Here is a 72,089-nt window from a genome sequence, read left to right as displayed (position 1 = left end):
AACCCCCTGAGGCAAGTACTATTATTACAGGTTAAAGAAAGATGTGGTAAGTGACAAGCCCAAGGCCACCAATCAAGGGAGGATATGGTATTAATACAAACATCAAAAATAGGCACAGATTAATAAAATGGCAGGTGGTAAACATTGCAAAAAAATCAACACTGAACAACAACAATAATGTTTACAAAGCACAGCGTACATGTCATTTGCCTCAGAAACCAAGTAAGTAAACAAAATAAACATAGGAAACAAAAGTCAGGATATGGGGAAAATTTTCAGAAGATAATGTTCTCATCTGTCATAGCCCTGAGTAAATTGATATTCTTTATAGTTGAACTGTGGTTGAAATTTCAAAGCCCCAGCTTCTTCACATAGAATAAATGAAATCATATAGGGTTCTAATATCCTCCACCATTAAAAATATTGAAATTTAGCAATTTCTTTAGTTTCACCTCACATTTTTCCTTATGTTGAATTCAGTTAGAATGGAATTTAATACATTTTATATTATTACTGCTACTGCTATTTTTTTAATGCATCAAAAGATGACTAGAATAGTGTTACCAAATGTTAACACTGTTAAAAATTCTAAGTAGTGAGATATTACATAATTTGGTGTGGCTCTTCTGTATTATTTTTTGGCATTGTTTTATTTATATAAATGATATAAATTATTTTTAATGTAAACAGGATAATTGCATTACCTTTTAATAATGGATTGAACCTTCTAATACGTAATTGAACAGTAAAACAATATGATAATTATAATCTCGTAAAAGGTCCACTTGTGTATATAATTTCATCCCAATGTGAAATCCTTTAAGTCAAGTACCCTGGGTCATTCCTTGTTTCCCTATTGATGCCTCAAGAAAATAATTAAACAATAAGTAGACTATGCAATCAATGGTGCTGGTGAGAATGTCACTAAAACAATTCACCATAAGATATAGGATGATGAAGAGTGAAAGGTGGTGAAGACAGAAAGGTGATGACTTTTTCTTCCAAACATCCTCTATATTGACTTTCCCATATCTTTCCAAGCAATATGTTAGGTGGGAGTGAAGGGAACAAATGAGAAATTGGTATGGAGTTTTAATTTACTTTCCAGGGGCAAGCATGTGGCTGAAAGAGTCTAAAACTTACTGTCAATGTTATTTTGGGGTGTGAAAAAGGAATGCCTCAAATTGGAGGATATCAATCAAAGAGAAAAATTTCCAAAATGACAACTGGAAGAAAAATGAACTCCTGTCCTTATAGAAGTTCTACACAAGGTGTACAATAAAAAACAGACTGTGGCCAAGAAGAAGAAAGAGAAATGGGATATCTTCACCTTTCTTAATGGGCAGTAGATGGATTCTGGGGATGCTCATAGGTTGCAAAAGGCTTGGTCCTTGTTTATCTGATGATTTCTGTTAGCGGATTTACAGTAGTCTACATTTCCCATGTAAAATTTTTAGCTCAGTAAAATTTGAAGGCCTGAACTTTAGGCTATTAATATGAATGAAACTAATAAAGATATCTTGGAAATAAAACTAAAAGAAGTATCTTTCATGGTTAATTGCTCAGATCCTGTTGGAGTTTTAGAAGACACTTACTGTAAAAATTCCACATCGTTTTCCATCCTTCATGAGGATACTCAAGGTGAAAGCTTACACTATAACATTTTTTCTTAATCCATCATTTTAAACTAATATATGTTTGCCTTAGCCAGTTTGGCTCAGTGGATAGAGCATCAGCCCATGGACTGAAGGGTCCAGGATTCGATTCTGGTCAAGGACATGTACCTAGGTTGCAGGCTCCATCCCCGGGTCTGGTAGGGGCACATTCGGGAGGCAACCAATCAATGTTTCTCTCTGTGTGTCTTTCCCTCTCCCTTCCACTATCTAAAATTCAACGGAAAAATATCCTCAAGTAAGAATTAATTTAAAAATTAAGCTAATATGTTTTATTTAGTTGTATTGGGCATATTTTTAATTTAGAACACATAATTTTATTATAAAAGTAATTAAAAATGAAGAAATGCCAATTAACTTTTATTACCACCCAATAACAGCTTTATTTCCAAGATTTTCTCCTTTCCCTCCTCTCTCTCTCTCTCTCTCTCTCTCTCTCTCTCTCTCTCTCTCTCTCTCTCTCTCTTCTCTCCTGTTCTCTCATCAAAATTTCCAATAGTGCTTTCACATACCATTGAATATTTATACTGTCCTTGATTAAAATATTCCATCACTATTCAGCATCTATTTCTCACTTTCCCCTTTATATTTAATTAGCATCATTAAAAAATAAATCTTGCTCTAGCTAGTTTGGCTCAGTGGATAGAGCATTGGCCTGAAAGCTCCTGGGTTCTATTCCAGGCAAGGGCACATGTCCAGGTTGTGGGCTCCATCTCCAACAGGGGGCGTGCAGGAGGCAGCCAATCAATGATTCTCTCTCATCACTGATGTTTCTATCTCTCTCCTTCTCCCTCCCTCTCTGAAATCAATAAAAATATATTGATATAAAGTTGTTTTAAATCTTTTTATGAATATATCCATCTCTCAGTGTAATTTTAAAGATTAGATTACAACTGATAGCATTATTTAGTTAAATTATATAAATATGTTTATGACTCTTGAAGACCATTGGCAGATTGTAGAAATAGGAACAATCCTTTGGAATACAGCCACAGGTGATAGTGATGAATAACTCTGTCAGATTTTTGTTTTGTTTTTCCACTGCAAGAACTCTTGAGTGTTATAAATAGTGTTTTCATATTTGCTAATTAAGGGTAAAAAAGGTTAATTGCATTTCTTTGGTAACTAATAAAATTTAACTAATAAATTAATTCTCCTTCCCTCCTTATCTCCCTCCCTCCCCCAAGTCTGTTACTATTTGTATTCTGATATAAAACATAGCATGGTAATGGAATTAATGTAAAAGTTGATGTCAAAAAAACCTGGCCTTTAAATCTATTTTGCCTACAAGCTTGACTGATTTCTAGACTTCACAATAAACAACATGTAAGTCCAGAGAAAGAATATTGTCCTCCATTTTTGAAATGTCTGGCATTGATTCAGTATCTCTCTCTAGCAGGGAGTCAATAAATGTTTGTTGATTTAAGCTGTGCCCTCAGGTGACTTACCTCATCTGTGTTTCACTTTTCTCTAAAAGGTAGCAGCAATGATGAGGAGTCCAAAAGGTTACCTTGATAGGACTTCAAGCTTTTCTGGATGATTTGTTTATACTAATCGTAGGTTTTTCCTTTTTTCTCCTATGAATTATCTCCTAGTTCCTTTTGTATGAGATAATCATACTGTAGTTATCAAAAGTCTGTTATTAACAAATATTTCATTTTTATATACTTGTTCAGTAATACCTCTGCGTAACATTACCAACGTCAAAGAAAACTTCTGTTTAAATGCTGATTGGTACAATATTCAAACTATAAATTCACTTGACAAAATGTCTACTTTACAAGCATTTAGTAAAAATAAAAACATGACTCAAGTTTCCGGTTATCTTTTATTCTCTCTCTCTTTTAGTTTAACCTCAGGGACAAGGACATGAATTAAATAAACATAACCCTCTGTCCCCGATGTGGTGTTGTCATGGTCTGGTCAAGGCTGTGTTCTTACTTCATTTCTGTTCCATTCATAACACATCTCTCCTCCACCCACCTCCCCGGACACACACTCTGATGTATAAAATATGCGTCCTTGAGCAGGTCCTCATTTGGCAGTTTTCTTTTACATAAATATTTCACCCAGATTCTTATTGCCTATTCCCCAGAATACTTACCTTTTTTTTTATATTGTGAGTGGTATTTATCAATTTTATAATTTTGGTAGATATTACTGGAATGCTGAAACACTTGTATTTTAATTGCTTTCTGTTTCTCAGCTCCTTAAGTGAACTTTTTAATTACATCTTATAGTTTTAAATTGACTACTCAGGATTTTCTAGGTATGCAATCATGGAATCTATGAATAATTTTTTTCTATTTCACATTATTTTTATTATTGCATCAACAAAAATTTCTACAATCACAAAAAGTAGCAATTATAATAATATGTATTATTTCTATTATTATACTTTAAAGCAATAAATTAAAGTATACAGTGGAGGTTAAAAATAACTAATAGTTTAGAATGAACGCCTTTTTATAGTTTTGTCTATTTTGAAATATGTTTCTTTGCAATGCTTACTGAATTTTAGTGAAGATGTTTACTATTTTTGTATAATTATCAATATTTTCAAACTAATACATCAATTATAAATCATGTTCAATATTTTTTCATTTTTATGGATTTTTCTATGAGAGCAGATAGCTTTTGATAAAGTGAGCAATGAAAAGTTACACACCTAAATCCCCTCAGATTTTCAACTGGAATATGAAACAAGAGAAAAACAGAAGCCCGTTCCAACTTTCAAAAATATTACCACCCACTGAGGCCAGAGCAACAAAAAAGGAAGTGACTCCACAGCACCCTTATGTCCAGCATGTTAAGATGTTAACCAAATTGTGTACACAACTGTCTGGAAAATGGAACTTCAGCAGCCAGATGGCATGCATCTCCATCAGGGACCCCTCTCTAAGAAGCTCTGATCTCACCAACTGGGATATATCATCTGTAATTATGCGAGTACATAAGGTGCTGACTAGATCATCTCTGACACTAGAGGCCCAGTGCATGAAATTCGTGCATGGGGGTGTGTGTCCCTCAGCCCAGCCTGCACCCTCTCCAATCTGGGACCCCTCAAGGGATGACCAACTGCCCGTTTAGGCCCGATCCCAGTAGGATCGAGCCTAAATGGGCAGTCGGACATCCCTCTCACAATCCAGGACTGCTGGCTCCCAACTGCTTGCCTGCCTGCCTTCCTGATTGCTCCTAACCGCTTCTGCCTGCCAGCTTAATCACCCCCTAACCACTCCCCTGACAGGCTGATTGATGCCTAACTGCTCCCCTGCCAGCCTGATTGCCCCTAACTGCCCTCCCCTGCAGGCCTGGGTCCCCCCTAACTGCTCTCCCCTGCAGGCCTGGGTCCCCCCAAACTGCCCTTCCCTGCAGGCCCGGTTGCCCCCAACTTCCCTCCTCTGCCAGCCTGGTCACCCCTAACTGCCCTCCCCTGCAGGCTTGATCACCCCCAACTGCACTCCCTTGCAGGCCTGGTCCCTCCCAACTGCCCTCCCCTGCTGACCTGATCGCTCACAACTGCTCTCCCCTGCTGGCCTGATCCCTCCTAACTGCCCTCCCCTACTGGCCATCTTGTGGCAGCCATCTTGTGTCCACATGGGGGCAGTCATCATTGACCACATGGGGGCAGCCATCTTGTGTGTTGGAGTGACAGTCAATTTGCATATTACTTTTTTATTAGATAGGATAGAGTCCTGGTGCACGGGTGGGGGCTGGCTGGTTTGCCCTGAAGGGTGTCTCGTATCAGGGTGGAGGTTCCCTTGGGGCATGGGGCAGCCTGGGTGAGGGGCCTGTGGTGGTTTGCAGGCTGGCCACGCCACCCGGCGACCCAAGCTGTATCTGGGATTTATTTATCTTCTATAATTGAAACTTTGTAGCCTTCAGCGGGGCCAAGCCTCCTGCTCCATCCATGGCCACAGCCATTTTTGTTGGGATTTATTTATCTTCTATAATTGAAACTTCGTAGCCTTAAGCAGAGGCCAAGGCAGGCCAGGGCTGCGGGAGCTTGGCATAGAGAAGAATATTTGGACTCAGAGCAACTCAGAGCAGCAGTGCTCCAGCATGCTCTGGCTGTATCTGACACAGACTTAAAGCAAGAACTAATTATTTCAGTACAAGTAGCACCTGGTACTCTCTAATCCTCGATTGGGGGTTTGGTAGACCCAGAAGGAAGCAACAACCTTATTCTTTCCCTTCTACACTAGTTCCTGAGAAATAACACTCACAGGGCATAGGAATCTTTCAAACTGACCGTGGCTGGAGGTAGATATAAAGGCGATGAGTTAGTTCCCTTGGATCAGACTTTGGCTGGATGGAGTCCCCACTGAATGTAAGCCACATCACAGCTGCCACGAACAGCCCTGTCCTCTGAGCAGGATTCTGTCTTATATAATTTCTCTCGGCATCATCCTATCTAATAAAAAAGTAATATGCAAATTGACCATAACCTGCTACACCCACAAGCCATGCCCACCAGCCAATCAGGAGCAAGTATGCAAATTAACCCAACCAAGATGGCTGCGGCCATGGAGAGAGCAGGAGGCTTGGGTTTCCCTGGAAATGGAGGAAGCCAAGCTTCCTGCACACCCTGGCGGGCCCAGGCCTCCACTCAAGGCTACAAAGTTTCAATTATAGAAGATAAATAAATCCCAGATCCCAGGGCTTCCGCTTGGGTCACCAGGGGGCATGGCCGGCCTGCAAACCACCACAGGCCCCTCACCCAGGCCGCCCCACGCCCCAAGGGAACCCCCACCCTGATCCGGGACACCCTTCAGGGCAAACCAGCCGGCCCCCACCTGTGCACCAGGCCTCTATCCTAACTAATAAAAAGAGTAATATGCATATTGACCATCACTCCAACACACAAGATGGCTTCCCCCATGTGGTCAAAGATCCTGCCCCCATGTGGACACAAGATGGCCACCACAAGATGGCCAGAAGAGGAGGGCAGTTGGGAGGGACCAGGCCTGTAAAGGAGGGCAGTTGGGGGCAATCAAGCCTGCAGAGGAGGGCAGTTAGGGGTGATCAGGCCAGCAGAGGAGGGAAGTTGGGGGCGACTGGGACTGCAGGGAAGGGCAGTTTGGGGAGACCCAGGCCTGCAGGGGAGAGCAGTTGGGGGAGACCAGGCCTTCAGGGGAAGGCAGTTAGGGGTGACCAGGCCTGCAGGGGAGGGCAGTTAGGCATCAATCAGGCTGGCAGGGGAGTGGTTAGGGGGTGATCAGGCTGGCAGGCAGAAGTGTTTAGGGGCAATCAAGAAGGCAGGCAGGCGAGCAGTTGGGAGCCAGCAGTCCTGGATTGTGAGAGGGATGTCCGGCTGCCCATTAGGCCCTATCCAGGTAGGAGCAGGCCTAAACGGGCAGTTGGTTGTCCCTCGAGGGGTCCCAGATTGGAGAGGGTGCAGGCTGGCCTGAGGGACACATCCCCCGTGCACAAATTTCATGCACCGGGCCTCTAGTTGGATATAAAAAGGAAGAAAAAATTTGCTTATTGGGGCAAATTAGAAAAATTTATCTAAGAAAGACAGAAATAGTTTAAACAATTATTTATAACTAGGGGCACGTTGCAGGAAGATTCCTGCAAAAATAGCACTTCCTCTGGCTTATTCCTGCAAGAATAGGGCTTCCTGCGGCCTTCTCCACAGCCCCACTTGCTTCTCCGCAGCTTCACTCCCTTCTGCAGTGCTTGGCTTCCTTCTACGCTGTCTTCAGTCTTCGCTCTGCTCCTAGATATGCAAATTAACTGCCATCTTTGTTGGGTTAATTTGCATACTTGCTCCTGATTGGCTGGTGGGCATAGCTTGTGTTTCTCTTTTATTAGATAGGATATGTGATATATGGAGTTCAGTAAATGATGTCATGATTCTACCTTGGTTTTTCACATTGGGAGCTGTATGTCAGAGAGATTCAAATGGTAGTGGCGGCTACTGGGGCCAGCACAGGTCTGAAATACTGCCACTAGCAGTGGTGACCAGTGTCAAGCAACATCACAAGATTTAAGAGCAGTTTTTTCCCTGGTATCCTGGTGTCTAAGTAGTGAGGTCTCATCTTGTAGGTCTGTGGTTAAATTCATGGAGAATGGAATCAAACTTTCACCCTTTATCAGAACTTACAGCAGACATCTGATGAATATTCTACTTAGTGCTGAATAATGACTGAGTATTTTTAAATGTGTTCTTACACATCCTATCTAATAAAAGAGTAATATGCAAATTGACCGTACCTCTGCTACACCCACAAGCCATGCCCACCAGCCAATCAGGAGTGAGTATGCAAATTAACCCAACCAAGATGGCTGCAGCCATGGAGTGAGCAGGAAGCTTGGGTTTCCCCAGCAATGGAGGAAGCCAAGTTTCCTGCACACCTTGGCCGGCCAAGGTCTCCACTCAAGGCTACAAAGTTTCAATTATAGAAGATAAATAAATCCCAACAAAAATGGCTACAGCCATGGAGCTAACAGGAGGCTTGGGTTTCCCCAGCAATGGAGGAAGCCAAGCTTCCTGCACACCCTGGCGGGCCCTGGCCTCCGCTCAAGGCTACAAAGTTTCAATTATAGAAGATAAATAAATCCCAGATACCAGGGCCTCCACGTGGGTCACCAGGGGGCATGGCCAGCCTACAAACCACTAGAGGCCCCTCGCCCAGGCCGCCCCATGCCCCAAGGGAACCCCCACCCTCATACGGGACACCCTTCAGGGAAAACCAGCTGGCCCCCACCCATGCAGCAGTCCTCTATCCTCCTATCTAATCTAATAAAAGAGTGACTGTCAATTTGCTAAGTACCCAGGCAGGTTCTTTCTTGAACCCTGCCCACTGTGCTAACTGTTGGGCTGAGCCCCTCTGCTAGGGGCTGGACCCTCTTGGACACCAGTTCTTAGATGGAGAAGCTATGAGAAGTTGTAGGTGTATAAGAATGTGTCTTTTTTGCAGAAACCTGTGGCCACATTGCCATCAGACAAAACAGTCCTTCACAGCAAATCCATATAGGCAGCCTCACACCAGGTGATAAATACATATGTTTCCCACACAGTTGTAGCACCTCTAATAGCCTCTGTATCCCCAAAGTCCTTATCTGAGCAGCAGCCTGCTGCCCCCTACACTCACCGCCTCACATAGTAGTGGCACCTGAGCTCTCTGCCTCAGCAGCTTCTCCAGTCTCTCTGGCTCAGCAGCTCCTCCTATTTCCCTGCCCCACACACTGGTTGGCTAACATGGGAGCTCTATTCCTGACATTATAACAGTGCCAGCTCTCAGTCCCGTTTGAGCTCTCTAGCTTTAGTAATACACTTTTAATATGACTTACACTAAAAGGCTAGTGACCAACAGTGACATCGATCATTTGGATTATAAAAGGGCACATTGTACCGAGAGATCGCTGTAGCCTTGCAGCTGTGTAGTCCTTGGACATATCTGATTAAGATTCCCACGTTCAGAGTGGCCTTGGCAGTCCGGCATACTATCAACAAGGCCTCCACACTCTAATTAGCCTTGACTACCTTGGGACTCCTGCATGGTCCCCACAGGCTGGTACTTAATCAGCCCAGAACTTGGCTGTGTCTGTATGTCACAAAGAAGGCAGTCACTGTGTCTTAGAACAAACAGAGAGTAACTAACCACTGAGTATAACTTTCTATGTGAATGCTTAAGGTCCTCTAGGTAAAAATACGTGATGAGAAAACTGATTCTCAGAAAGACAGCATGAATGTTTCCTGCAGCTTGTCAAGAACCTCTTAGGAGGGGACTAGTATGGCCTGCATCCTAATTGAATCCTGTATCCTTTTGTCGGAGTCCCTCTCCCATATCTCAGCTGGAACATTGAACTTAATACACAGCTCCAGGAGTGTATCCTTAACTGTGTCATTAGCTGATGGTCTAACACAGTGGTCGGCAAACTCATTAGTCAACAGAGACAAATATCAACAGTACAACGATTGAAATTTCTTTTGAGAGCCAAATTTTTTAAACTTAAACTTCTTCTAACGCCACTTCTTCAAAATAGACTAGCCCAGGCCATGGTATTTTGTGGAAGAGCCACACTCAAGGGACCAAAGAGCTGCATGTGGCTCACGAGCCACAGTTTGCTGACCACAGGTCTAACAGAATCAACCTCGTGGTCTTTATGGGAGATTATTTATTTATTTATTTGAATTTTCCCATTATCAGAAGCATACTGGTCCTGGCAATAACTGATGCAGAGGTTTGATTTTGCCTCCAATTAGTTTACTTTAATGATGGTAAAATAGGAAAATGAAATGTGCATCCATATAGAATAGTTAAATAAGAGCCACAGCCTATTAAATGTGTAGTTTAAATAGAAGAAGTAAGGTAAGTTCATTAGTTTCCAAATGCTGCTATTACCACCAACGTAGAGAATGAAAGCACCACACATTTACTGTTGCAATTATGGAGATCAGAAGTGCAAAATGAGTTAGCAGAGCTGCGTTCTCTGTGGAAGTTCTAGGGGAGAATGTGTCCTTGCCTTTTTCAGCTTTTTTGGTGCTGCCTACATTCCTTGGCTCATGGCTCTTTCCTCGTATCACTCCGACCTCTGATTCAATCACCACATCTCTTTCTCTGACTCTGATCCTTCTGTTTGCCTCCTATAAGGACCCTTGTGATGACATTGGAACCACCTGAACAATCAGGATAATCTCCCCATCTCAAAATTCTAAACAGTATCACATCCAAAAAGTTTCTTTTTCCACATCTCTCTATATAAAACCCTAATATGCAAATAGACCGAACGGTGGAACAACCTAACAACCGAACAACTGGTCGCTATGATGTGCGCTGACCACCAGGGGGCACGCGCAGAACATGGCGGGCATTGTCAGGAGGCTGCAGAGCGCAGAACATGGCGGGCATCGGACATGGCGGGATGATGGAGCAGGTGAGCGGGAGCACCAGACCAAGACAGGGCACTAGTCGCTGTCATTGGGGCGAGCCTCTGGTTATTACTGAAAATTCATTGCTCCCGTGCGCTGTGGTCCCACCCGGTGCTTGCACCTGCTGCCGGCACCAGACCTGCTCACATCCGCTGCCAGCGCCCGGTGCCAGCCCTGATCACTCAGCACCGTCAGCGGGTGCGAGTGGCAGCTGCTGGACCCAATCACCCCTCAGGGCTTCTCCACCTCCCCCTGCTTCTGAGGGGTAATCAGGGCAGCAGCCTCCGCTCACACCCGCTGACAGCTCAGGCCCCACTTGCACCCGCTGATGGCTCAGGCCCTGCTCACACCAGCTGACAGTGAGCAATTAGGGTTGGTGCAGCAGCAGGTGGGAATGGCAGCAGCCGAAGCAGAGTTGCCAGCAGACAGGGGACCGGGGGCTGCGGCGGGAGGAGCCGGGTGGTGGCACAGAGGATGGGCTGAGACACTCTCCTGTTCCCACTGAAGCCTCGCGGCCCATAGTTCCTTTCAAGGTACACAAATTCATGCACTGGGCCCCTAGTCCTATATACTAGTGATAAAAGGCTAATATGCAAATCGACCAAACAGCAGAACAACCGGTCCCTATGACATGCACTGAGCACCAGGGGGCAGATACACAACACGGGAGCTGCCCCCTGGTGGTCAGTGGGCTCCCACAGCAGGAGCACTGCTCAGCCAGAAGCCCAGAAGCCCAGAAGCCCAGAAGCCCAGAAGCCAAGCTCACAGTTGGCGAGCGCAGCAGTGGTGTCAGAAGCCTCTCCCTTAAGAGCTCCCAGACTGAGAGAGGGTGCAGGCCCGGCTGAGGGACCCCCCATCCCCACCCCTGAGTGCACGAATCTCATGCACCAGGCCTCTAGTAATATAACCACAGGATCCTGGAATTAGGATTTGGACATCTTTGGAGGCCATTATTCTGCCTACTACAATAAGCAATACCAAAATCTAATATTTTTGTGTGTTTATGATAAACTATTACCACATCTTGTTGCAGGGATAATTGGGTCATTTGACATCTTTACCATCCAAATGGCAGATGATAAAATAGGAGCATTTTACTATATGATTTTTATGGAAAGTACATCAGCGTTGGAATCGTATCCTAGCTTTTCCACTCAACTAACTGTCTGATTCCAGACAAGTTATTTTACTTCTCTGATCCTCCGTAGTTCTGTCATCTGTAAGACAAGGGCAATACCATTTACTTTGAAGTTGTAAATACTTTTACCTTATAAATTATACAGACTAAATGACTCATTAAATGTGGCATGGTACTTAATAAATGGTGGGTGCTTTAACTAAAATAATTATTGTGGTCCAATTGAAAGCTCCACGTCCCACCTTTTCCCCATTGTCTTTATTTCTTCATGGGGGTTCCTTATCTCATTCTATTTCCAGAAATACTCTCAAGAATGCTATCCTGCTTTTCCCCAAAGGTGAGTAATTTGAAATTTAACCATATTGTATGTGTTGGGCCACACACCCAACCTCATGTCTCTCATCACAGTGCAAAGGCAGCCTGCTCACCACCCAGCCAGGCTACCCAGCCAGCCAGCCTCTGCTGTATGTATGTATGTATGTATTTATTTTAAATATGTTTTTATTGATTTCAGAGAGGAAGAGAGGAGAGATAGAAACATCAATGATGAAAGAGAATCATTGATCAGCTGCTTCCTGCACCCCCCCCCCCCCACTGGGGATCGAGCCTGCAACCCTGGCATGTACCCTTGACTGGAATCAAACCCGGGACCCTTCAGTCTGCAGGCCAATGCTCTATCCACTGAGCCAAACCAGCTAGGGCAAGCCTCTGCTTTATTTAAATAAGCCTTCCATGACCCCACTGCTAGAGAGAGTATGTTTTCACTATTAGCTCATTGTAAAGAATGCTGAAAAAATAGCTGTATATGGAAAGATATACCAATTAACAAAGGGTTATGTTATATAGCTTTGTCAATGCATTTGTTTCTGTTAATTCTATAGTGATAAACACCCAGTGATGTGTTCAGAACAGAGTCTACCTGAATTTTAAATGGGGATTATTCATGTCTCCTAAGTGATCAACCCATTGATTTATTGGGAAATCTGCTAAAAAAATCTATCCTAGTTTATTTCTTGGCAGATTTAGTCTAAACTATTCTCCATGAAGAGCAGATGGAATTTAGGCAAAATATTCTACAAATAACATTGGTGAAAAAAAGTTTGATTTTATAATCAGGAACTAATTAATGAGAAAACTGTACAAGTTTTAAAATGCCATCGTCTAGTTGATATTCTCACAGAATCCACATCAAAATTTCACTGTGATAATTTGGTCTAAAGAAAAGGTCCTCATGTATATATAATATAGTCACATTTGGTTGAAACAGATTGATTTCACCACCCATCCCTTCCTTCCAACTTGTTCCCTGCTGTCTAATGCGCTGGATGCACTCCACCTGGCCTTCGATGGCTCTCAAGTCTGTGCTCAGCTGGAAAGCACGGGCCTTTCATTCAGCACACTGGTCACAGAGTTTTCAGGAAAGTTGAAAACATGGGAAGAGGCGGTACCCAGTCATAAATAATCTGCAAGTTACTCCTAAGAGTAGAGGTACAAAAGGAAGAAGAGAAGATGATATTGGAGTCCACAAGCCAGGGACCTCAGTAGGGGGTGAAACCCCATGACAGGGCCACTCAAGGGACCAAAAGATGAGCCAGTAGAAGTGGCCATGCGCTGAGAGCTGGAACTCTGGGAGAGAGACCCACAGGCAGGAGTTGGACCCATAGTGTGGGCTTCCAGGAGGGAATGAGACCACCGAGGAAAGAACTGGAGGCAAGAAAGGGCTGTCTAGAAAGAGCTAGAGTCATGGAGGAATAGATTCCACCTTAAGCAGAGAGGCTGAGCATTAGCCTTGCTGCTCTCACCCCACTCCAATCTCCTGCCACTTAGGTTGACAGAACATAAAGTGGAAGTGGAAGTCAACAGACAATGGAATCGAGAAATGTAGTCTTCAAAGATCAGTTCCCTGCTATAGAGAGAATAATGGGGTGAAGAATAAGCAAAATGGCTACAACAATGGCCCAGAGGAGATAAAAATAGGTATTAACCTTTAAAAAAATCCAGTCTTAACTAATTGTGATTTGCTCCGCTATTTATTTCCCCCCGTCAACCAGAAATGATTGCTTATATTCTATAATGTGCATTGCATTTGTGATTATTAATTTATTTCCGTGTTGGATAGAAATCTTTAACTGCTCTGTGAAGTATTTAGGCCCCGCCGGGTTGATGAAAATTCACCTAGGCCCCTTTCACACACTGGGGCAATGACCATTCTAGCCTGGCATGTTGGTTGACCTCCTTATTTTGATACGTGTACCTGAAAATCATCCTCCCCTGAATTGTAATTGTCAGAAAATACACACATGACCATCAATACCAAAATTACTACCACGTTCCATTTCCTCTAACGGGGCTCATAGCAATTGTGAGAAACACAGAGCAGAGATTTTGACTAACTTCATCAGAGTCAAACAGCTAATAGTACGTAGTAGAGATGGGAATAAAATCCAGTGCTTATGAACTGAAATGCTTTGTTCTCCTGTTGGCACCACTATGTTAGGGTACACAATTAGCTCCAGTTACATCCTGGTAACTGCAAGATCCAGAAGCTGCTTTACAAAGTTAGTAAATAAGTGGCAATGAAGAGGCAACTACTATCCCAAACAATTTTGGCTTTTGAAAAACCATGGTGTGCTTTCTTTACAGATAAGTTAAAATATTTTTTAAAGTAATTTTAACAAACATACTGATACACTGATTATGTGAATTCAATCTGAGAAATGAATGGTTACTATGGGAAAAACCTTACTTAGGGAAAAATAAATGTGCTAGCCTTCTATTTAAGCAGTGCAAAATAAAAGCTCCAGCATGTACTAGCCTTCATGGATTCTTCTTTCTGAGATCACCACAGCAATATCTTTAGCATTGCAAAGAACAGAATTTTTTTAATTGCCATTTGTGTTCTTTAAATTATCCTTAGTATATTTTTCTAAATGACTGCCAGAGAGAGAAAATAAGTCATATTGTTTGTGCTTCTCCAAACTTAATTTGATCTTCAATTTTATCTTGCAGAAAAATACATTCTTTTAATCATGTGATAATTCAGTTTACCCTAACAAATTATGTGACAATTCAAAAAGGCAGATTGTATTTAAATGTAACTATTTCTTTAGCATTTTCCCTCTCTTTGGTATTAGAATAAGGTATCATTACCTGAATCACATGGCCTCATTTTTGTAGTCATTATAAAACTAAAATAGTGATATGTATATAGTAAAACAAAAATATACACACTGATACATATATGTATTTATGTGCATATATAAATACATACATACAAATATATGCCTGTGTGCATGTATGTCTTTTAGTTGGATATACACACATATGTTTACCATTGAATATAGAGGAATGTAGACAGGAGAAAACAGAAAGCCTAGGAAAGTAGATATATCTCAGCTGTACAAACAGAAATGGGAAGACAGAAGCATATTTATTAATAAAACTTTGGACATATATACACAAACCATGGGGTTGGTACTCTTTTGACTAATGCTTGCTCACCGTAGATGCACCTTTTATGAGCTCTGTGGTTGTAGAATTGAGGTGTGTGTGTAAGAAACACTTCAGCACTGTTAGAACAGCTGTTGAAAATTGGGAATTTATTACAGAAAATGGAAAGTTTTTACCTGAGACATTATGACCCAGAGATTCAAGGGAAAAAAAATATGAAAAAGTCAAGGACAAGTACTGAGGACCAAATTATCAAGGTTTGGGGCAGAAGTACAGAAAGCGGGCTCACCAGAGATCTGTAATTGCTCATGGAGACAGAAACCACTACGTGCCGCTCAAAAAAAAGAGCGACTACATCTTTCCTCTCTTAACCTTCTGGCCCCAATTTCATTCTTCTTCCCTTTTGGTCTCCTTCAGATGTATGAAGAGGGCTCGTTTATTTGTCCCCGGTGTGGTCTTACAGAAATGGTGATGCAGAGAGGCAGCTAGCCAGCAAAATGTGAAATGTTGATAAACAAAGTCATTTGCCTCCCATTGGTGGTGGGAAGGGGGGACAGTGGTTTGAGGATGAGGAGTTACAAACAGCGAGACACTAAAATACTATACAGCTTCCAGGTTCCTAATGACAATGTAGAAGCATGGATCTTCATGGTTAAATTTAAGGTTCAATAACAGTAACTATGTAATTCCATGTTCTTGGTTTGCTTCTCCTCGTGTTTTATCATTTGTTTAATCTTTATTTTCTTCTATTTTAAATTATATGAATATCTTTTCATTTTAAACTACATTAATTCATTTGAAAAGTAGTTCAGGCAACGGTATGTATATAAGAACATGATTTAATTCTATTGCTCCCCTCAACCCCTACTATATTTATTTTGAACCAAAGAGTCCCACAGATAAGTTTTCCTTTACTGGTCTATTATGTTTTCCCCCTTCTAGTTTCATTAATAAATATAGTTAAAGAATAAAGGTAAGCAGTTATTTCTTATATTTCACCAAATATGAGTGATATATGGGCATTCACATACAGGCTGGGGCAAAAGTAGGTCTACAGTTGTTCATATGGAAAATTATACAATAATCCTATATAATAAAAGGCTAATATGCAAATAGACCGAGCAGCGGAACGACTGGTCACTATGATGCACACTGACCACCAGGAGCAGATGCTCAATGCAGGAGCTGCCCCCTGGTGATCAGTGCGCTCCCACAGGGGGACCGCTCAGCCAGAAGCTGGACTCACAGCTGGTGAGTGCAACAGCAGTGGCGGGAGCCTCTCCCACCTCTATGGCAGCGCTAAGGAGCAGCGAGCTAAGCGGTAAGGAGCAAGGGGTCCCAGACTGCGAGAGAGATGTCCTATGGGTCCCGGACTGCATGAGAGGGCACAGGCTGAGCTGAGACACCCCCCAACCAGTGCATGAATTTCATGCACCAGGCCTCTAGTTAATAAATAATAATACAAAAGTAAAGTCTGTTTCACATACTCACAACTATAAATCTGCTTTTGCTCTATCCCGTATATTCTTTCTAAAACTCACAACAACTCTGTGAGTGGCAGTTACTATTTCTGTTTAATTTAGAACAGGGAGGAAGGAACAGTAGGTGTTGGGTCTGTAAATAGTACATGTGAGGACACTGAGGCTGAAATGAACAAAGCTCAGGCTCATCCAGATTCCCTGAGGGAGAGAAGTGGAAATCCCACAACCCACTTCAGTGAAGAATTACTCTTCCGAGATCTTCCAGCCCAGGAATTCTCCTGCGAGGACATATGTGTGAAACTCTGCTAAGAAATGTGCAACCTTGCGTTTAGCAGCCTCAGTTAGGTTAATTCAAGAATTAACCTAAAATGTTCATCAACCAATAACTGGTCAAATAAATTATGGTTTATCTATACATGGAATACTATAAAGCTTAAATTTTTAAATATATATACATATTATATATATAAAATCTTTAAGGGATATTAAATGGAAAAAAAAACAAAGAATGAAATTGTGTACAGAGTGTGATCTAGTGTGATAATAACACTATAATTCAAGTAATATGTGACATAATATTAATATAAAAGTTGTTTTGTTATCTTTCCCTAATATCATGATTTTCTATGATATATCACACACACATAAACACTCAAACACTCTTAGAAAGGATACCAAAAATAAAAATCCTGTAACAGTGATTTTTGAGGAAAGAGGGTTGGAATACTAGTATAGATAAGTTTATTTTTATTTCATAACTTTGTGTAATCTGAATGTTCTGCCATATTAATACATTATTTTTATATTAAAATAAGTTTGTTTTTTTCAGGGATGTTGCATAATGGATTACTCCATTAAACAGACTTCTCTGCATATAATGTGTACAAAGTAAATATTATTTTAAATTAAAGGTAATAACAAGATGAATGCAAATCAAGCGCTTTTTTAACAACCCTAAAGGGGAGAAAAGTTAAGAACACACTTTGGAAGGAAACAGGAGAGAAAAAACATACGTAAGAGAAGCTGATATATATGGTTATCAAACGCTGAGACAATATGGAGAAGTTGCTTAAAGACATTTTCAATAGTATTGCTCAGAGCTGAAGGACTGAATAAAAGGTCAACAAGTGCCATGATCAGAGAATGAAAAAGATCCTTGGCAAAGCAGGTTAAATGGCATTGCAGATTACCAGCTGTCTTACCTGTTCTGTCTGCTGTAACAAAATACCACTTACTAGGTAGCTTACAAACAACACAAATTTACTTTTCACAGTTCTGGAAGGTGGAAGTCGGAGATCAGGGTCCTAGCAAGGGTGGGTGAGTTTCTCCTGAGTTGCAAACTTACCCATCCTCCCATCGGGAAGGGGCTGGGGAGCTCGCTGGGATCTCTTCTTGAAGTCTCTGCCCTCAGGACCTAATCCTTTCAGAGTCCCCACCTCCTAATACCATCACCTTGGGAGTCAGGATTCACCATATGAATGTGAGGGGACACATTCAGACCATAGAACTAGGGATTAAACGGAACTATTTACCAGTGTCCAGACAAAAACAACACATATACAAAGTCTAGAGAAATCAGAAAGATACCAGCATCTAACCAGCAACAGAGAAAGCTAGATAACAGCGAAGAATACCTTCAAAATTTTAACAGGATAAAAAATTATTTGTAACCTAGAATTCTCTACCCTGAGGCCCTGCTGATTGAGAATGAATATGGACTAATACTATTTTATATGTACAAGTCATCACAGACATCACCTCCCATGCACATTTCCTAGGAAGCCACTGAAGACCTGTTGCTACTAAAACTAGAGTAGGGAAACTACCAAAGAAAATAAAAATATTGGTTCTGGAAAATAGGGTTCCTGTAACAGGAGAGCAGTAAAGCCTCGTTCCTAGCAGGCAGCTGGGAGCTGTCCTGAGGGGCTGGCAGGAGGGAGCAGGGCAAGAGGGCGGGCATCAGGGGAAATGCAGATTATTTCATGATGGTCTGGCCATGTAGATAGCAGGCCTGAGAGACTACAAGTATACAGAAATCATGAAAGTAAAAAAAAAAAAAAAAAAAAAAAAAATCGAGGAAATCATTACACTGCAGGTAAAGCGAGGTGTTATATAGGAAAAGAAACATAATTTTTAAATATCATTTGGCATTATAATGAATAGTTACAAAGTCATAATAATATAAATTCTGAAAATTGATTTTTCTTAAAATGTTCAGAACTGTTTGATACTTGAAATAATGGTTACATCTTACTCTGAAAATATATACGTATAATTACAGCAAAGCCCCACAAGTATTTGGCATGGAGTTATATTTCAAATTTGCTAGTGGGCTTGATATGAAATCCAATTTTTTAAAAACAGATAAAATGTATGAGATTTCTGTTGCAGCAGTTTAATAAGACCAGATACTCTGAAACACCTTTTCTCTGCAAAACACCTAACTGCTGTCTAATGAGAGCCTAACATGCTTTAAAAAGCACTGCAGAGCTCACAAAACAGTAAGGTGAGTCCTCCAGGAGCTACACCACCAGCAGCACCAACTCACAAAATACAAACAAAAGAGTACAAAAGAACTTGGAGCTAACACTGGAAGGGAAAGCCCACACACACAGAAGCCAAGGCCTGCTTTGACATGTGCCCAACCCAGAACCTCCAGCTGGGCTGAAGATCAGCCCCCTGGGGCAGAGGATGCAGACCTGACAAGTCTGGGAGCCAAACCCCACAAACCTCTGCATTAAGACAGTCATCCAAAACAACCAAATCTTGATTAAAAGTAGAAACGTTTGCATGGTGACCACATCAAATGAAAGAAACAGCTTGTTGGACTTTGGTGGGGAAAATAATATCATCTTCCCTATAATTTGCATCCATAGCTCTTCTCTCATGTGGTCCTAGGATTTGAATTACACAACACTTTGTAACATCTACTAGTAAATTCAGGAAACCAAATGAAAATGTTTTTCTCCAGATTAGTAGAGCTCTCTTATCTTGGCAGAAACAAAGATGAATCATCTCAATGTAGGCCCTGGGGATTCTTAAAATTAAAGTTCTACCAAATCGCTCATAATTAAATCTAGGAAACAGATGAGCAAATGCAATACCCTACTCAACACACCATAGCCTGCAAAATATTACACATAAAGCAGGTACTAAAAATATAAGAAACAACGTACAACATAAGTGTGTTTAAGTGTTTGAAGACATAATGGAAGAGATTGAAAACCGTATAAAGAAATGAGACCGTGAGAAATGTTTTAAAAGGACACAAAATTTAAAAGGATATAATCACCAAAACTTAAAATTCATCTGATGTCTTTAAATGATAGCTAATGCATAGCTGTAGAGAATATCAACACACTACCAGAGGAATATGAAGATATTATTCATAATGCAACTCAAAAAAATAAAATAAAAAAGCTAAACTATGGAAGAGAAATCAGATGAAACCAATGACCAGAGAAGTCCTAGCAGCATTTAACTGGAAATCCACATAGAATAAAGAGAGCCACACTAATATTTTAATGCTGCAAATTTTCCAGAATCGATTAAAAAGCAATTTTCAGATAAGAAGCACAACAACTTTAAAAATCTACTTCCAGTCACAGCATAATAAATTGCAGGCCATGAAAGTAAAGGAGAAGACATTAAACCACGAGAACTTTTCATAATCAGCAATGAAAGCTGAAGATACTGGATGGCCTTTTTACTCTGGTATATCTATGAGGAAACTGAAACCACAGCCCTGCCCCCTCATCTAGTCTATCAGATCCCTCCAACACCCACCTCTGTCCCCCTATCTCTCAACCTCTCCATCCTTCCCTTTGCCTTCTTGTTTTCCCAGCTCAGTCCTTTTATCATAGCATAGATACTAGGTAGAGCAATTTCCTGTTTATTTCATACCTCCTGCAGATCGCCCTCTGGATTTTGGACTTGGATCTAATGCTTTCACCGTGTTTGAAAGCCAAAATTTCTCCCAATAATTTTTGTTAATCCCTAGGTATTTACCTTTACAGCTTTCTTTCCTCTCATCTAGCTTCCTGTGTCATAATTTTTTTATGCCTTACATCAACTTAGATACAGATTGTCTCTTCACACTCAATTTCCCTGAAAATATCCACTTTCATAAAAAATAAAAATGGGAATGAACCTTGGTACTAAAATATATTATGGGGTAAAAGAATTGGAGAACCATTTATTAGTACCTAGTCAGAAGCCACTTTCCAACAAAAGGTAGCCTGGATTGTCACCCACTGGCTCTGGGTGAGCCTCTATAGAAAAGGCTGAAGCAAAAGCAGGGACCAAGACTATATTCCTACTAGTGGCCCGATGCACGAAGATTTGTGCAAGAATGGGCCTTCCTTTCCCTGGCTGCCATAACCGCCTTCGCTCTGGCTGGAGCCACCTTTCCACTCTGGCCCCAAGCTGCCTTTCTGCCTTCCCACACTGCTCAGAGGCCCAGAGCAGCTGGGGTGGTGCAGAACACCTGCGTCGTGGCCATGGCGACTACACAAGCATCCCGCCCCGCCCCTGGCTGCTTGGAGCCTGTGTATGCAAATTAACCTGCCATCTTTGTTGGGTTAATTTTCATACTCCTGATTGGCTGGTGGGTGTGGCTTGTGGGAGTAGTGGAGGTATGGTCAATTTGCATGTTGCTCTTTTATTAGTGTAGATTGAAAGTATGGGGAGCAAGGAAGTCACACCAAGGTTTAAACCTGGACCTGGAAATGCTGACCCCTGCTGTGTGTGCCCTGCCCCCTACTGGAAGCATAAGGAAATAAACAGAGAGGAATTATGTGGGCATACTAGTACACTAGACAAAGAAAGGCCTGACTAAGGTACTTGGAGGCCATATTCTTCCGCCCTGAGTGAAAAACTTCCTGCTTCCCAGAGGCCAGGTGATAAAGGAATAATGACAAGTTTAACTTATAAACTCACAGATTACTTGCTATGTGAGATTCTCATCACATTCTTCAACCTCTCCTAAATCAGTTTTCTCATCTGTAAAATTGTATATGGGGAGATTTTCTTGAAGATAAATTATATAAATGATAAAAAATATATATCTAGCCCTGACAAATATTATCAACCTTCACTGTTCTCCAACATTTTTTGCAAGTCTTCACAAGTGTGATCCACCAATCTGCCACCTCATCATTATCAGTTCCTTACATTTTGCTTTATTTCCTGGACCCTCATGGTCATCAGGGATTTGTGGATGTGTTTCCTACCTAAGCACTTCGAGTGCAAGTAATCAGTGCTTGCTGTGACCATGTCCCTAAGGTGATACCAGACAGCAGATTCTGTAAAGGGAGTGGCTACTGAGTACTGCATTACAAGGGCTAACATTTCTGTTGATATCAGGAAAGGGTAGGATCAAAGTAGAAAGTAAAAAACTTAATGTGAAAGCTATGTAGAACCTTAAAGAATTAAATAAAGAGATGAGAGGAACACCATTACATCTCTCTATCCAAACCATGTCTCTTTGTTCTTCACCAAGAGGCAAGCAATCAGGATATTATTTCGCTCCCCATAAAGATGATGGAGATGAAGAGCTAATCTCGGAGATCTGACTTTGAATACTAGACATTATCAGAGGAGAAGAAAGAGTAACTAGCTCAAGATTGATAAGCATCTACATGGTTGAGGATATTTCTTCTTGATTGAATAGGAAAAAATTTTCTAAAATAAATAGGATTCACTGGGTTGTATCTATAATTAACAGAAGAAGAAAAAAAAATCATCACAAAGATATAGTCTTTGTCAGTCAAGACAGGCCAGTTATGCTAAAGTAACAAAGTAACTCCCAAACCTGGACATAGAACATTTGAATTTTGCTCATTCTGCAGGTCCATTGAAGACTATTTTGGGGAAAGACGGGTGCTGCCTTTTGAGTCCCTCAGGGACTCCGCCTGAGGAAGATTCCATTAACAAAGAGGTGATCGGTGCATGCTTCCATAGCTTTCACCCGGAGATTCCATGTCACTTTCACTCACTTTTTGTTGACAAAAGCACAATACATGATCATGTCTAAATTAAAAAGGGGCAGAAAAGTACAATCCTACGAAGTGCCTAGAAAAAAAAAATGGAGAAACAGGATATTTGTGATAGCCCTCATGACTGCCATAGTATGCCATAAAATTATAAACAAAATAAATAAATAAATAAATAAATAAATAAATAAATAAATAAACAAACAAGCTACTAAGGAGAAAAATCATGCTACTTGGAAGTAAAATAAAAATAAAGTTATATAAGAAATTCTGAGATAGAAAGGCACATTTCAAGAATTGCCTATGCAGCCATAACAATACTCACATACGAAAGCAAAAGATAAATGTTCAGTTATGTCTTTGCATAGTTATAAAATATATCCTTTTCCTAAATTTGCTTAAGGGAATACCTCCAGGTATAAAAGGCTGAATTTCAGAAAGAAATTTTTAAACAGGGATGTTGTTGCTGAAATTGGATGCTGACAAATCCATTTAGGAAGAGACCAGTAAATAAGAACATGGAAAGCAATAATTGCAGCTGGTTAGGATGATCTAAATGTTGAAACAAACATACCACAAAAAATACAAGCTATAGGCCTAGCTTGTCTGGTTCAGTGAATAGAGTGTCAGCCTGCAGACTGAATAGCCCCAGGTTCGATTCTGGTCAAAGGCACATGCTCAGGTTGCAGGCTCAATCCCCAGTGTGGGGCATGCAGATCAATGATTCTCTCTCATCATCTAGTTTTTTCTCCCTCTCTCATCCTCTCTGAAATCAATTAAAATAATAATAATAAAGAAAAAATACACACTATAAAAACCTACAGCAAGGCTTCCATAGTTCCAACCTGATTAATAGGAGGGTGGGGGATGGAAAAGATAGAACCATAAAATATAGCACTCTCTTTCCTATAGAACCAATTCACAGCTATTGTGGCTATCCAAGTTATATGAAGGATTAGTAACAGCTCAAGAAGTCAACTCCACAGATAAGTAGGTATAATTAATGCTATAAATTGATTTAATTTCTAAATTTGAAAAATCGTGTTTAATTCTATATAAGACAAAAAGTGGGATAAAACCTGGTGCCAGTGCCTTATATAAAGCGTTTCTAGTGTTCAGCACAATTCTTGGTAACGGCATTTAACATGCATACTTCTTAAATGTAGAGATGAGTAAAAGGCAAGTTACAAAAAGTTGAAAAGCAGGACATAGACCAAGTGTATGATAGCCAAAAATAAACTGATATATCTCAATTTTTCTATATACAAAAGACATTCTTAAAAATTCAAAGGTTAGAACAAAACAGTGGACAAAACTGTTAGGTCGAGGCAGGGGGAAGTCCAGAGCCGATGCATACATCTGCAAGGTGGATGGTGACAGAGATAACTGGCGCCTTCCTAGACCCCTGGCCCAAGGTGGAAATTCCAGACCTCTCATGCCCTCTGCCCTCCCCCACTAAACAGCTGTATAAAAGAAGTCCCGATAGATACCCGCTTTTGGTGCGAACTTCCCTGGCCCACCCTCGGACCAGAGAATTTCTCCCGGGAGCGCAAGATTAAAACCTCCCTTTTTAATCGCCTGGACTCTCTGTGTTTTGTCTCCTGCGTCACAGACCTCTCAAAAACTATCTGCGTGATGTTAATATTGCCACCATTGTTTGTCTCCTTCCCATATTTAAATCAGTAAAATGTAAGGGAAATACCATAAAGTGAAATAAGAAGGCAGATTTACATAAAAATGAAAGTGACAGGCAGACATGACAATACTGAATCTATTCATATTCAAGAAATAGCAAGGCATTCTAATACATAAAGCAAAAATTCTGTTACAAACACTCAAAAGAATGGAAAAAAAACCAATTGTGTGTAATGTTTTAATTCACTGTTATATAGCAGTTAAAATTGAAAAAAAAAACACAAAAACAAAGACATAATAAATCAGAAATATATAAATTATGAGATCTAATTCCCTCTATCTGTTTCCTCTTTCATTTCATTATTTTTCTTTAGATCAGCTGAACTTAATGTAGTTGAGTATTTGTGCTAGAGCAAAGCTGTCTTATGCTCAATGACTCAAGACTTAACTAGTAATAGTGTCAGCATCCTATTCATATATGGCAGAAATCTCAAAATGCAAAATGTATGCTCTTGGATATGCCCATTGAAATGATTTCAACATTATTTAATCAACATTCGACTCCTCTTCCAATTCAAGTGTTAATTAACCAAGTGTCTTATATTCATGATTCATTCTGATTTTTACAATGTATTTATTACATTATTTGATTATGATCTTGAACTGAATTGATTTTTTAGAGAGAAAAAAAAGATTTTGTGTTCTATACTTTCAAGAAGGTAAGTGTATTTGCAGAATAAGTAGTTAGGGAGCCAAAAGGCATTAAGGTACTTGATGTCCCATTGTCTTAAATAGCTTTGTTGTTTTGTGATTAAAGAGTCAGATACTGCAATGGATTTCAGTAAATTTGCTCTAGCTTAAATATGTTAGATTCAAATTCCTCATGTGTGAAAAAAGGAACTAATGTACTGTAAATAAATGAATATAAAGTAGGTTGTTGGAATTCATAATGAGAGATGAAATTAAGGACGTATTCTGCCTCTTAGCAGTGAAATGAGTTCTAGTCAATTGGATTATTTTTCAGTAAAAGTTTTACAAAAGTCTAAATTAGAAACACAAACTAAACCAAATTAGAAATCATGTGCAAAATACAAATGCAAAATTATTTTGCAAAACTAAACTAATGTTTGATTGAAAACATGAGCATGGAGGTTTGGGATTAATTCCTTTAAGTGTCATGAAATGAATGGTAATACATGCTTTTATTTCAGTGAAAATTTGTTTTTATGATGACTAGAAATGTTTAGAACCCAACCATATCCTAACAATTATAAGGTCAAATTCCTCCTTTTTTATATGGAGACAGTCACCTGGAGAGGTTACCTCCCCCGGGTCCACCCAGCCAGCACAAAGATTAAAGCCAAACTTTAGCATCCGATCCCTTTCTTTCCAGAGATCCACAAGCCATTGTCCTCCTTTATGACCTAACTCATCAATCATATTTGGGTTAATATATTTTAAAACTATCTTTGGAAATATCCAAACTGTGTTTTAACAGAAAATGCTATGGGGACTATTCACAAAGAAATGGAGACCAGGGTGTTAGCATTGGAACTTGCAAAGGCTGAAGAAAGGGCGGCTGGAGAGAAATAAAGAGTCAACCTCGAGCAGAAGACAATGAAGGAAAGAGCACTCTGTGAACAACTAAGAAGGAAGGACTTTATAACAGCCAGATCAGAACACGACAGGTTTCAAAGTCAGGAATTCATAAAGGAAAATGCACACAACATTTTAGATGCGAAGGTGAAATAGGGCAGAAGATGGTGCTGCCTGCCAAACTGCAAAGTAAGTATCTGTATTGCACAAAAGTGCTTTGCAGATGAAAGAAGCTGCAGGGTGTTGCTGATGGCCACGGGATGTAGCCACACCCTAGAAAGGTATGTGATTACAAGTATCAGTAAGCTGTTACCCTGTTTCCCTGAAAATAAGACAGTGTCTTATATTAATTTTTGCCCCCAAAGACACGCTAGGTCTTATTTTCAGGGGATGTCTTATTTTTCCATGAAGAAGAATATGGTACACATTTATTGTTAAATGAAAATAAAGGAAATTTATTACCTGTATACAGTACAGTAGTACGGTAGTTGTCAACACAAACCAGACAAACTGTGAATCCTACAGTATCAAGAATTTACTCATTTATTCAATGACAATCATGTCATCATCTTCTGGAACATCATCATAACAATCCAATTCCTGAATTTCCTGGTGAATTTCTTGTGACTCCATTTCTTTCAGAATCAGTGGACCAAATCTCTCATGTTTAGCAATAGCACTGTCTTTAAATGAGTACTTCTTGTCAAGGTAGCCTGCTCGCAGTGCATTTGCAATGCAACTGTCAGTGATTTTCTCCCATGAATTCTTCACCCAAGTCACAACTTCTTGCAGTTTAGGTTTCACAAAGTTTCCACGCTGATTTCTCTCCATTCTATTTTCAATGTAGTCATTAATTTCCATGCACAAATTGTCTTTGAATGGCTTGTTTATTGCAATATCAAGAGTCTGGAGATAGGCCGTCATTCCTGCGGGAATCATTATCTGATCTATTTTTCTTTCGTGAAGAAATGTCTTCATGTCTTTAGCGCAGTGAGTGCTGGCTGCATCCCAGACTAGCAGACCTCTTTGGCTCCCTCGCATAACAAGCGGCAGCATTAAATCGACCCACTTCCTTATAACTGCTTGTGTGGCTCAGGCTTTTTCAGTTTCAGGAATAAAAACGCCCAAAACACGTTCAATCTTTTCCTTCTTGCCCTTAGAAATGATTAAAGGTGGGATTTTAGTGCCATCCAGACGAATTGCCAAAAGACAGGAAACACGTGCACTTTCGTAAGCAGTGGAGGGAATGTACGCTAAGGAGGCACCCTGCTGTTCAATTGTTGTTTGAGATGATTGGCCCATAAACACTGCAGTTTCATCCATAGCAATCATGTTGGAAAGACTGTATTTAGAGAAGTCAGCATCATCAATAAAGGACTTGAATGCAAGTGCTCGCTTAATAACTTGAGTATCTTCCAACCTAAACAATGTTGTAGATCTTCTTAAAGACAGTTCACTTCGCTGAAGGAAATTATCCAGCCAGTGTTGTGATGCTTTGAAGTCTTCCGGGGCTATGTCAAACTGTGGTGCCATTGCAAGGGCAAATTCTTGAATCTGAGCCCTATTCACAACCAAAGCCTTTGCTCTCCTGTCAACAATCCATTCACAGATCAGGTCTTCCAGCTCGGAAAATAATGGTTGCCGACCTGATCCACACTTGTGCTTTTTAGCATTTCCCTTGTCCACTTGTTCGATGAGGTTACCATACTCTGCTCGCCATTTTCGGACCAATCGGATGCTCAACATCTTCTCTTTGCAGAAATCAGTAAGATTTTGGCCCCAAGAGTCTTCCACGATTCCTTTCTTGTACTCCACAGAGTAGCTTTTTCTTTTTGCGCTCATTTCTAGGGGTAAAAAAAAGGAATTGGGGTATCAAAGTGGGGGGAGGGGGATTACTCAAAATGACACAGGGGGGATCAGAGAGGGGAATCAAAATAGCACAGGAGAATCATAGGGGGATTACCATTTTAGTAAACCCTTTTGATCCTCCTGTGTCATTTTGATTATCCCCTCTGATCCTCCTGTGTCATTTTGATTGCCCCCTCTGATCCTCCTGTGTCATTTTAAGTGATCCCCTTCCCCCCACCCTTGTGCCACTGAACACCTTCACCAGACATCCTCCCTACCCCTTTATCAGACATTTACCCCCTGGGGCCTGCCTGGGGACTGTCACTGGGCTTGCTGGGGCCTGGATCTGGGCTGGAGCAGGGTCTGCCACTGACTGAGAACCTTCAGTCATCATGAAGGCGGCCGCGAGCAGCAGGTAGTGTCACCAGAGACAGACCAGCACTCACCACCTTCGCCGCGTCCCATCCGCTCTAATCCTCCTGTTCTTCTACACACATCTGCGAAAGTCTCCTCCTCTCTCCCGCCCCACGCTCACCACTCACTCGGACCTCCGCTCCGCCTCCACACAGCAGTGACGTCAGGACTCCGTGTAACGTCACTGGTTGCTAGATGCCAGTCGGGGCGGCCCTAGCGACCAGTTTACGGTAAATTAATTTTCATTCTGAGACAGAGCCTGGGGGCCTTATTTTCGGGGGATGCCTTATATTTCACTCAGAAGGAAACCTGTGAGTAGGTCTTATTTTCGAAGGATGTTTTATTTTCGGGGAAACACGGTAGAAGTGACATGACTATGTGATGATATCTGCATGCAGGCAGGATTATTTTATGATTAGGATCATTAAAATGAATAACAAATGTGTCCTCATTGTTAGGAGTGTGAGTTTGAGGTGAGGGCTGAACAGGTGTGTCTGATACTGTGTAAAGCACTCAAAGACACAGGTTTACTGTCTAGTGATTTAAATGAAAGATGATGAAGGTGGTAGGAGAACAGGGAGGACTCCTATTGGCTGACCAAGCCTCCTTGAGAAATATGTCACTTAAGGTTCTGAAATTTTGATGTGGCTTTTACACATTCTTGTTGGTTTGGGGAAAAGACTATGTTTCTGCTCTCAATAGTGTTAGGAAGAAAGATACAAAATAAATAGATACACATATAGAAAGATTCGCACAGAGACATACAATTAAACACAGAGAAAAGGCTACACAGACCTATGTGGAGACCTAATGAGTAAACACATACAGAGATGCAGAGAGAGAGATACATACACAATTACAGATATAAATACACAGACACACAATGGTAGAAAGAGACACAGAGACATAGACTAGATACACAGAAGGACAAGGAGAAACAGGAAGGGAGACTCAGAGACACATCACTCAGGCATTCAGAAAAACTCCAATGTGAGACAGATATGCACTGAGAGAAACAGAGACATACAAGCCATACACATGGGAAATTGCCCAGATTTTAAATTACAATAAAAATTAACAGAAATACATCTAAAATTGAGAAATAACTTTAAGATACACGAATGTTATTCTGGGTAAGGAATATGTTGTTATAGTGTAAGTTACAAGTTATAATTTCATATACTCATAGAATGTCTCAAATGCATTTTTATAAAAATCTTCATTAAAACACAGAAAATTTCTCTTTTTCAAAAAAATACATTTTTATTAATTTCAGGGAAGAAGGGAGAGGGATAAAGAGATAGAAACATCAATGATGAGAGATAATCATTGATTGGCTGCCTCCTGCAGGCCCCCTACTGGGATTGAGGCCACAATCTGGGCATGTGCCCTTGACTGGAATCTAACCTGGGATCCCTCAGTCTGCAGGCTGACGCTCTATCCACTGAGCCAAACCAGCTAGGGCAAAAATTTTTCAAAATATCAGTGGGAAAAAGGAAGATGGCTCTAACAATAGGCTTATCAAATTACAAGCAAATGTCAAAAAATTACTTTAAAATATATCATATATTTATTATTTTATATATATTTGTTTATGTATATATAATATTGCACTCTGTTTTTATATGTGTATAAAATATAAGTGTAATGCTTAGAAAATAAGTTACCTATTAAAAAGCCTGAGAATTAAAACTTACCTCTCACAAATCTGGACATAGATTTTAATACTGATTTTGTAAAACAGAACAATTTTAAATCATCTGTATAAGATTCAAATGATTCAAATATGGTCACAAACAGGACATAACCATTTCAGGACTGATACTGTGGACTGGCCGGTTCCATCTCTATCCCACCTCCCTTTTAGGGTCCCTTCTACCCAGAGCCTCCAGGGCAAAGCAGTGGTTTCCTGACTCCTTCACAGCTAGGGTTCGGGTGAAATGGCTCTCACCAATCAAGTAAAGGCACAGAAATTTTGAAGTGGGAAGAATTAGAGGTCCTCTCTGGCCTCTTTTTCTATTTCAGCTATTGGCGAATAGGTCTGTGGACGCGAGGCTTTCTTGCTCAGCTGTCCATTGCTCAGCCTCCCATTTCCCAAGTGATGTGGTGGAGGTGGCAGCAGCAGCAGAGGCAGCAGTAGACGCCTGATCCAGCTCCCTGCACAATGATATCACTCAGTATATTTGTAAACTCAAACATTCTGAGCTGATTTCAGAGATAGTAGCTCCTATGATGGGTCTGTTCTTCAATGATCAGGAGATTATTCCTGGAGTCCCAGGGTAGAGTTTTCTTCTCTAGAAATTCTGACAATTTTATAATAAACTAGAGGCCCAGTGCATGAAATTTGTGCACTGGGGAGGTGGGGGTCCCTCAGCCCAGCCTGTGCCCTCACGCATTCTGGGACTCCTTGGGGGATGCACTGGGGGATCCCCCGAGGATCAGGCCTAAGCTGGCAGTCAGACATCCCTCTCACAGTCTAGGGCTCTCACAGTCAGGGACCCCTTGCTCCTTTCCACCTGCCTACAGTGGAGGTAGGAGAGGCTCCCGCCACCACTACTGCGCTCACCAGCCATGAGCCCGGCTTCTGGCTGAGCAGGGCTCACTCTGTGGGAGCACACTGACCACCAGGGGGCAGCTCCTGAATTGAGTGTTCCACCCGGTCATTCCATCGTTTGGTCGATTTGAATATTAGGGTTTTATTATATAGGATGCTATCTTACTTTCTATTTCCTGCATACAACATTGGCAGAACATACCTATCAGAAGAAGAAAAATTTACAGCAATGAAAATGTAGAAACCATGATAAAATAAGAATGCATAAAATCAGAAAATATTACATGAAATAACATAAGGTAAAATACAGGAGCAATGGTAATAAATAAAATTAGTTATTTCCTTCTTTTTAAAAGGAACACAATCCTATGATGTGTCAAATTAATTTATGAATGTTGATGTGAAACAGGTATGTCATTTGTACAATAATAAGCAAAAGTATCCTCAATAAATTAAAAACAATAAAAAGAAAGCTTTTTGCTTGTTTTCTAGAGTGGTTGTAGTATGGCTATCAGAGAAAATATAATTCCATTCAAAAAACATTAAACAGAAAAACAATATTTTACAATGAAATTGTGAGTCATGAACATTTATGTTTCAAAACACACTGATTTTTAAAAATGAGGGTCATCTTTTGTAAAAATTCTATTTCTTAAAATGCTATGATAATACCATGCCAAATGATTCAAAAGTTGCCAAAAGATGAAGAGTTTCAATATTAACTAATAATCTATAAAGTCAGTCTTCTCTCTAATGTCATTTCCTGCTCAATAAAAGTACCTTTAATCATTGACTTAACTTTGTTAATTCAAAATGGTATTCAAATATAAGGCAAAGTGAAATCACTAAACCTTGAAAAAATGTAGCACTTTATGAAGTGGATTATAATAATCCTATCTAATCAAGAGGGAATATGCTAATTGATCTTCACGCCATTGCAAAAGATGGTGGCACCCACAGCCATAAGATGGCGGCACCCACAGCCATAAGATGGCAGCGCTCAGTCCCCTTAGCCCGTGCCTGCCTCTGGAGTCCCCCAGTCCCCTCAGGCCCCCAGCCGCTGAGGGCCGCCCGAGGCTCAGGTAACCAGGGCTGGCCGAGGCTTGTGCTGCCAGCAGTGGCAGCAGCAGAGGTGTGATGGGGTGTCGTTTTCCCCTGATCACCGGGTCACCTCCCGCCACTGAGGGCTCCCAGACTGTGAGAGGGGGCAGGACAGGCTGAGGGACCCCCCCTCCAGTGCATGAATTTTCATGCACTGGGCCTCTAGTGATAATGATATTTTTTTTAGTCTATATTATATTTTGATACTTTGTAAATGTTCTATGGGGAATTCTCACTGCTTTTATAATCAGTTAACAATAGTTAAAAAGAATAATATTGGGAAACAACATAATATTTAACTGCTTATTTTAGTCTTAGTATTTTTACTCCTTTCCCAAATGTTTACATAGCATTTTTATTACTTTTATATCAGAGAATTTATGTTTCAAAGACCACACATGAAGGTTTAGCCCATCAGACATTATTTTATGCATCAGAGTGACCTGAGTAACATTTTTAGCATTTTTTGCATAATTTAAATAACGCAGATTATATTTTTCTGTTATATTCTTATTGTCTTTGCTGCTTAATTTATTTCAGCTAATCTCATATGGCTGTAGGATATCATTTCTGTGCCTTCCTCTGCAGAGAAAGAAGGATAAAGTAGGTCAGTGGGCTTTACAAAAATGGTAAATAATGTAATTCTGCACCTCCATTTCTCCTTTGCTCTTTTAGTTACCTTTCTCTCAGGTTATAAAATGAAAAACTAGAACCCACCTTTCATAAAATTAACTTCCATTGACCATCCACACAGTTCAGACTGAAAATTTAGTATTTAGCCCCTCTCTACATTCTCACCACACAGTTATTTATTTATTTTTTTTGTAACACTGAGATTATATCCTCTTAACAAGATCCAGCTACCACATCCCAGTGCCCCGGGGGTCATTAAAGCCTCTTGAAAATTCAAGAGTCTCCTCTGGCATGTTGTAAGTATCACTCACAGGTGATGCGTGTACACAGTCCTCCAATCAGACACTCCTAGTCTGACTACCACTGCAGAGCACACAGCACAATGTTGTACTTTAGATCCCAGTTCATCTCACACTGTCTTGGCATTTTAAATGTTTCATTATTGATAGAAGTAGATGAGTTGTATTTAAGGGTAATTAATATTTATGTGTAGAATAGGGAGAACAGGAAGAGGCTAATCCTTGAAGAATTTTCAGTGAAGAATGTTAGCAGGTTTAGGGCTGCAGATGTGTTGAGCCAAAAAGTTCCCAGGTGTTTACTTTTCATCTGTTTTTTAAACAATCCACACCTGTTTTTCTTTTAAGTCAAAGCAAGAATTATCAAGCAAAATATTTCAAGATGTCTATTTTCTTCATTTTATGTTAGAATTTAAGTAGGATTTAACTAATCCCCAAACCAAAATTCTCGGATGCCATTCAAACCATAATCAAAAGACACATGGATTTCACCAAATGTTGTAACTGTAGAAGTTCTCATAAGGGCAGATCCCATCTTCCACCTCAGTTGGTCCCTCTACCATGCAGCAGGAGCCGAGAGCGCCAGATTCTAGTAAATAATCCAGGCATACTGTAGATCAGAGGTATATAGCATGACAGAAATCTCAGGGTACAGACTGCTTTGATATTGTATTGGTATGACTGATTTTGTCATTATCAGTTCATATTTCTCTGGGAATTTTGGAAATGCCTAGTCAAGGTTGGGAACAACTTGGCTAAAACAGAGTTCTCCAAAACAGCATTTCACTAGAGTTCCAATAGGCGCCTTCAGCCCAGCTAACTCCAATCACCCTTCCCCTCTGCGGGCCACATTGGACAATGAAAAATATAGGTGCCTCTGAATCCTTGTCTCTATTCTGCTTGGTCCACTTTCTGCATGTTCCTTCCACCCCTAGCTGTCCCTTACTTTTCATGTAATTGATATTAGTAAACTTCACTCCTGTGGTCCATCAGATGACCCTCACCTTTCTTTGACTTTCATGGCAATAGTACACTTACTCACTACACTGATGTTGGCTTGGCCATGTGACTTGCTTTGGCCAATGAGATATGAGCAATCAGTCATAATGCAGCAGTCTTTGTTGCTGGCTTGTGTTCTCTTGCACCTCTGTTATTGCTGTGAGAACATGACTGGGTTAGCTTAGAGGTCTCAGGGAGGGTGACAGACATATAATACAGAGATATCCTAGAAACATTGATTGAACCAAGCCAAGCCCAAATCAGCCAACCCCATCTACCACAGAAACATAAGTTAAATAAATACTTACTACTGTATATACAGTGAGATTTTGAAGTTCTTTGTTATGCAGTAATAACTACTTGATACATCTTCCCTGGATTCTTTATCATTTGGCCTTAAGTGATATCTTCTTCTCCCCTCAAGGGGCTGACCATTTTCCTTTGGCTTATGTGCTGCAGGGCAAGAAGGTGCATGTGGAGTTCCTGAAGTCCTGACAATTCCAGATAACTGACTTTTTTTTTCATCCTCTTTCAAAAACGCTTCTTCCCGCAAGTCTCATGATTTGTGTTATGTGCCTTGCCTCACACACAACTTACTGCTGCTATTTACAGAGTAGCTCAATTTCCTCTACTCATCACAGCATTTGGCATGTGTTTCAGTATTTCTTTCTATGTCAACTCCCTACCATTTTCCTAGGTGACTTTGCTATCAAAATGGGTGGTCCAGCTGAGTTCCTGACTTTCAATATCTTAAACTCATCTTTAGTGCCTAAGACAAAACAGACACACAATGAATGTGTCATTTTCTTCTTCTCTCACAATGACCTTTCTTTTTACTTTGCTTCAGCTATCCAATCCTTGATACTTAACCCTGTTGTCTAGCTTCACAAGATGAACTCTGTTTCCAGACCCTTCATTTCTTTACTACCAATGACACCTGCTCTTCAACGTCATCAAGAGCTCCTTACTCCACACATTCTTCATCCACCACTGTCAGTCTGCTGTGTCAGTTTCTTCCCTATGCATCCCAGAACAAAAGTTTAACTACTGTAATGATCTCTCAGTGAAATCCCCTTTACCCTTTTTCCTTTCTATCATGTCCATTGACCTTTCAGTTTCCCATCTCTATACCTGGATTAATACACACCCACCATCTCTTCCAAGAAAGTGTTGGTGGAAATCACACAGTCCCCCAAAAATAGTTTCTTATCTCTTCTGAACCCTTTCACCCTTTGAAAATTCTGTTACTTACACTCCCTCCATTTCTTCACTCATGACTCTCACCAGCATTTCTGAATGTTTCTCTCACCCTCAACCCCCTTTCCCACCTCACTCTCTTCCATTTTAGAGATGACTTTGCTACCCCTTCACAGAAAAATATAGGACATCTTTCAGGAGCTTCCTCATCTTCCAGTCCATCCCTTAATCACCAACTTCCCTTCCCACTAGACTTTAAGATTCTTAGAGCATAAATAGTGATATACACTGAGTAACCAGATTATTAAGATCTCTGAATGCATAATAATCTGGCCACTCAGTGTATATCCTATATAAAAGGCTAATATGCAAATTGTCCCCTTTACCAGGAGTTCGACCAGCAGGCAGGCCAGCCAACCGCCCATGTCCCCTCCCCCTGGCCAGGCTGGCCAGACCCCACCCATGCACAAATTCATGCACCAGGCCTCTAATATACATATATACCAAGTGTCCAGATTATTATGCATTCAGAGATCATAATAATTTGGCCACTCAGTGTATATATAGTTTTTGTGTCTGTGGAGCCAAATGCAATGACTCCACACCTGGACTTTCAATATATACTTGCTGGATTCATCTAAACTCAACAACATGTCTGTCCACCTTCATATGTTTTAGTCTATCCAAGAATAGTTGTTCTGCCTGTCATCTGGGTCTCATCCTCTTACATCTTCTCCAAGATTTGCTGCACCTCCTAAATCTTGCTTACTCTCCCCTTCCCACCGTGAAAATATTTTTTTTTTACTTTAAAAATATAGCTCCTTCTTGACTCTTTATCTCTTTGTAGTCATCATCCTGACCTTCCTACCTCCCTTCATTAACACCAACATTTGGGAGCAGTAGCATAAGTATTATTCACTTCTCAACATTTTAAATCCAGTCTTACCCTGTAAAAGTCCATGAAATCCTCTATGGCTAAACTCATCAAAGGCTACTTACTGGATAATTACAAAGACTGCAGTTTGTTCTTCCTCTTACTTCATCTCTACACAGCGTCTCTCTACTCTTTTGGTCTGGAAAATTCCCTTTGCTCAGCATAATTATTTTTGTTTTATTTTCCTTCATACCCAACCAATCATTAACTTGGGTTTCCCTGGCAGGGTTTTCTCCTCTGATCCCCAAGACCCATAAATGGACATCTCCAGGGTTCTGTCAAGGGCTTTTAATTTTTTTTTTTATCCTAACACCATACACTCTTCCTTGGTGATATTATCGATATACATGGTTTTAATCATCATGACATGCTGACAATTCTCAAATAATTACTTCCAATTCTGCATTCTCTTAATCTAGTCCAATTCACTTGTTCAGTAGAAACATTAACTAAGCATTTCACAAAGTAAACACATTATTTTTATCATCAAACCTTATTAGTTGCTTTAATTAAGATAGTGCCTGATTTACAACTCCTAGTAGAAGGGTTCTAATCAGGTCCTGACCAGATTGACTTCCCACAGGAGTCAGATACAAGAAATAGGACAGATTGCCTCCACCAGAATAGAGTGCAGGGTCATATAAAAGAATACCAGAATCAATAAGAAAATGCAATATGATAGAAAAAAATAGGCAAAGAACGTTTCACATATGGAGAGATACAAATGGCCTCTACACATAAAAAACAGAATCTCCAACAAGCAAAGAAATGAAAGACAGAACCAACTTTGATATATTTATTTGTTTATTGAACTGGAAAGAATTTAAAATTATAATATTATTCAATGTGGGTGAGGTGGCAGAGAAATGGACAGCCTGAAACTTTGCAAGTAGAAGAGTAAATGAACAAAATATTTCAACTTCCTTTTTGCTTCTCTCCTCAGTAAATCTGACTCTTTCCTCACTATCACCTTTGCCACAGTCCTAATTCAGACTCATTATTATTCCCATAAACTGCTACCATCACCTCTTTGCTATCCTCACTCTTTCCTAAAGTCTATCCTGTACTCTACTCTAAAACACTCTTTCTAAAATGCAGGTCATGTCAGGTAGATCCCCTGCAGAAATTCCCCTTCAGAGGTTCCCCATTGTCTCCAATCCAAAGCCAGATTCCTTATTATGACATTCAAGGCCTTTTTTATCTGGTCCCTGTCCGACCTTTTCAACCTCATCTCCCAACAGACTCTCTGGGTTCAAATCCTATCTCCTGTCCCTACTAGCCATATGATCTTCCTCAAGTCGCTAAATATCTCCCTGTACTTCTTACCTCTCCTGTAAGGAAGCAATCATAATAGCACCAATCTGCAGGTGTGTGAAGACTGCACATGTTTATGTAACCAAAGTGCTCCTATCAGTGCCTTGTATATCATCGCCCCTATAGAAATATATGTCATTACTATTTGCCTTTATTATCATTACATGATCACTCTTCCACAAGGATTCTGTGGAATACACTATTTGAGAAATTCTTTTTCCATCCCTACCTTTGTCCATGCTGTCCTTGACAGACAGGTAAACAGCACTCATTCCTCATAGTTTTTCCTGTAATTCTCTGGGAAGGCCTGAATTCATTTTTTCCTACCTCATTGAACTTATATTTAAGTGAGGAAAGACAAATATACGAGAGGTCAATAACTTTATATTTTATGTCTGGTGTTAATAAGTGCTATAGAGAAAAATAAGGGCTGCTTGGAAGAAACCACAACTGTGTTAAGGGCTTCTATGTTCCAATAGTATTTTGTTCATTTGTTTAATGAATTATTTTGTTCTATTATTAGATTACTAGAAGCCTGGTGCACAAAATTTGTGCACAGCATGGGGGTGTCCCTCAGCCCAGCCTGCACTATCTCACAATCCAGGACTGCTGGCTCCCAAATGCTCGCCAGCCTGCCTGCCTGATTGCCCCTAACTGCTTCTGCCTGCCAGACTGATCACCCCCTAACCACTCCCCTGCCAGCCTGATCAATGCCTAACTGCTCCCCTGCTGGTCCAATTGCCCCTAACTGCCCTCCCGTACTGGTCCAGTCACCCCTAACTGCCCTCCCTTGCCAGCCTGGTTGCCCCTAACTGCCCTCCCCTGTAGGCCTGGTTCCCCCCAAAGTGCCCTCCCCTGCTGGCCTGGTCCCCCCAAACTGCCCTCCCCTGCAGGCTTGGATCCCCCCCAACTGCCCTCCCCTTCTGGCCTGGTCCCCCCAACTGCCATCCCTTGCAGGCCTGGTCCCTCCCAACTGCCCTCCTCTGCCGGCCATCTTGTAGTGGCCATCTTGTGTCCACATGGGGACAGCCATCTTTGACCACATGGGGGCGGCCATCTTGTGTGTTGGAGTGATGGTCAATTTACATATTACTTCCTTATTATATACGATAAGTTCCTGGGTTTAATTTCTTTCATATCCCCAAGAAATCGTCATTTTGCTGAACATATGAAAAATATAGAAGGTACTTAATACACACATTAAATGCAAACATGAATGCATGCATGAAGTATGTGTGAATATTTGTAATATAAGCCAATATGTGTAATCTTGGCCTCATTTATATTTATAGTTTAGTTCAGCATACAAAACCTTGCAATTACCTTATCATGATAATTTTTTTCCCTATTACACAGATAGTAGAAATTTAAACTCACTTGTTGGCCTCACTCTGAAATACCTGACTTACAAATATCTCTTAGAGAACTACCACTGGGAACTCAACTGCATGTAAGGCTTGGGAGAATGCCTCTGCATCATAGCTAGGATATGTAGGAAGCTCTCTGCATCAGTAAGATGTCCTTGTCCTTCTCATACATCAGGAATTTTAAAAAGCCCATTCCATACACTACGTTGCCACAGGCCTTTCAAGAGGTAGACACAAGGACTTCTTTCAATGCATGAGAATCCATCCAAGTCCCGTCTATATGTGGTGCCCTGATGCTGTTCGGTATGAGCTTTTTTTAGAAAAACATGCTACATGTGGTCACGCTATTGTTTTTATGTCTATTTCGTCACATTATATGTGAAATGGGCTTTTTAAAGCTCTGCTGGGCCCATCACTACCATTCGCAATGCGGTTTCTGTGGAGTAATTTCTTCCAATTGTCAAACAGCCAATTTGCAAAAGGGTATTTGGAATTCTGCCCGTTCATTAATTGGGCTTTTGTCTTCAAAATCTCCCTGCTTCATTCAGTCCTTCATCCAATTCAACATCCAATTTATCTTTGGAGACTAACACAACACCCACAACAGAGCAGGCACTTAACAAAGGTGAATGAATGACAGAATAAATCCGAGAGCACATTTAACATTGGAATGAAATATCTGAAGACTGGTTCTCACTTTTAACAGTGTTAATAGTCAAAATTCCTTTTGTTAGAAATTATAGCAATTCTCTTCAAACTCATTTAGGCAAAAAGATACATTTATTATAAGGCTCAAGTAACCATGGAAAAGGATGCAGTCATTTCTAAGGAATCAAGTGCCCCCAGGACTCTCTCTCTCCTTTCCTCATATCCATTCCTCCCTCTCTGTTGGCTTTGTTCCCTCAGACACGTGGCTGTCAGCAAAACAAGGTTGGCCATTCCTTCCTTTCTTTTGTTCCTAAGAAAAAAAATCTGATTCACCTATCTTGGGTCATGTACTCATCTCAAGGTCAAACATGGTAATTGGTCCTAAATAAACCTAATTGCTTTTTCTCTCCTAATTCCCAACCCTTCATTTTCAATTGTCTACTTAGGAAATGAATTGAAACTGAAAGGTTGAAAGCTATAGGTTCACATTCAAATTCATCTCTTTTTCTACATTATTTTCTTTTTTTAGTCCTCTATTAATAACATCATAATATTAATAGTCTCCTGGCCACCTGGACTTTAAATCTATCCCCTTGTCCCAAATTTAATTAAGTTCTAAGTCATTAGCTTTCTTTTTCCACCAGGCCTTTCTGCATCTCTTCCCTCATTTTCCTTTCCATTCCTGCCTCCTTAATTTGAGTGTACTTTATCCTTTTCCCAAACTAATGGAATAATAGCCTTCTAGCTGGGTATTTTGCTCCCATTTTTTGTTCTAAGCAAACTTTATCTTATTATAAGAATACCGCTTCACAATAAAATTCAGCATCAAATCTTGTTCTAATTCAGGTCCTCTCAGTGGCTTTCAGTGGCTACTGAATATAATACAGTTTCGACATCTTGACATTTAACATCCACAATTAAAATATAAACCTGCCACTCTTAGAAAATCTGCTCTGTTCCATACGTAACCTTCGCTCATGCATAATTTCCTCAATTTGAAATGCTGCCTCCTTTCCCCAAACGAGACCTCATTTTCAGCTTTGTGAAAATTTTGTCCATTGTTTTATGTTTTTATCAGATGTATATTATTTGTGAAATTTTGCCCACTTCCATCAGATTGTGAATTTTCCGTCCTTGTGATTCTTATACTTTCCATTCACATTCTTTATTTGGACTTAAGCTCATAATCTTTGCCTAATAGCCATGTATATGCTCTAGTCATTTTGATATCTGTTTCACTTCTTTAGCTGGTTAAATGGGCTACTTAAAAGCAGGGTCTGAATCTTCTATATCTTTGTAAATCTTTCTATAAGAAGATTGGATCTTTTACAGCATATTTGTGCTAGTGATATTTCTGAACTAAATCAAAGGATTTTAAGAATTCTTCCCAGGGTTGGATGGCAGGAGTCTCTATGCTTGGCATGCCTGCTCCCAACTTTTATGAAGATGTATAAAATCACTAAGACTAGCAGTATCCCTGTATATTAAACATAGAAAAGACCTGCCAAAAATCTGGGCAGAATTTCTACCCACAGCATTATTAATGAGGAAATAATGATAATACCTTTTTTGCCTCTGCAGTCCATACAGTTCTTTGTGAACTAGAGTGAGTCCTAATAACTAAAGAAGCTGGGACACACTGATTCACTCCCACTGTCTGCACCTGCTTTCAGTACTCATAGGTCCACTTGGGTCATAGAAGGGGGTCACAGTCCCCAGTGGCAGGAGGGTATCTGATGTGCTACACCAAATCTGATCATTATCCTTCTTTGGCCCCCTGACCTCTTAGCTCCTGACACTTTCTCTCTCTTCACATTCACTCAGACATGCCCAACATAAAAATGGCACAAAGCACCAGGGAAGCTTAGAGCATGTAGCATTTTAAGATGCTTAACTACCTCAGAAAACCCACTGTCATATTAATTTCACTCAGGAAATTGTTGAATGGTTTGAGCTTGCATTCTGTATCCATCTGGGTCCATCAAGGTGGGCATTCTAAATATTGCTAGTGGGAATGGAAACTGGTATAACTTTCCTGGAAAGTGATTTGCAACATGAATGAAGACATTTAAAAATAGACATACTCTTTGAACTAGTAACTTGCCTTTTATAAATCATTCTTAAGACACAGTCAGATACATGAATGAAGACTTAAGGCCTCCCTCTATGAGCGTATAAGGAGAAGATAAAGGAGAGAAGTGTGTGGAACGTGCAGTTCCAGGATGCACAAGAGAAAGCAGGAGCCAAGGAGCGGGAAGGATACAGGATTCAGATAACACGGTGCATTGGAAGTCAATGGAGAAGAACGTGTTAAGAAATCATCATGGGCAGATGTCAAATGTGACAGGAAGGCAGAAAAAAAATAAAAAAAGATGACTCAATTCAAATTTTAAATTTAGTTATGAAATAAAGTGATAACTTATACATTTAATTGTAAAGACACTGTCGTTTTGAGGGCAGTTCCCCTGGGGACAATTTCACAAGAGATATGGTCTGAGTTAGTGAGAGGTAAAGGGTACTGTGTATCAGATGTAAACCATGTGCCCCAGTACTTGACAGGGAAAAATTGGGCAACAACCATTGAAGGAGAGCCTACTGGGAGCAGGGCTGGGGGTAAGTGAAGAAACAAAGATGAGTGACAACCAATCCTGCCCTCAAGAAGTTTCCAGTCTGCTGCATCTCCTGGGGACTGACCTCGTGGCGTCTGTATATTTTCAAAGACCTCTTTTGCATCAGTTTTTAAGGTTCTCCATTTTCCTCCCAATGTGGAAAACACTTATGATCCCTCTTCAAGATACTCTCTAGTGGTCTTCTAACTCAGTGGTCGGCAAACTGCGGCTCGCGAGCCACATGTGGCTCTTTGGCCCCTTGAGTGTGACTCTTCCACAAAATACCACGGCCTGGGTGAGTCTATTTTGAAGAAGCAGTGTTAGAAGAAGTTTAAGTTTAAAAAATTTGGCTCTCAAAAGAAATTTCAATCGTTGTACTTTTGATATTTGGCTCTGTTCACTAATGAGTTTGCTGACCACTGGTCTAACTCATTGCTGTCTGCACTGTCTGCAGAATTTACATCCCAGCTTTTTTACTAATTGCTATTCTTGTGTAGAGCAGAAGGAAAAGGCCAGGGTTTTGGACTTCCTAAATTGCTATGATACCTTCAATCAACAAGCCAGATTATAAATCTATGTGTGTTTTATTTCTTTTAAAAAATCAGCCATTTAATGTTTCTGACCTAAATTTTTTATATTGTGGTACAAGTGAATTTGAGAACCCTGCCATTCATGTATAACGTGACAGAGTCTGACATGAGCCTTATGGGCTTTTCCAAGAGGCAGCAATGATTTCACAGGAGGCCAGTCACACCCTCTCCTCACTCAATAAATCAAAGGAAGCCACTGGCCTATTGGACATACACAATCAGGTAGAGACTAATGGTCAAAGTGTCAAATGCAAGACATGGTTTCAAGTCACACGCAAGAGGAACAGGAGCGGATATTATAGATCCTCTGCTTAGAGAAGCTTTTGATGACAGGAACTGATTATCTGAGAGAAGTAAAAGTCTTGCAAGGTTAGAAACAAGCTCCCTGGTTCTCCAGGGCTCACATTCTAAGAAGGGAAGACCACTGAGGCTAAATGTTAACAGGGATTATGGGAAAGAATGATTCAGTATAATTCAGAATCTTTGAACCATGCTGTTTGTGCTTCATTTCAGCCTTTCATTACTGTTGGGGGCGATTTCCCTGATTATTTGGGCATTCTTGTCAGCTATTTCTTTGAGGTCAGCCCTTGGACTTATTGAATTTCTTCTATACATTTTTATTGTGAGCGAATAGCAATCAGTTTTATAGGAATGCTGATGGATTTACTTAATTGCTGGTTCTGCTACTCACTTTATTTTTCACTCATGGAGCTTGGCAAGCAGACACCATTATCAGAGTCATTCCTTTGCCATTCAAGGCCTATTGTTACCATCATTCAAAAAGTAATACTTTAATAGCAACACTTCTAACCACTGTAGTCATCACGTTTCAACGAATACATTTTGGGCCCATCCTTTCCCTTACTTTCTCTCTTTTTTCTTTTGTTTTTTCTTCCCTTCTTTCCTTTCTTTCTTATCTTCCTTCCCTACTCTCTGCCTTCCTGCCACAAATATTTATTGAGCACCTGCCTGGTGACAAAGGGCTATCAAGATTTGAGTCAGGGCTAATCCCTTAATTACTTTATTAAATCTCTTGGCACCTCCATTTATGTCTTTTGAAAAGAAAGCCTTTACCTTTTACCAACTCACGAGTTTATTAAAGTGCTTTGAGGAGGATTCAGGGGTTTTGGAAGGAAAACAGTATCAATGGCAATGGCCACAAAACCAGATATATTTAGTCTAAATGGAGTGTCTGGAAACTGCTCAGAACCAGATTTCATTGGTTCATAAACTCTGAGAAATTTCTGTGAGAATGATATCAGAAAACTCGTAATAGACCTGAACACAGAAATAATTGACCAGCAGGAGAATAAATTCAGGTAAAGACAATTTACCTTTTAGAAAAAAAAATGCAAAATACTATAACTGTATAAGTTCCTTATAGAAATAAACAGGCTCTAAATTCTTAAGAAAACAAATTTTAAAAATCACCGGTGGCACATGAATTTGGTCCTTAGCTCAAGCCCACGATCTCTGTGGGAAAAGGATGGAGAACTGATTCCAGATAACCTGCAGGGTCCCCACCTGACAGCCCCAGAGGGAGAGAGGGTTGGGCTCACCAGCATAGACGGATTAAGATAAAAATATCTTCTAGCCCTAGCCAGTTTGGTTCAGTGGATAGAGCTGCAGACTGAGGGGTCCCAGGTTCGATTCCAGTCAAGGGCATGTACCTTGGTTGCGGGCACATCCCCGTTGGGGTTGTGCAGGAGGCAGCTGATCGATGTTTCTAATTCTCTATCCCTCTCCCTTCCTCTCTGTAAAAAAATCAATAAAATATATTTAAGAAAAAAAAATCTCCTAAAGAAGCAATTGTTTTTATCCATTTCCAATTCCTTTTTTTCACAATTTTCCTACAGAAGGGGCATTTTGATAAAGATTTGCAAAATGAAAAAGCCTTGAAGCAAAAGCATAGAGCACATACATTTAGAGAAGATTGAGATGTGCTTTGAAGAAAGGGAAAAAAACACTAAAATTTAGAGCAAATGCTCAAATTTGTGATCACATCAGTGAATTTAAAGTGAAATTTTATTTCACTTCTAGCCTATAGCCCAGAGGTTCCAAAATGTTCTCAGCCTGTGGCAGCCTTAGTGTCACAGTAATGTTTTCATAGCATCACTAGGCACACAGTTCCATGTATTAAGTAGGTTGAAAATATTTAATATCTATGTCCTGATAAATGTGTAGCTATTTGAAAAACTAATAACCATAGATTCAAATAAAAATGTTTTTATTTCATTCTTAAATAATCATAGCACATTTTATTGGTGGGATGTGAGTACCTGTTAGTCACAACAAATTTTTCAAACTGGATTCCATCACCTGCCTCGTTTCCTATTGCACGTCACTATTTATGTGTTACTTGTCTGCCCCCTCCCACCACCACCAATGCACCTAAAAAAGTGCCCGGCATAAAGTGAGTCCTCAATAAGTGTTTATTAAATGAATTAATAGAAGCATTGGAATTGGAGAGAAATAGATTTCCATCTGGCTTTGCTCTAAACCAACTATGTGACCTTGGATTTAACCTTTGAGTGTGAGTTTTTATTTTTGTAAAACAGAGATAAACATGAATGACTACCTGGATTATTGTAATGATTAAATGAGTAATTAAAATAGCACAGTGTCTGACATTTTTAACTTCTTAATAGGTAATACTTTTAAATATTTAAAATGCCAACTATTTTAAATATTAAATTATTATTCCAGTTTTCTTTCATAATCAGAAAGTATTCTAGAAGGCAAGTTTTTAAATCTGACAATAAATATCTACAGTCAAAATTCCAAAGGAAAATAGAGGATTAGAGTTAGATGTAAGGGATTCCTGGACGGTCTTTTCTAGATGAGAATTCAGAGGTAAAAATAACACAGAAAACCTTGTTCAAATCAGACTTATGCTTCTCAGCAGATTTTCTGCTGCTGAAACCCTCTGGTCCTGTTAAGTGAGAAAAGATAATAATACTCTCAGAGGATGCTATTAAGAAGAGTGGATGAAGTAGTCTCCTTCATCCCTTCTAGAGAAGAGGCAGGAATCCTGCCTGGTGGGGTTCTGGGTTCCAAGGCTGGAGGCTTAGAGACCTCTCAGCACCATAAATTAGAGTGTGTGGGGACAATTGCTGAAGGTAGTGTCCGGTGGGTTTCTTATTCTGTCAGGACATAGGCTATCTTAAACTTGGCTGTTTAGCAATCACAGTTTGGTTTGGAATTCAGACACCACTCTAAGTATTTCACACAGAAAATAATTTAGTAACAAGTATCAGAGACTCACAGAATAATTGGAGGGGGTGACAGCAACAGGAGAGGAAAGGTGAGCTCTCAGGTAGCTGGATGTACAACAATCGCAGGGAACCGCCATTGTTGAATCACAGATGGACACCCCAAAACGACTGTCAACCCCACAGGCTGCTGTCTGCCGGAGGCCACATGCCTGCTCACCACTGCTGGAGAAGAAATACGGCTTCTCCTCCACCTTCCAAACATCATCTGATCAATGAATGAGACCCGTTCATTGATCAGAACAGAAGCCAGGACCCTGCTGGCTGGGAAGGATGGGGAAAGTAGTCGCCAGGCTTCTACAAGACTGGGGAGTAGGCAGGAGGGTGCAGGAACGTTAATGAGAAGTCAGTACCAAAGACGGAGGGCGAGGAAGGAAGGACACACCTAGATATGAAAACAAAGGTGTCAAGTGAAGGGACCCACGGGCAGAGCCAAGACGAAGCCTGCAGGAATTTGGGGCTGACTGGCAGCCTCATCTTTCCTTGAGGAAAAAAAAAAGGAACAGCAACAACAACAAAACACAGAAAACAGCCACAGTGGCATCTTGGTCGCAGTGCAGGTAGGTGTAGGGAGTGGCTATAGGGTTAAGCCTTGGACTGACCTGTTGGCAAAGCCACAAACAAGTCCCAGCTTAGAAGACACAGCCCTCTTAGCATAATCAAGCTTGACCTTATGACACTCCCTAGAACCTTCCTGGGTAGCTAATGAGCTGAGGGAGGCGCAGCAAGTGCTGCCAAAACAAGTGAAACTCACAAGAACATTGTAACTATGGTGACCACTACTTTGTTTACCTCTGGCTATAAAATAAAGGCTCAGCTTTCTGTCTGGATCTGTTCTGTGGTCTCAGCTAGGCACAGAAGACCCACCTAGACCCAGCTTATTCTCTTTGTCTTTTCTACATCCTTCACCACCTTCCCTCAGGCTCGCTGAACCCTTGTCTGTGCTGGCACGGCACAGGTAGGTGGTAGACTTCCCAGTTTCTGTTAGGGATCTCCCACTTGCAATTCAATGTTAAGGACACAAGGCCGAGGAGACCCAGCACTGCTGTTTCTTCTCTTCCGGAACTCTCCCTTCCAGAGTGTCTAGCTGGCCTGTGAGCAACTCCGTTATCCCCCAGCCATTCTTGCTCTGTGTCCTCGCTTCCTTTGAAGTCTCAAGATGCACGAAAGCATGAAATCCATACCGTGATGCACTGAGCTTTTCTTTTCCAGTTCAAAGCAGGTTTCTCCAACTCCTCCTCATCAGCTCGCCTTTGCCAGGCTGAAAACTTAAAGACAAGTTTGTCCTTCAACTCCCAATAGTGTGCTTCATCCAGATGCAATAGAAGATATCATATTTGAACAATCTTTTCTGCCTTGAGCCCGGAAAGAGTGGAACTGTTTTTGTCAGATGCTTTTTATTTTTTAACCTCTGTGCAATCGTACTGCTCTTATTTCAGACATAATCAATCTGCGATGGGAGAGAAGCCACCTGGTAAAAGTCACAAAAGCAACACATTGCACAACTGACTTGAAACCCACTACTCTAATGAGTGGTCCAGTAGCCTATGGTGAGGACAGAGGAGGGGACCTCACGAATATCTGTGGTGAGCAAAGAGCCGTATCCACTCCAGGAATTACAATCAGCATATTGCAGTCTGGAACATATCCATTTGGAGTAATGATACCTTCTCCACAGTAATAGTTTCCTTTTCAATGTGGAGAGAATTCACTTTTTAAAATATCAAGTTCAGTAATCCTGTAGGCATCACAGTCACTAAGAGCTTGTTGTCCGAGGCACTGATTGGCTGGCAGAAATCTCAGTGTGATCCTCTAAGTGCTGAGGCCTGCAGAGCACTGATTATGAGAGACGAACATTGCATGCAAATTATGTGGTTTCACAAAACGAAAGCAGCGGGTTCAGCCCAACTTCTTTTGAAAAGGTTCAATTCCTTCCTTTTGAAATTTGATTTTTTACTTTCTATTGGGTTCCTGGATAGCTCTTTTCCACAAAATGAATACTTAGCTTAGCCAAGATTTCTTTTTCTACTTTTGCTTCATAGTACATTGTTTTTTTCATGAAAATTCATCAAATAATGTGCTCCCTGCATCTTTTCCTCAGGGATGAATTGTCTTTTTCAGTTTAAATCTGGCAAACCTAGGGCTTCTTATTTAGCTCCATAGGAAGGGGCCAAAAGTGATGATTTATAGATTCTTGCCAAAAAGGCTGCTGCTCTCATTCACTTTCCACTTTTGGTCTAATCCCAGCACAGCCTACAGCAAGGAGTGCCTTGAGACTAGAGGGCACTCAAAACCATTGTGGACCCTCCACATCCTCTGCAGGAGGTAAGTCCACTTTACTGATACAGGGATTTTGGGACTGGAACACGCCGTGTTCCTGGGCGGGATGGCTTCCCCAGATTCTTTGTCTGTCGGAGTCGAAGAATGAAACCACGGGCGGAAGATGGTATAGCAAAGGTGGAAATTTATTGAAGAAAAAGCACAGATTCTCACGTGGAGAGGGGGAAAGAGGTCCACAGCACAAATTCCCACGTGGGGGCGGGAGGAAAGAGGCCCACAGCACAGACTCCCACGTGGGGAGGGGGAAAGAGGCCCACAGCACAGACTCCCACGTGGGGAGGGGGAAAGAGGCCCACAGCACAGACTCCCACGTGGGGAGGGGGAAAGAGGCCCACAGCACAGACTCCCACGTGGGGAGGGGGGAAGAGGCCCACAGCACAGACTCCCACGTGGGGAGGGGGGAAGAGGCCCACAGCACAGACTCCCACGTGGGGAGGGGGAAAGAGGCCCACAGCACAGACTCCCACGTGGGGAGGGGGGAAGAGGCCCACAGCACAGACTCCCACGTGGGGAGGGGGAAAGAGGCCCACAGCACAGACTCCCACGTGGAGAGGGGGGAAGAGGCCCACAGCACAGACTCCCACGTGGGGAGGTGGAAAGAGGCCCACAGCACAGACTCCCACGTGGGGAGGTGGAAAGAGGCCCACAGCACAGACTCCCACGTGGGGAGGGGGAAAGAGGCCCACAGCACAGACTCCCACGTGGGGAGGGGGAAAGAGGCCCACAGCACAGACTCCCACGTGGGGAGGGGGAAAGAGGCCCACAGCACAGATTCCCACGTGGGGAGGGGGAAAGAGGCCCACAGCACAGATTCCCATGTGGGGAGGGGGAAAGAGGCCCCCAGCACAGACTCCCACATGGGGAGGGGGAAAGGGTCCCACAGCACAGACTCCCACGTGGGGAGGGGGAAAGAGGCCCACAGCACAGACTCCCACGTGGGGAGGTGGAAAGACGTCCACAGCACAGACTCCCACGTGGGGAGGGGGAAAGAGGCCCACAGCACAGATTCCCACATGGAGAGAGGGAAAGGGTCCCACCGAGTTCCTTTTTCCCCCATTTATAAAGGCTGCAGGTTTTGTGCCTGATATCCCCTCTGATTGGCCACTATTCCCCTTTGATTTGGTCACTATAGCAACTTCTGAGCTCAAAGGCCAAACTTCACATGGGACCTGAGGCCCTCCTTCTTTATTTTGTAAATATAGACCTTGGCTATTCCCATTTCCCTTATCTTATGGAAATGTAACTTCTGTTTTTCCCTTGTCTTATGGAAATATAACCTTTGTAGCTCTGTAGCCCTGTGTTTCTTCCATGGAACCCCTTAATTTTAAAAATTCCGTAAACTTGCCTGTTTCACCCCTAAAAATTTCTATTTCTTTATAATATTACCACATGTTTAAGGTTTGTAAAGCCTAACCCTTTTTCACATTCATATTTAAACATTAAATAATAATTGCACTCCAAACAAAGTCACCCTTAAAACACATAGACAGGGGAGAAACCAAGATGGCGGCATAGGTAAACACCTAATCTGAGGCCTCGCACAACAATTTCAAAACTACAACTAAAAGACAAAACAGCCTTCAGAACCACAGGAAGGCTGGCTGAGTGGAAATTCTACAACTAGAAGGAAAGAGAAAGCACACTGAGACTCAGAGGAGCTGCAGAAGGCAGAGGTACGGAGGCGCGCGCAGAGAGGGCTGGCAACTGAGTACGCAGCTGGCTTTCTCAATTAGGAGGGAGACAAAAGCTCCCAACTGCTCTGAACTCCAGTTCTGGGCGAGACTCTGGGGGCCCAGACTCATTCGGGGAGAAACTGGACTGTCTGGCAGCGGGCAGAACTCGAGGGTGCCTTTCTCTCAGAGGTGCTTGCAGTGATTACTGCGGGACACTGAGACACAGGAGCCTCTTAGGGCAGGGCTGACGGGAAGCCATTGCTGTCTGCTCCGCCCTGAGACTCCACCCCATCCAAGCTGAGCACAGAGGCTTTTGCAAGTCTTGTCTCATAAGGGTGTCTCCAGCACAGAAGTTCTCCCAGCGTAGACACAGCTGATCCTCACAGCCAATTGGCCTGGAGGTCACTTCCTCCCAGTGATAACAACAACAATCAAGGCTTAACTACAACAAGACTGTGCACACAGCCCACAAAGGCGTGCACCAAGAGTGTCCACCTCAGGTAACTGGGGAGGCTGAGCCACTGGGCCCTATAGGACACCTAGCACACAAAGCCACTCTATCAACTCACGGAAGCAGCCAAAATGCAGAGACAAAGGAATAGGTAACAAATGAAAGAAATGGAGGAAAGCAAACAATTGGATATAGAGTTCAAAACCACGGTTATAAGGTTTTTCAAGAATTTTCTAGAAAAGGCCGATAAATTTAGCAAGACCCTCAAGGATATGAAAAAGGACCAACTAGAAATTAAGCATACACTGACTGAAATAAAAAATAGTATAAAGAGATCCAACAGCAGACTAGAGGATCGCAATAATCAAGTAAAAGATTTGAAATACAAAGAAGCAACAAACACCCAACTAGAAAAGCATAAAGAAATAAGAATCCAAAAATATGAAGATAGTGTAAGAAGCCTCTGGGACAACTTCAAGCGTACCAACATCCGAATTATGGGGGTGCCAGAAGAATAGAGAGAGCAAGATACTGAAAACCTATTTGAAGAAATAATGACAGAAAACTTCCCCCACCTGGTGAAAGAAATAGACTTACAAGTCCAGGAAGCACACAGAACCCCAAACAAAAGGAATCCAAAGAGGACCACACCAAGACACATCATAATTAAAATGCCAAGAGCAAAAGACAAAGAGAGAATCTTAAAAGCAGCAAGAGAAAAACAGTTAGTTACCTACAAGGGAGCACCCCTACCATTGTCAGCTGATTTCTCAACAGAAACTATGCAGGCCAGACAGGAGTGGCAAGATATATTCAAAGTGATGAATAGCAAGAACGTACAACCAAGATTACTCTACCGAGCAAAGCTATCATTCAGAATTGAAGGGCAGATAAAGAGCATCACAGATAAGAAAAAGCTACAGGAGTTCATCACTGCCAAACCAGTATTATATGAAATGCTGAAAGGTATTCTTCAAGAAGAGGAAGAAGAAGAAAAAGGTAAAGATAAAAATTATGAACAACAAATACATATCTATGAACAAGTGAATCTAAAAATCAAGTGAATAAAAAATCTGATAAACAGAATAAACTGGTGAATATAATAGAATCAGGGGCATAGAAAGGGAGTGGACTGACAATTCTCAGGGGGAAAGGGGTGTAGGGGGTGCGGGAAGAGACTGGACAAAAATCGTGCACCTATGGATGAGGACGGGCGGGGGGGCAGGGGATAAGGGCAGAGGGTGGGGTGGGAACCGGGTGGAGGGGAGCTATGGGGGGTAGAAAAAGGAACAACTGTAATAACCTGAACAATAAAGATTTATTTAAAAAAAATAAAATAAAATAAATAAAGCAGCCATGACAACCTCTGAAAAAAATAAATAAAATATGATACTGAAAAAAAAACACATACACAGAATCTTGGGAGCAGGTAAGAATCTCTTTGGGAAAAAAAATGAGCAGAAACTGAGGGGAAATAGGAGAAAAAAGGATCTTGGAAACTATTTTCATTGACTCTGCAAGTGAATAGAACTCACTCAATGGAGTCCTTCTGATTTGCCCATAGATAGTTAGTGTCCTCTCATCCTCTCACAGAGTGCCTTGCTGGTGTTGAAGGAACATCCAAAAAGGAATTACAAAATGGGCTTAAAGTTTGCTATCTTTTCCCTTTACAAATGTTAAAGAAATTAAGGTGGCTTTTTACTACGTTGCTAATACCCATCTATATATATAAAAGCAACCTTCCAACCGTCTGACTGGCTGGTAGGTATCACATGCACTGACCACCAGGGGGCAGATGTTCAACGCAGGAGCTGCTGAGCTGTGGTGACTTGGCAGTAGCGGTTCTCTGGTGACGCACCCCGGAACCAGAGAAGAGGGAGCCTGAGTCCGGGGTGCATCACCTGTGAACCACCTTCCTGCAATCCAGGACCCCTCGGGGGATGTCGGACAGCCAATTTCGGCCTGATCCCTGCAGGCCAGGCCAAGGGACCCCACCTGCCGGAGGGACCCTTCTCACTCCACAGATGCCCTTCAAGCCACAGCGCCACCTCAGGTGTGGCTGGCCAGGGAGGGATCACAGTAGGTTGGCTCCATGGCATGTCCAGCCCATCTCGCCCAGTCCTGCCCCGCTGGCAACCTTCTAATTTCCTTTTAATGTGCATGAATCCGTGCACCAGGGCACTAGTAGTAATATAAAATTGGGAGAAAATTTTGTCACAGTCTTAGAAGACACAGCCCTTTTCTCTATGGAAATATTTGTGTGTCCTATGAATTCCATCTACATAAACAAATATTTAACATTTATACCTAAATTTTTTATCAAAAGTCCAGCATTTTAGTGAGATTTGTGAATATATATAACAACCCTGTATCTATATTCTAATTATAAAAATAATTAAAAATATGTTGCTCATTGAGTTTTTCTTTTATTATTAAAATACATATATGTTAATTTATGGAAAAAATGGCATTATTAGAACAAGTTTGTAACTCTCAACCTCTCTACAACAAATGACTGAAATGAACAAAGGAATATTAAAATGAAGAAAATTATCTACTTGTTCACAATGATGAAAGCATTCTGTGATAGCTATGTCAAAATGTTGAGGAGTAAATGCTGCCACATAACAGACCTAATTAGTTTTAAATATATAAAAAATGGATATTATCTAAGTCAATACCAAAATCATCCTTTAGTTCCCATTATGTATAGAATAGAAATAAAAGAACATTTCTTTAACATGATGAAAGTTATCTGTCATCATACTTAATGAGGGTATTCTTTATATATATAAATATATATGTGTATATATATGTGTATATACATATATATTTCAGAGATGAAGGGAGAGAGAGAGAGATAGAAACATAAATGATGAGAAAGAACCATCAATCGGCTGCCTCCTGCATGCTCTGGACAAGGGATCAAGCCCAAAACCCAGGCATGTGTCCTCACTGGGGAATAGAACCAGTGACCTCTTAGTTCATGGGTTGATGCTCAACCATTGAGCCACCCTGGCTGGGCTAATGAAGGTTATTCTTCAACATTTAACTAAATGTAGGGAAACAAAACTAAAAAATAACCAAAACCACGAGTAAATGTTGTTCTGATAATACTACCCTAAACAAGAAGATTTTAAAAAGGAATAAAGAAATATACATTTTTTTTGGGGGGGGGATGGAATGATATTTATCAGATGATCTAATTATCTAGAAAATCCAGGGAAGATCACTAAACAACAACAACAAAACTATTAGAACTAAAAAGAATGTTTCATAAATACTTGGTCAGGAACAAACATACAATACAAATAGCTCTCTCACATCTGAATAATACCTACCTTTTCCATTGCAGCTTCACCAGACAGTCCTGCATGAGAACTGCAGAAAACTCTCTGGTAGATGTGCCTCATTGGATTACAAAACCCATTGCACTGGGAGAAGGACCAGAAACTGAGAATTTGGGGACAGGAAGGATATTTAAACTTCACATATCCTTTTCTATTATTTGAATATTTACTGTGTGTAAAGACAACATTTTCATTCAAGTTGTGTTTTCTATTCACAAATATAAATATATTTAACATAAAAATATTTTGTAGTACTAGCTAGGTCAGTGGTCAGCAAACTGCGGCTCGCGAGCCACGGTTTGCTGCTCTGTTGACTAATGAGTTTGCCCACCACTGAGCTAGGTAAATTACTTAATTCCCTATGCACACACTCCCATTTATTTTCAATATATTTCTGAACATAATTGATGCTTCCAGAAGATATTTCATGATCATACTTTGGCTTAACCTACATCTTTGTATATAATCATGATTCCCTGGGAAATGAGATCATAATTTGAGAAACACAGCACTAGTTTACTTTCAAAATGAGCGTTCCCTAATTCAAGTGCAATTTATTGAAATATATAACTGGATCTTTGAAGAATTCCAAGTTTAATTAAAATAGACATGCTTCTAGTTGTTTGCATGCTACTCTTCATTTGAGAGAGAAAATAAAAGTATTTTTGATCATTATAGAAGCCAGGTTAAAAACTTTGAGCCAGCCTGTTGAACAAAAGAAACAAAGAGACTTTAAAAATAATCTAGCCAACTATATCTTCAATTAATATCTTTCAGTATTAGAATATCTTTTAAATGCATAATTTAATTTCATGGACTGATGACTTTCTTGGAAGTACAGCCTTGTATAATGTGTAATTTGTAATAGTCAACTTCTTTACAGGATCTAAAGATTAAATTTTTTTTTAAAGTTTAACCATTTTCTTGTTGTCCTATTATGTCATTCTAAAATTATAACATTTTGGTCTGCAACAGCATTTGGAATCCCAGGCTTTAGAATTTTCATAGCCAGAAAGAAATGTTATTTAGGCTATTAGGTGTCTGTATATTATAACTAGAGGCCCGGTGCATGAAATTCATGCATGGGGGGGAGGGTGTCCCTCAGCCCAGCCTGCACCCTCTCCAATCTTGGAACCCTCTCACAATCCAGGACTGCTGGCTCCCAATCGCTTGCCTGCATGCCTGCCTGATTGCCCTTAACCGCTTCTGCCTGCCAGTGTGATCACCCCATAACCACTCCCCTGACAGCCTGATTGACACCTAACTGTTCCCCTGTTGGTCCAATTGCCCCTAACTGCCCTCCTCTGCTGACCTGGTCTCCCATAACTATCCTCCGCCTGCAGGCCTGGTCCCCCCCAACTGCCCTCCCCTTCCGGTCTGGTCACTTCCAACTGCCCTCCCCTGCAGGCCTGGTCAATCCCAACTGCCCTTTCCTGCAGGCCTGGTTCCCCCCCACTGCCCTCCCCTGAAGGTCATCTTGTGGCTGCCATCTTCTGTCTACATGGGGATGGCCATCTTTAACCACATGGGGCGGCCATCTTGTGTGTTGGAGTGATGGTCAATTTGCATATTACTTCTTTATTATATAGGATGTCAAGGAGAGTATAAATTTTTTAAATGAATATGCTTACTATCCTATATAATAAAGAGGTAATATGCAAATTGACCATCACTCCAACACACAAGATGGCCGCTCCTATGTGGTCAAATATGGCCACCCCCATGTGGACACAGATGGCCACCACAAGATGGCCAGCAGGGGAGGGCAGTTAGGGGCAATTGGGCTGGCAGGGAAGCAGTTAGGCACATATAGGTGGCCAGCAGGGCAAGACTGGACAAGATGGGCTGGACACACCCTGGAGCCAACCTCCTGTAGTCCCTCCCCAGCCACAGGCCGTGGCTCGAAGGGCATCTGCAGAGGAGCAGGGTCCCTCCAGCAGGTGGGGTCCCTTCAACTGGCCTGAGGGTATTGGGCCCGAAACCGGCTCTCTGACATCCCCTGAGGGGTCCCGGAGTGTGAGAGGAATTGCAAGGAATCAGGCTCCCTCCTCTCTGGTTCCCAGGTGCATCACCTGAGAACGGCCACTGCCAAGTGACCGCAGCTCCTTCATGGAGTGTCTGCCCCCTGGTGGTCAGTCCGTGTCATAGCCACCAGCCGGTCATCGATGGTTGCCAAGGTTCTTGTTCTAGTATTAAGAAGGGTTCAGCAATCTGGAGAAAGGCTGTGCGTAGATTAAGTAAGAGTCCAGAGATGAAAGATAATTTTGAAAGGCATTGGGTGTCAGAGGAGCCTAGCTGAAGGAGCTAAGTTCTCCTTGTCTCAGGACCCCTTGCTTTTTATTAACACAAATTGTCCTAAGGCAAGTTGGAGACATACACTTCAAAGGGTAGGGTTTTGTACAGAAGCATTGTCAGATTGGGAATAGCCTACGGCAGTTCAGGTGTTTGGCCAACAGGAGGCAATAACATGTAGAATAAGATGCCCTGAGTTTTCTGGCAGCAAACAATCAATTTAATGCATCCCTTTCAGGTTTGGGGAAATGTCTTTAGCCATTCCAACAGGTGATAACATATGTGACTCAGCTCTTGTTGAGTTCCCAAGTTCCATCAACATTTTGATGAAACTCTTGCAATTGTGACATGCTAGAATTGGCTTCGGGCAGATGGTCGCTTAGCCTTTTATATATATAGAAGCCTTTTATATATATATATAACAGGTAGATAATTGAAAAATTGCCCCAAAAGATAACTTTCTTGGAAAATGCAGATGATAATTTAAAGAAGTAGATACTTGAAAAGGTTAATAAACAAGGAGGAAAAAGACACATGACATTATCAAGTAATTGCTTTTAAAAGAAAATCTAAGTTCAGAGAATTGGATGAATGAATGTAGGAGATTTTCAAGGAATAGATACTTCTCATTGGATTTAAACTGTTCCAGAATGAAAAGTTTTCCAAATTTTACTTTTACATTTCTTTTTATTTATTTATTTTTTGGTGAAATACACACACTCAGAATATTGCATGAAACCTAAATACTGCATATTTATTAAGTGAGCACCTGTGTAACCACCATGCAATCACAAGATGGAACATTTCCTACCTTCCTGATGCCCTCTGTGCATATCTTCCCATCACAGTCCCGTCACTCTCCCATCCAGGTAACCAGTATCATAATTCTCCTCAATAATTTCCTTTTCTTTAATTTTTTTTTAAATCCTCACCCCAGGATATTTTTCCATTGATTTTAGAGAGAGTGAAAGAGAGAGGGAATGACAGAGAGAAACACTGATGTGAGAGAAACACATCTGCAAGCGCCTGAGCAGGCAGGGTCCTGGCTGTGAAGGAACCTGCGACCAAGGTATGTGCCCTTGACCAGAATTGAACCCGGGACCCTCTGATCCACAGGCTGATGTTCTATCCACTGAGCAAAACTGGCTAGGGCTTTTCTTTTCAGTTTTAACTCACAAGTGCATCCCCAAATGCCATCAATTAGTTTTTTAATTTTTTTTAATTTATATGAATTTATGTATTCTTTAGTGCTTGGATTCTTTATTTTATATTTTGTTTGTAAAATTTATTTGTGGTGTTGCATATTGCTCTAGCACATTTATTTTTATTGATTACACCATTGCAAAAATGCCATTGTATGAAAAGTCTGCAAGCTAGTTATCCAGTTTCCTATTGATGGATTTGAGTTGTTTTGAGTTTTTATCTATCGCAAACAATGCTTCTAGGAACTTCTTTGTACATATTTCCTAACATATGGGCACATATTTCTCAAGGATGCACTCTTGAGATAATAAAATTGCTCAGTTATAAAGTACTAGTATGCATGTCATTAGATTTACAAGAAAATACTGAACTATTTTGCAAAATGGTAATACCAATTTACACATTATCTGGCAGTGTATGAAAATCCCCAATGCACTACATCCTAATTATTAATGTTCGCCAATCTGGTGGCCATGGTTTTCAATTTGACTTATTATTAAAGTTGAGCACATTAACCTATGTTTATTAATTATTTAGAGCCCATTCAAATATTTGGTTCATATTCCCAGTTTTTTGTTTTGTTTTTTTACAACATACGAATTTGTACATAAGACTTTTATATGGAAGTCTTTTATTGGTCATATGTACTCTAAATATTTTCTCCCATCCTTTGGCTTATATCTCTTTATAGCATCTTCTGATGATGAATTTTACAGTATTTAGATTTAGTATTTTCTTTAATATATAAACATTTTTGTCTTTCTAAAATATCTTTCTATATCTCCTAGATAATAAAGATATTCTATGTTATTTTCCAAAAGCTTATAGTTTGTATTTCCCATTAGATCTGTATGTGCCCATTATTGATTTTGTGTATGGTGTGATACGCCATCACTCCTTTTTTTTCATATAGATATCTAACTACTCCAGCACCATTTATTAAAAGGCTCTTATATACCTTATTAAATATGCATACTTTGCTAAGTATGCATGGGTCTATTTCTTTTTTCCTTTATTCTGGTGTGTCAAGGTCTGCATTAATACCACACTATTTTAAATACTGTAGCATTATAATTAATCTTGAAAATTGATAGGGAAAGCCCTCCCACCTTGTCTAGGCTTTACTCTTAGATTTAAATTGAGATTTTGATTAGGATTGCAATAAACATAAATCATTTCATGAAATGAGACCCTTATTAATAACTTTCATTTGTGTCTACCTTTTCTCTGGGGAGTTATTTAACAGGAAAAAATTGCTCTGTATTTAATCTTATACTTTAAAGACTCTCAATCAAAAAGGTATGTTAATTTTCTTGTTGATGTATTGCAAGTCTGTGTTTCTGAGACTTTTGATCCATTAAAGAAACAGGTTAGATTTTACACCGCAATTCTAATATTGACACTTTAACAATATCCGCCATGTTTAGAATGAATTACTTTTATGTAATAAGGTTTTTAGTGAATTTTTCTTAATCATTGATCTTGTAGGGTAGGGGGGAGCTGTTTATGTACCAAGTTCTGCAGAATAAACTTAGTTCCTGATTTTTATACATATGAAATATTACATAAAACTGAGAATTGATGGAAACAACTTATTTGAAAGCTCAGAAAGCATATCTGAGTTAAGTAATGCAGGAATGAATCTATAGCCTCCATTAATAGGTTTTAACTTTTAACATGCTTATAATATAAAATTTGGAAAGCATAGAGAAATAAGAACAAATGAAAAATCACCCAAAATGACTTCAGTGAATTAACAATTGTTAACATTATTATGAACTGAATTTCTTTATTGGTTTTATATGCAGCCAAATATCTCTATTTCTTATATGTCTATTTATCTCAAAATCACATAAAAATATTTTTCCAATAACTGTCACCAGAGATCCTTTGTAGTTTTAAGATCAAATAATTTCTTATTTCATTTCTGTATAATTTTCTTTGGAGCACAGGAAAAGATGAAAGACTATTCAGTTCACTTTCTGAAACTAGAAAAACCTTGAAGCCAAAATGTGACAATCAGCAGAAGTAAATAAACAGAGACAAAACTCATTAAGGAAGGTAGAAGGAAAATTTGTAAATGAAATAGCAGAATATAGATTTAAGCAGATATTAAAAGACTAATTTACCAGCTCAAATAGACTTCATCTCAGGGAAGTTATGATGTTTTAAAATGAGGAAATGTATAACTATATTTTACAATACCATCAAGTCAAATGGAAAAACAAGAAGACTGAGAAAGACGGCCAGATCTGTTCCCAGCAATTTCTAACAGAAAGCCAGGCCCCTGTCCCAGAGGAATCAGCAAACATGGCCAGAAACTCACCAAACCCCATCCTGGGTTACCCATGCCCAGTCTCTTCTCCACTTCCTATCATGACTGCTGGCTCAGAGCTGATGGGATAGATGTGTGTAAAGCAGCTTGAACAGACAGGGAACCCAAGGAGAATACTTTTAGGTAAATACCATATCCAAACGATCTCTTCTTATTTAAGGATAAGTAACAAAAATTGTAAAATATTACACTCTGTGAGAGGAGATAAATGCAGCAATAAAATAATATAAAAACTTAGTTTTATAAAATATAAACTCTATGAAATACGAGATTAAAGATGTCACAAGATAAAAGTATAAGACAAAAATAAATGGCTTAAAGGAGAATATAATTTTTTAAAATTAGATATAAGTATTAATTTGAATAACTTTAGGTTGTGAAAAGTAATTTAGAACACTCTAAAGAAAAATAAATTTAATTTTTACTTATGAGATATAATCACATTTTGGGGTTATAATATTACAATATTTTTGCTATATATGTGTGAAGAAGGTATGTCTGTAAATATAATGAATGTAAATACAATATATATTTTTTATTCTCACATATACTAATATGCCATTTAATGTAACATCATTTAAGGATTCAATAACAGCTTTTTGAAAAAAAAATGAACAACATTTAATGTAAAGAAAACATTTTACTGAGAAAAACACTGAGTCCATTAATACATACTTAAAACATTTTATTCTTTTGTAGCGCAAAGTTTGAATCTAAACCTCCTTCCCATTCATGGTTTGGCCACAGACCATGGTGTAAGTAAGCATCTTAAAGGCACACTGCTTTTCTTCATTCCTGATCAGTTGCTTGAACTTTTAAGATCTTTATGATCACTAATGCAATTTCAAAAAAAAAAATGAAGATATTGGAGTTTCAACTCCATTTCCATTCATTAAAAACCTAGGGGTGTGTATGTGTGTGTGTGTGTGTGTGTGTGTGTTAAGAATGCTTAAGATGTACTCTCAGCAAATTTCAAGGATCCTTTTTGAAGTGACAATTTCTACTGTCTTTAATTGTATTACTGTCTGTGCAACAGGCTATCTGCTATATGAACAATAACTTTTCAATGTTTTGTCCCACTGTAATATTTTGGAAGTTATTTTTATCAATCATTAAGAATCCATACTTAACTTTTAAATATTTGAGATTCCACCAATAATATAATTGAAGTGATAATCAAGTTCCCCTTAGACACCTCAAGGTTCCCATGTGGGCAGATGACAACCATGTGTCAGCTCACTCCTGGCTTGGTGGCTGCCAAAAATCTGTTGACAGCAACTGTTAAACACAGCATGATTTCAGAAATTTGGACAAATATTCACCTTTGAATGGAGTGTATATACTTCAAAAATAGAGTGTATATGTACTTTCTTTTTTTACAAAAGTGGTATCACAATGGGTATGCTTTTTCACTTTAAAGCTATTTATTGGAAGTGTCGTTCCATGCTATTATCTATTCTTTTCAAACATTATGTTTAATAATCTATATAATAAAAGCCTAAGCAACTGTTATGGTGGAATGACCAGAATGACCGGTCGCTATGATGCACACTGACCACCAGGGGGCAGACGTTCAACACAGGAGCTGCCCTCTAATGGTCGTGTGCTCCCACAGGGGAAGCGCCACTCAACAAGAAGTCAGGCTCATGGCTGGTGAGTCCAGCAGCAGTAGCGGGAGCCTCTCCCACCTCCGCAGCAGCACCAAGAAGCAGTGAGCTAAGTGGTAAGGAGGAGCGAGCAGGCGGGCGGTAAGGAGCGAGGGGTCCTGGACTGCTAGAGGGATGCCAGCTTAGGCAGACATCCCCCAAGGGGTCGAGGTCTGTGAGAGGGCGCAGGCCTGGCTGAGGAACCCCCACCCCCAGTGCACAAATTCCATGCACAGGGCTTCTAGTGGAATAATATTCATTTTATGGTAAATGAATTTAATGTCATATTAAAAACACTTTTTGGTCATATTAGTTGTATATCATTCTATGCTATTATAAATAACAGTGACATGTATCTAAATCTTTGTGAATATCCAGGACAATTTCCTCAATGTAAATTACTAAATGCAGCTTCTGGGTTAAAGGATATACATGTCTTTGTAAAAAGTGTGAATGCAACCCAGCCAGTTTTGCTCAGTGGTTAGGCATTAGCCCATGGATGAAAGGGTCACAGGTTAAATTCCCAGCCTGGTCCAGGCCATGAGGGAGGCAACAGGTCAATGTGTCTTCCTCATATCAATGTCCCTCTCTGTTTCTCTCTCTCTCTCTCTACCTCTGCTCCCTTCCTTCCACCCTCTCTCTTTAAAGATCAATGGAAAATATATCCTTGGCTGAGGATTTAAATATATATATATATATCAATGAATGCACCAGGTCTAAATGCCCCACAGAAAAACTCTACCCTATCTTTCTCCTCCTCCTCTTTATATTCCTTTTTCTTCCACTTTTCATCTAATTGCCACACAGCTCCAGCTTTGTCTCCTCTTAGAAGCCTTCCTTATGTTCCCTAAATGATCCTACTTCTGCTTCTCTGTAGCATAACTTTTTCTCAATGTGTGTATGTGTCTATTTATAAAGACCTCCTCATTCTAGCCCTAGCTGGTTTGGCTCAGTGGATAGAGCATCAGACTGCAGACTGAGGGGTCCCGGGTTTGATTTCAGTCAAGGGCACATGCCCAGGTTATGGGTTCAATCCCCAGTAGGAGGCATGCAGGAGGCACGCAATCAATGATTCTCTCTCATCATTGATGTTTCTGTCTCTCTCCCTCTCCCTTCCTTTCTGAAATCAATAAAAATATATTTTAAAAAAATAATAAAAATAAAGACCCTCATTCTAAACATGGCTTGAGGCCACGTGGTGTGTTTAATTACTTGTTTGCATTTTTGGGTCTTTATCTGGACTCTGAACTACTGCTGGCAAGGTCCCTGGGTTACTCATCTTTGTATCACCCCTCTCCCCCCGACTGCCCCTCACCCAATACAGTAATTTCCACTAAGTGCTTGTTGAATGGATTCTGGAGGGAACAAACGACTGCTTTGGTTTGTTCTTTTTCCACTGTAATATGGTTTCTTCCTTCCTTCCTTCCTTCCTTCCTTCCTTCCTTCCTTCCTTCCTTCCTCCCTTCCTCCCTCTCTCCTCCCTCCCTTTCTTTCTCTTCCTTCCTTCCTTCCTTCCTTCCTTCCTTCCTTCCTTCCTTCCTTCCTTCCTTCCTTCCTTTCTTTCTTTATTTTTTTTAATGATTTTTTATTAAGGTATTATATGGGTATATATCTTACCATTGCCCCCCCCACCCCACTCCCATACATGCCCTCACCCCCCAATGTTTTGCATCCATTGGTTATTCTTATATGCATGCATATAAGTCCTTCGGTTGATCTCTTATTTCCCCCACCTCTCCCTAACCTTCCCGCTGTAATTTGACAGTCTGTTTGATGCTTTACTGCCTCTGTATCTATCTTTATGTTCATCAGTTTATAATGTTTTTCATTATCCCCAAATGAGTGAGATCATGTGGTATTTTCCTTTCATTGACTGGCTTATTTCACTTAGCATAATGTTCTCCAATTCCATCCAGGTGCCTACAAATGGAAAGAATTCCTTCTTTTTTATGGCAGCATAGTATTCCATTGTGTAGATGTACCATAGTTTTCTGATACAGTCATCTGCTGACGGGCACCTAGGCTGTTTCCAAATCTTAGCTATTGTAAATTGTGCTGCTATGAACATAGGGGTGCATATATCCTTTCTGATTCGTGTTTCTAGTTTCTTAGGATATATTCCTAGGAGTGGGATTACTGGGTCAAATGGGAGTTCCATTTTCAGTTTTTTGAGGAAATTCCATACTGTTCTCCACAGTGGCTGCACCAGTCTGCATTCCCACCAGCAGTGCACGAGGGTTCCTTTTTCTCTGCATCCTCGCCAACACTTGTCGTTTGTTGATTTGTTGATGATAGCCATTCTGACAGGTGTGAGATGGTATTGCATTGTCGTTTTGATTTGCATCTCTAGGATAATTAGTGACTTTGAGTATGTTTTCATGTGTCTCTTGGCCTTCCTTCTGTCTTCTTTTGAAAAGATTCTATTTAGGTCCGTTTCCCATTTTTTATTGGATCATTTATCTTCCTTTTATTAAGTTGTATAAGCTGCCTGTAGATGTTGGAGATTAAACCTTTATCAGTGATAACATTTGCAAATATGTTCTCCCATACAGTGGGGTTTCTTGTTGTTTTGTTGATGGTTTCTTTTGCTGTGAAAAAGCTTTTCATTTTGATGTAGTCCCATTTGTTTATTTTCTCTTTGGATTCCATTGCCCTAGGGGCAGAATTAGTGAAGAAGTTCTTTCGGCAAATATCTGAGATTTTGCTGCCTGTGGATTCCTCTAGTATTTTTATGGTTTCCCGTCTTATGTTTAAGTCCTGTATCCATTTTGAGTTTATTTTAAGTTGGTGATCTAGTTTCATTTTTTTGCATGTATCTGTCCAATTTTCCCAACACCATTTATTGAAGAGACTGTCTTGACTCCATTGTATGTTCATGCCTCCTTTGTCAAATATTAATTGCGCATAGTGGTTTGGGTCAATATCTGGATTCTCTATTCTATTCCATTGGTCTATATGTCTGTTCTTGTGCCAGTACCAGGCTGTTTTGAGAACAGTGGCTTTGTAATACAGCTTGAAATCTGGTATTGAGATCCCTCCTACTTTATTCTTCTTTCTCAGGATTGCTGTGGCTATTCGGGGTCTTTTTTTATTCCAGATGAATTTTTGGAGAGTTCTTTCTAGGTCTGTGAAATATGCCATTGGTATTTTAATGGGGAGTGCATTGAATCTATAGATTGCTTTGGGTAGTATGGACATTTTAATGATGTTGATTCTACCAATCCATGAACATGGTATGTTCTTCCATCTGTTTATATTTTCCTGTATCTCTATTTCCAGTGTCCTGTAGTTTTTTGCATATAGGTCTTTTACCTCTTTAGTTAAGTTTATTCCTAGGTATATTAATTTTTTTGGTGCGATGGTAAATGGGATTGCTTATTTAGTCTCTCTTTCTGTAAGTTCATTATTGGTGTATAGAAATGCCATAGATTTCTTAGCGTTAATTTTGTATCCTGCTACATTGCCAAATTCATTTATTAAGTCTGTTAGTTTTTTGATGGAGTCTTTCGGGTTTTTTATGTACGATATCATGTCATCTGCAAATAAGGACAGCTTTACTTCTTCTTTTCCAATTTGGATGCCTTTTATTTCTTCTTCTTGTCTAATTGCAATGGCTAATACTTCCAGTACTATGTCGAACAGGAGTGGTGAGAGTGGGCATCCCTGTCTTGTTCCTATTCTTAGGGGAAATAGTTTTAGTTTTTGCCCATTGAGTATGATGTTAGCTGTGGGTTTATCATATATAGCTTTTATTATGTTTAGGTATGATCCTTCTATTCCCACCTTGTTGAGAGTTTTTATCAAGAAAGGGTGTTGGATTTTGTCAATTGCTTTTTCTGCTTCAATTGATATGACTATGTGATTTTTATCTCTCAATTTGTTTATGTGATGTATCATGTTAACTGATTTGCAGTTATTGTACCATCCTTGCATTCCTGGGATAAACCCTACTTGGTCATGGTGTATGATCTTTCTGATGTACTGCTGGATCTGATTTGCTAGAATTTTGTTGAGGATTTTGGCATCTACATTCATGAGGGATATTGGCCTGTAATTCTCTTTCATTGTGTTGTCTTTATCTGGTTTTGGTATTAGGGTGATGCTGGCTTCATAGAAGGAGCTTGGAAGTGTTCCTTCCTCTTGAATTTTTTGGAATAGTCTGAGGAGGATAGGTTTTAGTTCTTCCTTAAATGTTTGGTAAAACTCTCCTGTGAAGCCGTCTGGCCCCGGGCTTTTGTTTGCCGGAAGCTTTTTGATGACTGCTTCAATTTCTTCCATAGTTACTGGCATATTGAGCTGTTTAGATTCTTCCTGATTGAGTTTTGGAAGGTTATATTTTTCTAGGAATATGTCCATTTCCTCCAGGTCATCCAGTTTGTTGGAATAGAGTTGTTGTTCGTAGTATTTTTTAACAATACTTTGTATTTCTGTGGGGTCTGTTGTTTTTTCACCTCCTTCATTTCTGATTTTGTTTATTTGGGTCCTCTCTCTTTGCTTCTTGGTGAGCCTGGCTAGAGGTTCATCAATCTTGTTTATCCTTTCAAAGAACCAGCTCTTGGTTTTGTTGATCTTTTGTATTGTTTCTTTGGTCTCTAGGTCGTTTATCTCCACTCTGATCTTTATTATTTCCTTCCTTCTGCTTACACTGGGCTTTTCTTGTTGCTCTTTTTCTAACTCTTTGAGTTGTTGGGTTAGGTAATTTATTACCATTGTTTCTTGTTTTTTGCAGTAGGCTTTCGCTGTGTCCCATAGATTTTGGATTGTAGTGTTTTCATTGTCATTTGTTGCCATGATTTTCTTTATTTCTTCCTTGATCTCTCTGGTAATCCAGTCATTGTTTAATAGCATGCTGTTTAGTCTCCATGTGTTTGATTTCTTTGGATTGTTTTTGTTGTAGTTGATTTCCAGTTTAATGCTACTGTGGTCTGAGAAGATGCTTGATATGATTTCTGTCTTCTTGAATTTGAAGATACTTTGCCTATGTCCCAACATATGGTCTATCTTTGAAAATGACCCATGTGCACTTAAGAAGAATGTCTATTCTGTGGCTTTGGGGTGAAATGTTCTGAAAATGTCAATTAATTCCATCTGGTCTAGTGAGTCATTTAGGATTGATGTTTCTTTGCTGATTTTTTGTTTAGAGGATTTGTCCAATGGTGATAGTGGGGTATTAAAGTCTCCTACTATGATTTTATTTTTGTCAGTCTTTCCCTTGATACCCTCCAGGAGTTTTGTGTTTTTTTTCTGTATTTGGGTGCTCCTGTATTGGGTGCATATATGTTTACCAGAGTTATTTCTTCTTGTTGGATTGCTCCCTTTAGTATTATGAAGTGGCCTTCCTTATCTCTTGTTATGTCCTTCACTTTGAGATCTAATTTGTCAGATATAAATATTGCTAACCCAGCTTTTTTTTCATTTCCATTCGCCTGAAAAACCTTTTTTCCATTCCTTCATCCTCAGTCAGTGTGCATCTTTTTTTCTGAGGTGGGTTTCTTGTAGACAGCAGATGTATGGGTCTTATTTTCTTATCCAATGCATTACCCTATGTCTTTTGATTGGGGCATTTAATCCATTAACATTTAAAGTTATTATTGATAGGTACTTATTTGTCGCCATTTTTATTCTTTACCCCTGTGTTCCTTCTTCACTTCCTATTTCTTTTTTTTACAGCAGACCCTTTAGTAGCATTTCTTGCATTGCTGGTTTGGTGGTAATAAATTCCCTTAGTCCTTTTTTGTCTGTGAAGCTCCTGATTTCACCTTCAATTTTGATTGATAGCCTTGCTGGGTACAGTATTCTTGGATTCAGACCCCTCCTTTGCATGACTTTGTATATTTCATTCCATTCCCTTCTGGCCTGATGAGTTTCTGATGAGAAATCAGTTGCTAGTCTGATGGGGGTTCCTTTGTATGTAACTTTCTGTCTCTCTCTTGCTGCTTTCAAGATTCTTACGTTGTTGGTGGTGTTTGCCAATTTAATTATAATGTGACTTGGCGTCTGTATTTTGGGGTTTATTTTGCTTGGAACTCTGTGAGCCTCTTGGATTTGTGTGGGTTTGTTCTTCCTTATATCAGGGAAGTTTTCTGTCATTATTTCTTCAAACAGGTTTTCTATTCCTTGCTCAGTTTCCTTTCCTTCTGAACCCCTATTATGTGGATGTTGTTTCGTTTCATGTTGTCCCAAAGTTCCCTTAGGCTCTCCTCCTGCTTTTTATTTTTTTTTTTCTTTAAGCTGCTCTACTTGGGTATTTTTTCCCATCTTGTCTTCTAACTCACTGATGCGGTCCTCTGCTTCTTCTAGTCTACTCTTGATGCTTTCTATTGAGTTCTTTACAGCAGTGATGTCATTTTTCATTTCTTCTTGGTTCTTCTTTATTTCCACTTGGTTCTTACTCATATTGTCAAATATGTCTTCCATTCTTTTCAGCCACCTTATGACCATTTCTCTGAATTCTTTCTCTGGAAGGTTGCTTGCCTCCATTTCGTTTACTTCCTTTTCTGGTGATGCCTGCTTTTCTTTCATATGCGGGCTGTTTCTTTTTCTCCCCCTGGTCACTCTTCTCCAGATATCTGATTATGTAGTTCTCTCTCTCCTACGTTGATTTAAAGGCACAAAATACAACACAACCAGGTACAACACACAAGGCACTGAACAGAAATGTATTCACGATATTAATAACCTCCAATAAAGGTGACCACCAGAGAAAGGCAAATTAGGGGATAGGAGAGAAATAAGAAGAGGAAAGAGAAAGAAAGAAAAAAAAGGAGTGTCAAAATGAAATTGGGAACAGGAAAAAAAAGTAAGAGAGACAAGAAAGAGACTAAGAGAGAAAGGGGAACAAACTATATATATGGGGAGAAAACTCCAATAGAACAACCACTAATCCTTGCAAATGCCAGCAACAAGTACCTGGGGATTAATACAAACTACAACACCAACTAATATCAAGCAAGGCAAGGGAAAACAGAAGCAAAAAACAAACAAAAACAAAGCAAACAAAAAAACAAAGAAACAAAAAGAAGAATAAGCAAAACAATCTCACAAAAAAGCATAAAAATTCGATATAATCAACATTCAAGCGAACAACAACAAAAGGACAGAGAGAAAAACAATTTTTTGGATAGTTAAGACAGCGAAGAGAGAGGTGTGTATGGACTAGGAGCAGTGGATTGTAGATTAGATATATAAGTAGGGTGAAATTTTATCAGGGGGTAAACAGAAAGAATAGGGAAAATCTAAAGCAGGAAAGGGGTAAGATAAACAGGACACCAAAAGGGGAAAGGTTAGGAAGGAAGTGATGGCATAAAGGTAGAGTTGAGATAGAGTAAAACGATGCTAAAGGAAAGATGAAAATAGAATGTAGAACACTAATCCCAAAGTAAAATAAAGAGAAAATAAAATGATACTTTTAAAAAAAGGTAAATAGTAGTAGTAATGATACTGATTGAAAATAGAAATGTAATAATTAAAAAGGTAAAATAAAGTGAGGAAAAAAAAATTAGTTTCTTGAGTAAAAGATGCAAAAAATGAAAAAAATAATGTGCAGTAGTGAAGGTCATTCACTTCCTCTATTGTTCTGTTTGGCACGCCTGTTTCTCAGTCCGGACAGTATTGCAGTTCTCTGTGTTCCACTGCTCCTCAGTGTTGTAAGCCAGTTCTTATTTTTAAGCAGGCGGTGTGTCTTAATTTCTCGTATTCCTTTATTTTTGATTACACAAGAGTCAATTTGTGATTCAGCCCCTGGGTGGCAGTGTTTCTGGATTGACTTCCAGATCTCTTTGGCCTCTCTAGCCTGTATTTAGATCCTTCTTTCCCTGTGGCACTCAATACCAGTTTGTAGAAGTGGGCTGCCTCAGAGCTGGCTCTCCGATGGTCACTCCCCACTCCGATCCCCAGGCTCCAGAAAAACAACTTTCCCCTGCAGTCTCCCAGGGTGTCCCCAACTGTGTGATCCTATGTATTGGGCTTAGTAATCAGAAGTAAGGATTTGAAGAAGAAAAAGCCCAAGTGTGCGAACAATGGGTCTGCGTGCAAGTCTAAGCAGCCAGCACACCTTTGAAATTCTTAGGCTGTCCCTGCACATCAGATCAAAATGGGTTGCTTTTTAGAGATCCCTTCTGTTAGCAGCTCTGAGGACCCCCTTCCACATTCACAGGTAACACCAGCCCCAATAGCCATGGATTTTTCTAGGCACAGACTTCCCTGGTCCTCCAGCTCCTGCAAAACGCGCATTTCTCTCTCCCACCAGGACCAGAGACCTCACCTTATCCCAGGCGAAATCTGACCTTTCCGTGGTGGAGTGTAGAGCTCCTCTGAACCCGTGTGTTTGCGCCAATTGGGGACTGGTGTTCTGGGGCTCGCAGCTGTTCGGTGGGTGCTGCAGTTGTAGATTTTCAGGCTTCCGATAAGCTCTACTTTCTCTTTCAAGATGGCGCAGTCTCTGGGTCTGAGCCCGTAGCTCTGGGAGGGGACCTAGCCACAGTGGGGGCTGCCTGGTCAGGGGAACCCCGTCTAGCAGTCCCCCACCTTCTCCTGGAGTTTAGCTGTCCCTTAACTTGCCAACAAACACTCCTCATGCGACCCTCAGCTGTTCTTTCTTTCTGCTCCGGGACAAGGCTTGGAACACGTCTGTCTATTCCGCTGCCATTTTTTCCCTCTTTCTTTCTCTTTTTCTTTCTTTCTTTCTTTCTTTCTTTCTTTCTTTCTTTCTTTCTTTCTTTCTTCCTTCCTTCCTTCCTTCCTTCCTTCCTTCCTTCCTTCCTTTCTTTCTTTCTTTCTTTCTTTCTTTCTTTCTTTCTTTCTTCCTTTCTTTCTTTCTCTTGTTTTTAAGTTTCCTGGGATCTTAAATAACCTGAACATATTAATTTCAAAAAGAAAGAATATCTATACTAATAAAAGAATAATATGCTAATTAGACTGGGAGACCTTCTGGGAAAAATTCCAGATGTCCTCCGGACAAAGCCATGGTGGCAGGGCCAAAGCAGAGGTAGTTAGGGGCAATCAGGCCAGGAGGGGAGGGCAGTTGGGGCTGATCAGCCTGGCAGAGGGGGAGAAGCAATTGGGGACGAGCAGGCTGGCAGGGGAGGCAGTTGGGGGCAATCAGGCCAACTGTGGGGGGCAGTTGGGAGTGGGCATGCTGGCGGGGGGGGCAGTTGGGGGCTGTGAGGCTGGCACGGGGAAGCAGTTGGGGGAGAGAAGGCCGGTGGGGGGGGCAGTTGGGGGCGAGCAGGCCAGCAGGCAGAGTGATTAGGGATGATCAGGCAGGCAGGCAGGTGAGCGGTTAGGAGCCAGTGGTCCCAGATTGCAAGAAGGATGTCCCAGATTGGAGAGGGTGCAGGCTGGGCTGAGGGACACCCCCTCCCCTGTGCATGAATTTAGTGCACTGGGTCACTAGTGATTATATAAGCTTCTAAACTCATATCCCCTCAATTCAATACTGTAGTATGCTCTAATATTAATGTAACCACTGCTAACTAACTCAATCAGAAAGGAGAAACAAAGAGGTTATACACTTGCATTGAGAAACTTTAACATTTATACTCAAAGATGATGTTTTCCCCAAACAAGCACCCATTTATAAGAATTTACACAGGACTGAAGCTCACATCTCCAGCCCTTCTGCCTTAGTGAAACAGCACACTTAAAATGTTACAATAAAAACAGAGTGGCGGTGTAGGAGAGATAGACACCTTTCTTGCTCATATAGTTGTGAGATTGCTAGATTGCTGGTCCTTTGTTTGGGCAGGTGTCTGTCAGCATGGAGTGTCGGAGCAGGCGCCTGGCAGGACTGACAGCTCCTGACAGGCCGGCATCTCAGACCTGCAGTTCCAGAGCAAATTGGTTCCAGATCTCCCTGAATGAATCCCGAGGCAGCCACGTCAGTTTAGATTATTCTCCTCCAGCCCCCTAAGGCAGCCCGGTTCTTAGTGGGCTCTCTGTAGACATGCTGCACAATTAGCCTCAAGTTTGAAAAAGTGAAGGAAGTGAATTTACTACATTAAAAAAAAAAAAAAGGAGGATTTTCATCAGCATTCCTCATAGGAGCATCAGATTACATGAATCTAAATCTAACCTTTTCCATGTCGTAGCTACTGAACTTAGACAATATATTTAATTGTTGCCTTAAGTCCCCATTTCTTCATCTGAAAATGGGTGTGACAATATTTACTCTTGGAACTGTTGTGTGAATGAAATGAGGTAACCCACGTAAAGTTCTTAGGACGTCGCCTGGCTCAAATTCGGGCTCAAAAATGTGAACTTTCAAGGTAAAGAATCCTTTACATTGTGGCAATTGAGAATAATGACCTCTATGATAATTTGGAAAAATCATTTTACATGCAAATCTGTCACCACTTAGGCATAGCACATAATGTGTCTACATCTCAGTAGAGCCCTAGACAATCCTTAGAGAATAAAAACAAATGTGCATTGATGTCCTCTGCCATATGTGTCATGCTCTTGCTGATCACTTTTACCTCTGTAGTCCATTTCACTATATAGCGAGGTAGAAATATATTTTAGGTCTTAAACAATTGGTTCTTAACATTTTAGACAAGAACTCCTTTGACAATCTGAGGATACTTATGTCTTCTTTAATAAGAGAAGCATAATGTTCCAAATTTTACACTCTATATGAGGAATGGAATTCTTCATCTAAGATATTACAAAGGGGCATGGTTCCCAGGGCCAGGGCCGTGTCAGACTTTGAGCTGCCACCTCTAACTTCCTTTTGGAAAATTAGTTCACAATGCCAGAGGAAGTTCCTAGGAGGCCCATGATCTAGTCACTAGACTCTAGCGGACTAGCATTAGCTTAGGAGTCAGGCAGACAAGGATTCTGTTTCTAGAAGTGTATTTATGAGCTGAGTTACTTGTTTGTTTGTTTGTTTGTTTGTTTATTTATAAATGAGGCAACCTGACACAGAGTTTAAGTAATTTCGCCAAAGTTTGCAAAGAGTAAGTCCGTATCTGAGGAGGTTCAAATCCATACTTTCCCAGATGTTATGCTAATCAGCAAAATAAGAAAGCTGAAAATGACACTTTCTTCTTTTTTTTTTTTTTTACTTTTTTAAAAAATTTCTTTATTGATTAAGGTATCACATATTTGTCCTCATCCCCCCATTCCCATCCCAAACCCCTCCCCACGCATGCCCCCACCCCCCTGTTGTCCCTGACCA

This window comes from Plecotus auritus (genome assembly GCF_963455305.1).
Source record: "Plecotus auritus genome assembly, chromosome: 5".
Classification (NCBI taxonomy): Eukaryota; Metazoa; Chordata; class Mammalia; order Chiroptera; family Vespertilionidae; genus Plecotus; species Plecotus auritus.
This window is presented reverse-complemented; position numbering follows the sequence as displayed.